At 29.4% G+C, this 63,066-nt stretch overlaps 2 protein-coding genes across 2 annotated transcripts in view; both read left to right on the forward strand.

Moving 5' to 3' along the window:
- The window catches only part of LOC105364922 (diacylglycerol O-acyltransferase 1-like), a 108,952-nt gene extending 98,556 nt beyond the window's left edge, over nucleotides 1–10,396 (forward strand). Inside the window, exons 7-9 of the mRNA XM_011502962.1 lie at nucleotides 8,025–8,205; nucleotides 10,049–10,157; nucleotides 10,391–10,396. Coding sequence (XP_011501264.1) covers nucleotides 8,025–8,205; nucleotides 10,049–10,157; nucleotides 10,391–10,396 — 296 coding nt within the window. The remainder of the gene's footprint in view (nucleotides 1–8,024; nucleotides 8,206–10,048; nucleotides 10,158–10,390) is intronic.
- A 28,910-nt stretch (nucleotides 10,397–39,306) lies between these two features.
- Nucleotides 39,307–41,111, forward strand: LOC105359468 (diacylglycerol O-acyltransferase 1-like). Its single transcript, XM_011496085.1, has 2 exons — nucleotides 39,307–39,452; nucleotides 40,926–41,111. The coding sequence occupies exons 1-2, from the start codon at nucleotides 39,327–39,329 to the stop codon at nucleotides 41,100–41,102; spliced, it is 303 nt and encodes a 100-aa protein (XP_011494387.1). The 5' UTR covers nucleotides 39,307–39,326; the 3' UTR covers nucleotides 41,103–41,111.
- The last annotated feature ends 21,955 nt before the right edge of the window (nucleotides 41,112–63,066 follow it).

Here is a 63,066-nt window from a genome sequence, read left to right on the forward strand (position 1 = left end):
ACACTTTTCATTAATACGATTGGACAATAATTACAATACTTGATTTCGTATTAAATAAATTTGAAAATTTCGAAAATTATTTTACATATAATTATTATACACACTTAAATTTAAAATGAACGTAATTATGATAAATCAGATGAATTAATAGTAGGAATACTTGTATATAGACATATGTATAGTAAATGAGAAGGTAATGTTCATTAAAAATATTTTATATCAATATAATTGAAATTTAAACTGTTTTAAGTGATAAAGAACTAAATAACAGGTCTTCATTCCGCTAAAATTTATAAAAAATTTATTTAAATTTATCAAAGCATTTATTGAGTGGCTATATATACTATTTGATAATAGCATTTTTCACATTAGAAAAGAGTCCTGTTTAATTTGAGAATGTATGTAATAACATAAAATATGTAATAACATATTTATAAAAATAAGCACATAATTAATTACATAAATATTGTTTATTTAAATATCAATAATATCAATGAATTTCAAAGATATATATACATTTATACATGTATTTAATAATATATTTGTATTATTAATATATTATTTGCTCTAATAAATATTTCATTCGAAATGTACTCGATGTTTCTAAATCGAATATATAATAAAATTAATAAAATTCCATTGTAAATAGAGTTTATACAGATATTTCACACTTTGAATGTGTGCAAGTGTTTTAAAAATGCCAGCAAAGTTGATCCTTTTAATCGATATTAACTAATTAATTTATAGGGTAAATTATTTTAACACTCATCAAGAAAGAAAAATCAAAGAAAAAATATCAATATGTATTACTAATAAAATAGAATATTTAAATCAAAATTATTATAGATATACATAGTATGTATAAACTATGAATTACCAATAAAAAATTTTGTAATAAGTGAAAAGTAAGCAATCCCTATTGAAGAAAAATTCAAAGAAAATATATCAGAATATTATTTCAAATATATTAAGAGTAAAATTTTTTTATTGCCACTTTATCATTATTTATTGATTTACTGTCAAGGCTAATGTTGCAGATTATGTTAGCCGTTGATAATGTTTCCCTTATAAAATCTTATATTCATATTTTAAAAGCTGCGAGTATTTTTTCGATTTAAGACGTATCGAACACTTTAAAATATTTCAATTTTCTTCAAACGCGGCTTTTAAATACTCATTATTGTTTTCAGATAATCTACAATCGATTTTGGTCCACTTTTAAAAGTTAAAAGATTCTTACGGAGCCATTTTTATGATTCTTTCTCGATATTCACTCAACATTTCATTCTCTCCACATAAAACTTTATAGATTAAAATGATTTAATACGTGTACCTTAAACATTGCTCATTCTCTTCTCTTTTTTACAATTTTTTTTTCGCTTTCATCCGATTGCTTCAGTATGCCAGATACGCTTTTCTATATTTATCCCCGAGGTATGCCGTCTTTGCGTGCTGCCGAGTGCAGTCGGCATGACTTCTCATTCAGGTTATAATGAGACATATCGTCCTCCTTTTTTAAATTATAGTTCCTGGTTTTATTAATTTTTAAACGAGCTGTGGGAGATCAAAAAGAGCAATGCCAAATTTTCTCATTTCTTGAAATTTCTCGACACATTTTCGCCATTTTCTTAATAACATAATAAAAGTTTAAGGATAATTTTTAACGATAAAAATGTAACTTTCGATATTTCTCTAACGATACAAACCTCGCATCCTGGTTGCCATATGTTTCTTATTAATACGAAAAATATCCACAGATAAGAGAATATCGATGTATGCTATCGATGATGAATTTTAACATAATTTATTAGAACCAGCGTTTGTTCCTTCGAATAAAATTAATATTGGTAAATAGTAACACAAATAAAATATATAAAATAATAAAATCTATTCTATAAAGTCTATTGAAAGAAGGAAATATAATTTAATAACAATATATTTTTTATCTTATAGTTTTCAATATATTATCGAAAAATTAAGAATTTTCAACTGTAAAGAACAATTTAGTTTTCGTAAATTTTTAAAACGAAAGCATATTACTGTTTATACTACATTTAATAATTTTCTTTATAAACTCTTTAAATTGTAGACGTTAGTATAATATGAGAAATTCATTAAAAGAAAATAATATAAACAATTGAAAGAAATCCAGTTAAACTTTATAATGATTTAAGTCAATTTTACTAAATCATCATTAACTACTTCAACATTTCTCTACATCTGTCGTGCAATTATTCCAATTATTCAAATTTATATTTTATTATTTAAATTTTCTTTCAATTGACTATGTTAAATAAGTCGAAAAATTGTTCAGCTCCATATGGACACTGTAAGTGAAGTAAGTAAGTTTTAATTAAAAAAATAGGCAAATTTCATAATTTCACGAATTTTACGAATTTTATTGAAATTGTAAAGGACAATTTTATAATTTTATTTTTATTTTCAACGAATGTCTATAATAATTGTTACTTATTATTTTACTTACTTTATCGATTTTTATTAAAATAGATTTACTTTTTTATATAATATTTGTGAATTTTTTAATAATAAGTCATTATCAAATAGTAAAAATTCCCATGATTAAACATAATAATAAAAAAAAAAAAATAAAAAAAAACATATCTTATATCTGTTATGAGCAGTTGCTTTATAATAATGGAAATTTTGAATTTTCGTTTTTCACGAGGCTCTACTCCTACTTTATGGATTTTACGAGTATATATTGTCGCCACTGCCGCATTCTTTCTTGATCTGCGAATGTTGAGAAAAAGAAGATAGAACCGAATTCCAACGCTGACAAGTAGTAAGATGAAATTGGGAAAAAGTAGCTAACAACCAAAACTTCGTGTACTTTCATGCATACGAAACAATACATAATATTATATTTTGCAATATCTTTTCTCTTCCTTCTGATTTTCAGTTCTGTTTATTTTCATATTTTTTACGATTTAGGAAATTCTTTATTTTATTCAACTATTTTGTAATCATTGAAAATTGAAAAATTCAAGCTCATTATAATACACGATTCGATCTTTTTCTCTTTCTCTCTCTCTCTCTCTCTCTCTCTCTATATATATATATATATATATATATATATATATATATATATATATATATATATATATATATAACGAAATTTGCGCAAGTAACCGAGTTTATCAATAAATCCGTTTGTAAAATTATTGCAAACAAAGATAATAAATTTCGTCATTCAGTCAAATAAACCTACAGGATAAATTTTAGGCTGGAATGGAGAAATAAATATCCTAAAGCTAAAAGTAACACTTGAAAGTGTCACTGCCTGTAAACTTTGGACTGAAGTAAACCAAAAATGAGAAAAAAGAGAATCATAAAACAAAATACTTTTCTGAAAAGAAAATGCAGACAGACAGGCAGGCGCGGTAGCAATTCGCCAACAGTAGAATTATTTTTCCTTTTCTACTTCCTCTTCTACCTTTTTTTCAATCACGCTCAGGGACTCGCAGTAGACGCGTCGTCCAACATAATTCCGCCTTTGTGCTAGAAGATACCTCGGTACTTAGAGCTCCGCGAGCTCATATATCTCGAAATGAGCGCTTGCCTTGCTCGAAGAGAAAGATGAGGTGGAAAGAAGAGTTGGGCGAGAGGAGAACCAGAGAAAGTAGAGGAGGAGGTCTGTCGTTGAGAAGACGAGAAATGGAGGAGCAAATTAACTGTGACAGGCACAATGAGCTTTCTGCTAAAACGATTGCTTGCAATCTTTATCTCTCTCTCTCTCTCTCTCTCTCTCTCTCTCTCTCGTTCTTTCATTCTCTCAGGCAAGCTATACTTCCACTCCTACTTTCTCTTACAAACGCTGGCGAAAAGCAAAAAGGGACATACTCTGCTTGATCCTTTTACTATATCGACGTTATCAGTTCACTTGGAATTCAAATATTATTAACTTACTCCTCGGACAATTAACATTTTAAAAAATCCAATTTAACGACATTCAAAATTTTCATTTTAGTACTGATTGCTATTATGGAAAATTTTAACAATAAAAGTGAAACAATGCATACGTACGAAGTTGCGGTATAATTTTGACTTTAAGTAAAATTCAGCAATTTACCTTACAAAATAATTAATTAGCTATTGCTAACTATATTTCATTATATTAACTTGCATATAAAAATTTTCATAAGTATAGCAAATGGGCTAAAAGAATTTTATTTGATATTAAAATAACAAATTAAATTTCATGAATTTAAATGAATTAAAATTCAATTGAAATATTCCAATATATAATTATTTTAAGTTTTAAATAGAATATAACGTTAATAAAATAATATTAAAACAAAAAACAACATTTATACATTATATAAATTTTAATTAGAAATTTTAATATTATAAATATTCTATTCGTAATAATAACTACAAAACGTCGAATAGTTATTTAAGAAAAAACAACTTTATAGATTTTATCTATGAATTTGAAAATGATCAATAATTTTTTACATTTTTATTTATATTCGAGAGTCGCACTATTAATACTTTACATCTTCATAAATCACTAAACAAGTAAAACTCATTGTAAATAATTTTTAATTATTTATTAAATTAACAGTAAGGGCGAAAAGTATTTAGATTATGATTAAGTATTTATTTAGAAAAGAAATTATTTATTTAATATACGTTTATATTATGTAATAACAAAGTTTTTTTATTGTTTAGTCATACATACATAAATGGAAGCACTCACAAGAGACAAAAGTACGTGATAAAAATAAATTTATAGGAGAAAAGAAAAAGAAATAAAAATTTTAATTAAAATTACTAAAAAAAGTTTAAGTAGCGAGTTTCTTGGCTTCATTGTAAACATATGCATACGTATACACACACGCGCGCGCGCGCACACACACACATGTAAATGCGTGCGCGAATAATATATAGAAACGATAGGAAATTTACATTTGCAAATTACTTGATTATTAAGACTTTATGATTACTTTATAGTTATTTTAATTAATTCGACATTATTAAATATCATAAACTTTGAATTTATTTATTTATCAATCGAAATATTTATCAATGATCTTTAGTAAGTAATTGGAGACGCAAATGTTTCTTGCTCGTATTTACATTGTTTATGAACACAAACTGCTTTTATTCGTATCAAATAAATTGCTTAGTATTCCACTAAATGTTTATTTGACAGAAAAGGGTCTAACGTCCCGTATAAAAGGAAGGTTTTTTGGAATTATCTAGGGAGAGAGATCCTTGTAATCAATTGGCTTTTGTCTAGATGGATCTAAAAAAAAAAAAGCTTCTGGTATAAATATGAAACAGAAATGGCCTGACTCGTTCTAATGTTTTTATTCATAGGTTGACAAGAAAAACTACAAGATGAGTCGTTTTACATTCTAATTAATTAAAATTCTAGTAAATACGAAAACAAATGAATATGCAAATTAAATAATAAGAAAAGAGTAGTATTAATTAAGTCTATCTAAACATCGGTTTTTCTTATTTCTTATTGACTTTGTAAATGAATTTTTTTAACTTTTGAATTAACTTTTGCTATTTAATTTAAAAATTCAAAAATAACTAAATAAAGTATTTGACTTATTTTATTTATACAGAAATTAGGTATATGATGTCTCTTTTTTTTTTATATAAATGTTCAACAAGTACCTGTATTTAGTAAGTTTGTATATAAAATTTTTTAATACAAATTAAAATCTAAAATCTATCTTACATTAAGAGATTTTGGCGCATGAAAGATATATTTGATATAATGTGAAATTTAACTTGGAAAAATATTTAAAATTTCACAGCCAATTCATAATATGATGATAATTAATTATAAAATTATGTATTCCTAGAACTTTCTAATTATAAAGAATATATTAATAGGTATTACCGTATGTTACATTGCTAATAAAATTTATTAAAAATAGAAACATACTTTTCAAGAGATTACATTTAAGTAGTTTTAATCACAACTCCAAATTTATATTATGTTACAATCATCTATGTTACAATGTATTAAGGAATGAAATTTTAAATTTATATTTTATTATTCTATATAAGCTTTTATTAAATATATATAATAATAATAAATAAGTAGCGTGAAAGAATTAAGTATTATAATTTTAAGTTGTCATAAAGTATTCAAGGATGTTGCACGCATAATATGAATATTCTAACATTAAACTAGATCATATTAATAATGCTAAAAGAATAATAATATTATTTTTACAAAATCATTAAAACAAGTTAAAAATAATAAGTTCAAATGTTAAGAAATTCTAAATAAATTTTTACCAAAAATTCTCAATTTCAAGCATTATTGAACTATTTGTACTCTTTTCCAAATTTATCTATGTGTATTATATTTTTTCTAATTTGTAGAATCTTTTGGCAATTAAATTTTTTATTTATTTTTATTTGTATACTAAATTTCAGTCGGTATCGGTTCCATAATCGATCTTTAACAATTCATTTCATATATTTTTAATGGTTCTATCTCGCTGTCCTTGCATATTATAACGAAAACTACAATGTAAAGAATATAAAGAAGAGGAATGGACACGTAATTTCACTCAGATAGAATCGGACTTGGGATCATTGATTTTCTCAATAATTATTCATAATGAGCAACTAACAATATATCATCGTACATATTTATTAAAAACTATCTCTATGAGAGAATTGAACAGAATGTAATAAATTTGTAGAGATGTGTACATTACATAAGTGACATGGTCTAAGTAATTTTATATTTTTTCATTTGTAATTGAATTTTTTTTTTTTTTTTTTTTTTTTTTTTTTTAAATAATGATGAGAATTGAATTGTATAATTGTATAATTGGAAGTACTGTATGAATTAAAGATAATTTTATAAATTAGTAAATTTTAATTTATTTTAGATAATAAATGTACCATCATTATTACTTAAAATTTTTTTAAAATTATTTATAAGAATAAAAGATGTATATTATTTCCATTATGTCTATATAATTTGAATGTTACCCGAAAGTTTTCTTAATATGCTAGATATTTTTGGTGAAAAAACAAATAAATTTATTCAAAGCCAGCATTAATTTCTTTGTACAACCGTATTTATTCATTTTTTCTTCAATTAATTTACAAATTATATTTTTGTATGATTTAGATCGCTGTATTTCTGATTTGTAGCATTTAGTTAAATATAAATTGAGTATGGATTAAATATTAAATAAAATTTATTTAATATAAAATGTTTTACATTAGATTGGCATATATATCGTGTGCGTGTGTGTGTGTGTGCGCGCGCGCGCGCGCGCGCGTGCTAAATGGAATGTAAATAATTGTGTATGGGAATATAGAAAATTAAGATTGGAATATCGTTGAAGCTTGAAGTCGACTATTATGAAAAATAATATATGTATTAAAATTAAATACAATTTAAAAATTTGACATATTATTGTTGAAAATAATAATAATAATAACGATTTATATAAAAATAAACAATGACAGAGCTATATGATACAATTTAATCGACTATTCATCACACTATCACATTATAAGTATTTTTTAATACTATTAAATTATATCATAATTTATTAAAAGAGAAGAAAGTGGAACATACATAAAAGATGATTATAATAGTAATAACGATAATTCTGTAAGCTTAACCGGAAAATCCTGAACAAGCAGTGCAAAATTTTATAAGGTATATAAATTAGTAATATAAATTAGTTTAAGAATATAATCGCACGTTAATTTTCAATTTGTTATAATGCATAATATTAAATTTATGAAATTCATGCATAACATCGAAATGCAGCGGAATTTATTAGTTTAATTGTTAGCGTATGTTAAGTTGTAACAAATGATAAAAATATAAGAAATAGTCAGGTTAATATGAATAGTAATGAGAAAATCAATGTGACGCAGTGGCTCATTTCGCAAACGCTAAGTTCCATACGTGATATTTGACATTTCGATGTTTCGACCAGTATGCGTATGCTAGGTCTAGTCATCTCTATTTTTTTTTTTTTTGTTCTTCTTTATTTTCACAGCTACGGACGTGAAACAAAACGGTTGTGATTCCGATGAAACAAGACACGAGATAGACGGCGGCGGCAAAGCTCTCGTGCAATATCCGGACAACCTAAATCTGTCGGACCTCTACTACTACATCCTGGCACCGACGCTCTGCTATGAATTAAACTTTCCTCGAACGCAAAGGATCCGAAAGAGGTATATTTTTAATTGATAATTACGCAGAAATTGTAACGGCTTGGGATTTACAATGTTTTGATGATTCGTCCCATTCAATTATCATTCGAATATATTGGAAAAAAATTCCTCTAACATTGTAAATTAATCTATCATTAAATATTATAGATATTATATGTCAATTAAAAAGTGAATTCTGTTCCCATTGGACATACTTTTATTTAAAATATCAAATTAAATATACATCTATACTCTTTTTTGTCTCTTATCCAATGACATTTTCCAATTTGTTTTTGTTTCTTGTTCGTGCTGTAGGATTGATTTTCGAAATGTGTGCGAAATAACGTAAAACCAAAATTTTATATTTATCGGAATTTCCAATTTGGCTTAATGATATATTTCATTCCATCATAGTAATAAAGTATTTCGATTACATTTTTTTGTTTTTTTTTGTTTTTTGTTTTTTGTTTTTTTTTTTTTTAATTATCACAATATATTGGATTTCTTTCATTTATATCAATACATGATTATAAATATAAATAATACTTGTGGTATGGATGAAGCTATTTTTTATTCAATGTTAGTACAGATATCCATGAAAGAATATTGTTAAACATTCCGTTAGTTGTAGTTGTAAAATACGAGCTGTTAATTATATTGCAATTATTAAATTGTACATTAATTAATTATTAATTAAATTAAATTACCTTACTATGGTAACGAATGAAAAATTTTCATTGGTTCTGCATTGTTAACAAAAGTTGTTAAACGAGCTACAATTCTCTTAATTAAATGGAGAAGTGAAATTCTACTTCCGTTCTAAACGCACCAACTTCATTCTTTTATCATCAATCTAATCTAGCCACAAGTGTCAAGGATAAACTGCGTTTATTGCATCAGCAACAGCTTTACCTCTGCCTTACTAATCTGAATACTTTGTCCCCTTATACTCAAAAGGAAGACCTACAGTATAATAATAATAATAAGAAGAAGAAGAAGAAGAAGATGAAGACAGCTCGAGAGGTGCGCTCGTAAAATTAGATTCAAGTGGGCCATTGTTGGGAAAATAGGAGCAAAAGAGAGAGAGAGAGAGAGAGAGAGAGAGAGAGAGAGAGAGAGAGAGAGAGAGATAGCGTCGAGCTGTGATGTATTCCTCGTTGCGCTTCCGCTCTTGTTTTAAACCGTGCTCATACTTCCGGCTGTTCCAGTATTGTGCTACATTCCCCAACTCGCCACCCTCGACGAGAGTACTTGCACAGGCACACATACGCGCCCATTGGTACACGCTCTTACTTTCTTAGTTTGCTTGGCTACCCGTGTCTAACGCATTACGAACTTGCGCCCCGTGAAATTTCATGGGCGGTGGTAAGGAATATCCACGTCGATGAATTCCTCTTGATGTAATTTATAATGTCTTGAGCGCCGTCTTTCATCCCCTTACTCGCTTTTGTATATAAGGGACAGCGGGGAAGATAAATTTTCCTTTTTATCGCAATGAAACACGCGGCCGCTTTCTCCAGGCAAAATCTTAAGAACGCCACTGCGTTATGTTTTATTTCCCCCATTTCCAATGCCGTTCCTCCTCACTCACTCTCTCTCTCTCTCTCTCTCTCTCTCTCTCTCATTCTCTCACTGTCTTTCTTTCTATTTTTTCTCTGTTTCTTTCTTCAGCATATATAAATTATTACTTGAAATCCTTGAAAAGTGAGGAGAATCTTTATCCGCAATAAGTTTTGCGTTGAGTTGGAATAAATTTGAAACTAGGGGGAATGATGCAATTTTATAGTCCCGCTGGTTTTCTATATCATGAGATTTACCTTACAGTACACTTTGTTTCTTCTTTTATTATTTCTGTTCTGTGCAGATTTTTAATCAAGCGGATCCTAGAGGTTGTTGTGGGATGTCAAGTCGTGATGTCGCTCTTCCAACAGTGGATGATTCCTTCAGTGAAGAATTCTCTCATACCTTTCAGTGTAAGTAAATGTCACATTTTTTCTTATTACTTCCATTTAAAATTATACATTCCTATAATGAAATATTTGTACGCTTTTATTGGGATATTTGGTTATTTGCATATGTGGCTATAGGGTTATTAGGATTATATTTATCCTTATATTACGAGTTTAAATTATTTTCATTGTATTTCCGCAAACATAATTATATAAAATACGTAAATAATATTAAAAGTGAATTTTTCAAAACATAGATGTAAACTTCATTATAATATACATTCTTCTCATATAAAAAGTAATCTCTCTATATCCGAATGCTTTTACAAAATTTCGTCCAACTATATCGATGATTTAGCGACAATGATGAATTTAATTAATATGCAGAATATGAGTAAAAGGGAGAAAAACTTTGTACTCATCGATGTAAGTCATTTGTCAACGACTGCGTGAAATCGCAATAATTGCATATGTGTTAAAAGAGTTTGATAAAAATCACAAGCGCGTAGAGCGTGGGCAATATTAAAAATTAATCAGAAAAACTATGTTTCGCTGTGACGGGGCAAAATCGTTCGTCCCTTTCTCATCCCCTCCCTTCCTCGATTCGCCCCAACATTCCCAACAATAATAGGATTACGTATATGCTCGGGAGTTTGGAGCGTGCGCGTAACATAATCTCGTGCGCGATCGAAGCAATAAAAATCGGAACGCGATCCCGAGGTGAATAAAAGTACGAGTAGATCACGCGAGATGCTCGACTTGACTGGCCGATTGATCATCGCGCGACGGCGAATCGCGGCTATCAATTGCATGTGTTAATAGCCGGTGGCTGTGTCCGTGAGGGGATTTCGATCGACAATATGGTAGAGTAATGTGCACGAGTCTTATAATGACTTCTCCTACAAAGTTTCATCCGACTTTAGTATGTAAGCGAGAAATTGTTTCTCATCTCCGGTTCTCTTACAGGCTTTTGTTACCCCATGTAATGCAATTCGCGCCTCCTTCCTGCAATTAATTTTTAGTTTTGGCTCTAATACATTACTATACTTTAATTACTCTACTTCATTGGTTTACATATTTGTCTTATTATTGCTTTGTATCGAAATACCATTGAATTTAGCGTAATTATTATTTATTTTAGGAAATGAATTACCATAATACAACTATAATTAATCTCATTATTATTACCTAACAATAATATAAAAATTCTTAATAATATATTATCCATATATATATATATATATATATATATATATATATACACACAGGGCATTAGAAACGGATGCGGTATTATTTTATATTAATTGCACACAGTGTCAAAAGTTTTAAAATAAATTGGAGCAACGATAAGTTGTACCAACTTTATTTAAAACGGTTTCATTGTGTGTGCGCGCGTGTGTGTTCGTTCGATGTACGTGCGATTTCGGTATAGTGCGACACTTGAGATTTCGATAAAACGATAGAAAACTAATACTTAACTTATAGAAAAATACATCTACCTTTTAATAACAGCAAAAAAAGTTCTATAATTTCATTTGATGAGCGCCACTGAAATTATAACCAATTTTCAGTTTTATTGGCTAATTGTTTTCATCGTAAATTATATTGTGTCTTATGAACATCGACATAAGATAAATAACAATTTTAAGTACTTTTTTAATGCCAAAATAAACGACCGGAAAAATTGAAGGATATTTTGTTATACTTTTAATACTTGTTTTGTTTCGCTTCGTATCGTTTGTTTCTTTGATATAAAAGCAGTCTGACACGCAAGAGAAAAAAAATTATGACAACCATTCTTTTATTTAGACACTTTTCCAAGTTTAATAATCTTATTGCCTGCTATAGATAATAATAAATGAAATACCTGTAGATAATGCAGGGAATGAACAAATATTCTTATCATTTTCATTTTATTTCAAGTTATACATCAATAATATTAATTTTACCTCCACTACATAAAATTCGAGACACGTCAACCTTTATCACTCTGGTAATTAATAAATCATGATAATTTAGTCTTCCGTCACATCGGAAATGTATTTATAAATTGCTACAGGCTATTTTTAAGAATAATTATAATCATTTATTAATGCCAAAATGCTCTTTAAATATTTATTACCAACACCCTCCACTTTCATTCGTGAATGAACATTATTTCAACTTTCGGCTCCCTAACAAATCTAATATAATATAAATTTTCACCTTTATATGCCAGTTGCGATTATTATTTTCAATGCAAAAAGCGAACAAGGAGCAATGAGCAGCATTAAAATATTCAAGAATATGGAAATATTTACCTAAGCAAGTACAACTATAGATAATCAGAAAAGCTTACATCTGCCACTCCGGTAGCTTTACGGCAAAGAGAATTAATTGCACGATACTATTGCACGCACATAAGATTTACCGATCTTCATTTAGTATATAGAATACTGGCGTACTATGCGTGTGTATGTATGCAGTCAGGGCTGCGTGCGCTCGTGTAAGTGCGCACGCGCATCACCTAGAATGTAAACGATTTGTTGCAATTCCTAGCTAAGCCACTTTCGTGTTCTCCAGGCGACATTGGAGACAAGGTGGGGGGATGCTCTTCGGATATACCATACAATGCAAATGCATCGAGGTGTAAATACTTAATAATTCAAATGGACGTTGGTAGTTTCGCGAGTGCGCGGAAATCCGTTGTCATACTCGTCTAATCGTGGATGTACGTACCAAAGTTTTGACCATCCGTCCACCTCCCACTCGCGGCCAACTCCATTACATTTTCCACTCTCCGAGTGTCTAACTAGTTGTAATGACATTTTCACTTTCAAATCGAGGGGATATTGGGTTTCAAACATATTTGTCTGTATGTGGTAAATTTTCGACATTAACAGTTTCATCATTTAAGAAAGCTATTATTATATTTATTATTATATTTGAAAGTTCGTCGCAAGGAAAATTATACAATTTCTCCTTAGATATTTCTGCCAAGATTTACATGCACATTGAATTGAAATATCAAAACGTTTTAAATTTTAGTTTTGATAATCATTATCATGTTTATATTTAATTATATATTAAAAAAAAAAAAAAAAAAAATTTACGTATATTATTTCGGATTTACAAATTGTATATTTAATCTTTTTTTTTTCTCAATATTTTACAGTTTCAAAAACAGAATATATCGACTTAGGATTTTAAAAATACAAATGTTTTATTAAGATATTATGTCATTTTTTTAAATTCAAAGGGTTATAACTACGTATAATGCATTCATCTCATTGTAGCAAAAATATGCTATTAAGAATATAATTTATTTGCAATAAATCAAATGAAGGATTTAAATTTTTTAATGAGGCAAATGTTATTTATTTTAAGAATTATTTATACCGTTGATGTAGAATTAATTTTATAAATGTACGAATATGCAAATATTTTCTCTATTTCCATATGATTAAATTTTAAACCGTTAAATTCTAATGGTAAATTTAAAAATATTCTGAATGTTCGGAGATGGAATGTACTTGCATATTTAGAAATTACTATATCGATTGCACGTAATGATTCAATGTAATAAAAAAGTCAATTTTCAGACTACATATGCGATGAAAAATTGTATAAATGAATTATTTAAAAAGTATAAGCAGTTGCAATTAAATTAAAGTAATGGAAGAAATGAAAAAAAGTATAAACAAATGAATATAAATGACAATTTATAATAATTATCAAATTATTTTTCACGGATTATTATCGTAAAAAATTTGTATCCTAATAATTCTTAGTTATTTTAAAAAATGTAAAATATGATTTGATATAACATTAAATAATAACATCATAATGATTTTCTAGCTTCTTTATATCGATTCGTGGGTGTATCGATAAACATAGATTTTTAGGAACTATGAATGAAGGTGAAAGATTGAAGAAAAAAATTACGTATTATAAGGTTGTTATTATTATTTGCTTTAGAAATTAAAAATCAAATTTTCTATTAAAATGTGCGAAAATACGTACCCGAATAAAAAATGATCAATGGATTTTGTTTTTTTATAAAATTTTATAGTAATGCTATAACTTTCTCCTAGCATGCAAACGTAAATCATTTTTATTAGAGAATAAAAAACGAAGATTTATGAAAAAAGAGGGAGAGCTGGGAAAATTGAGTTCAAAGATCTTACTAAATAACGAAATTATGTATTTGCATTTAAGCAACTTCAAGCTGACGTGAAAAATAGAATTTAATGGCTCTATTAAATTAATATATTTGTGTTTGAAAAGTTTCAATAATATGCTTCGAAAGAAATTTACTTATGCTACGATCATTTATGTAATTGAGCAAACAAGCGATGAATAGCAAATTTAATTCCTGGACGTATGTTGGTAACTTAAGTTGCAAGTATTATTCATATTCTGTCTTAAATTCTTTATTTTTCATACACTCTTCCTCGGCGATAAGTAGAACTTTATATTCATAAAATCCCTGTCAATCAATCCTATCACTTGCACTATTTATTGTATAAAAGATGTAAATATGACATAGAGATAATAATAGGTATTATTTATGAAAAAATGGCTATTTTTAATTTTTCCATGTACTTATTTTAATCACTGCTTTTACAAGCTTTTTTCTTCTTATATTAAATGTCTTATATTAAATATAATATTTTTTTATCCCCATGAAATGAGATATTTTTATAGAAATATATCGCAGTAATATTCCATGTATAAACGAAGATGTATTATGATTTTTAACCTTATTAATATAAAGAAATTAATCAACAAGAGCCTTACTTTATTTATTGTTGACTTAATTAATTTACAATCTTATATTATGTATTGCAATACGGTCATTTTCCAAATAAACGAGGAATAATTTTTACTCGTCGACAAAATTACCAAGACAATTCAAACAGAATATCCATTCGTAATATTCGTGTCTTTATTATTATTATTATTATTATTATTTTATCTTTTTATATTATCATTTGGTTCTGAGATTTTCACTATGAGAACGAATAGCCATACGGCCTCTATAAAAAAAAGAAATCAAAATATCGAACGTATCATTCTCAGGAGTAAGAAGACGCTCGCAAGCTCATGTCCCTATAGTTTTCTCTCGGGTCGTGTGAGCGAATGGCGGTTTAGGGGGCTTTTACGGGATGGGGAATGGGGGCGGGGGTGCAGGTGAGTCGATCACTTTAAGGATTTTACAGGAACGACGACGACGGCGTGTCTTCTTACACATCGACCCAAAAGTCGTTGACTGCGAAACGGATGAAATACGAGCATTGATTTTCCATCGAGTACGGTACTTATAATTTTTTCTCTTTTGCTCCTTCACTTTCCGTGCTCTTCGCCGCCGTCTCCTTTACTCTCAATTCAGTTTTACATAAGATAGTTGTGTTCTATTAGGAATTATTTAAGGGGTTAATTTTCGTTGGAATCGATCTCATACAATATCATTTATCATTTTAATTTTTTGAATCGTTAAACTAGTCGTTAAAAAAATGCTAATGTTTTTATTTTATTTTTTTTCAATTTCGTAGAGAATGTATTTATATCTTTGTATTATTTGAATTTTCTGATTTTTAGATTAATACTTTACTGCTCGTATATTAGATATAATTTTTTTTTTTTTTTTTTTTTTTAAATACATTTATAAATGAATGGAGAAGGCAAATTTTTATTATAATTCGATGTAAGTGATTGCAAGTAGTAATCACGTAGAAAAATATCTTTATTGTGAGGGAAAGAATAGTCAGAGAATAACTTGTAGTAATCGTATAATAAAAAAATTCCCATAATTCTTATAATCAAAATAATGAATTAAATTTGTAATTTCTAGTTTTCTAACTCATTAACGTAATCCACTATTATTCAATTTCCATATTCAATATGTCAATGAATAAAATATGCAAGAATTATATGAATGTTGAGAAAAGTGGAACACATTATTATCTAATGTCAATTATTAATATCAAGCATGTGGATGATCCCTTATAGACAACTAATATTCTGTTTCATAAAAAGGATTATTTTTCATTGCGAATAATTCATACTGAGAACTGTGCCGCAGGACGTTCCGAGACAGACAATGAAAAAAGAGTCCGAGAAAAATGAAGGTCACCAATGCTAGAGAATACCAGCGCGTGTGACTAGTTTTTTATTGTAAGGCAGTGAACGGGCTGGAGTCATCTTGTTTTTCATCACATTCCGCGTTATAATACTTGTGAGTATTATACGAGAAAGAAATTGTGGCCTCTCCTTCGGTCTTTACTCTTAAATTAATTTTTTTCATCTCAACGTCTCTCGTTCGGCTTGATCTACTGTTTCAATTCGAATTTACCAGCAAGACTACATAAAAATACTATTAAACATCTGTAGATATTCATGTGACTGTGCATGTGTACGTGCGTGTATGCAATTTCTACTAGCTTTGCGACTCTATTTCTGCATTCATAATGAAAGCTTACGAGATGAGAATTTTTAATATAGTTCCTACTAATACCAATACGAATTTTCGTGCATTTCGAACAAGAAGGAAATTTCATGAATACCATAAATATTTTATAGTGGGTGTTAATATAGTTCCATTTCGCAATAATGTGCGCGTATGTACGTTAAATAAATAAATATATATATATATATATATATATATATATATATATATATTATACATTTTTTAAATATAATTTTGAAATTTCAATGTTTGGACGGATCGATCAATCAATGTCTTAAATAAGTATTTTCGTTACATTTAATAATTAATGTAACGAATGTTACATACAATAATAATAAATACATACAATATGTGAATTCATAGCAGGCAATTAGTATCTAACAATGAATGTTTCATATTCAATAAACAAATAAATATATATTTATTTATTTATTTAGATATTATGTTTAATATTAAAGTGTAAGCTAGAGTACAGTAACTCAGCTATTAATATAAAAAATATTTTCTATAATTATCTATTAAACAATTTCAAATCTGTCCTTATTTTTTAATATTCAGATAATAAAAGTTCGTTGTCGCAGTGTTAATAATTTTCTTAATACAAACAATTAAAGCTACTAAAATAAGCAGCAAAATTGTTTTGTCCACTAATATATTATTAGATTTTTGTAGAGCTTCAACGTGCTATTAATGATAAAATTGAAAGTTCAAAGTTAAACTTTTAGTCAGACATTAATTTTACTACATAACGCTTTTGAATGTGCGTAGAATTTTAAAAGTTTAGATGACATCAATAAATGATCATTCTACTTTTTCAATAAAAGTTTTACTAAATAATTTAGGTACTTTTTAAAATATGCAATAATATTTTTTCTATTCTAACAATTAATCGCGTCTATGATGTAAGGATACTCGTTTGTCCCAACTGTTTTTATTTTAATGTAAAAATAAAATAAATTTTATAATAAAATACGGTTTTAAATTTTTCTTTAAACTAAATTCAATTTATTCGAAAAAACTTAAAAATTATAAAAAAAAACCTTCAAAAATACTTCAAAATCTAATGAAATTATTTAAAAGCTATTTATAAGATACTATTATTGTTCGTATATTAATAGGTATGTAAAAAAAAAAAAAAAAAAAATATATATATATATATATATATAATGAAAAAATAATCTTAATAATAGTATCGGCAAACATTAGAAACCTTTCATATCCAAATTTTATTAATTTAATATCAAATCTTTTTGTTGCACACTAAAGTATCTATGTAATCTGTAATTTACAAAGGTGAAAACGAAGGCTCTTATTAATTAATATCTACGTTAAGGGCGAGTTTTGCGCCTAGTTATCGTTAGTAGTGTCGCATAACAAAAATCACCCCCCCCCCCACACACAGCAGCAGCATCAATCCGACTACAGACTAAAAATACTCATTGATCAGTTCCATCTTTCTTGCTCTGATTCATCGATTGGTATATACACGTTTCTTAAGGCTCCCCCTGTTTGAAAGGGTGCACTTATGGGTTTGCAGAACGAAGTGGATGACAAGAAAATTGATATTTCCGCGAAGAAGAGCTTCCCCGGTTCTCGCACTTATTCCGATTCGACGAGCAAATCAAAATTTCAAGTAGCTGTAAGTGACTGGAAGCCCAGGTTGGGGATATTAAGGCGCGTCTCGGTGCAAAATTTACTTAATTTACTCTAAATCTTGTTGACTAAGTGTGCTCTTCAGGGAATTATGTGAAATAGCGACCAGGAACTCTCTTGGATACGCCCTCAAATGAGCTTATCTTAATATATAGTAGAATAGCAATATTTATTCCTTTGAATGGAATTTTAGCGTAATTTTTTTTTCAACTTTTACTGGCTAAGCAGTTCTTTTAAGCTTTAATACTTTGAAATTGCTGAGAAATAAATAAATAAAAATGTTATTAAATGAAGAAAATATTTTTGACAAAATTTTATTTGTTATATATAAATGTAATCTGTTTATTGTAAATTTTCATTGATTTGCTAATTTCACGAATTAGCGGTAATTATGAATTGCATTCGAAGAGTCTTCGTGAAGTTGTTAGAGTTGGAGAAAATGCTTATAATAAAATCAAATCACTTTACTATTATTATTGATTCGTTATATTCTCGTAGGAAAATTAATTACAAAATGAAGAAATAGAGTGGAGCATTATTTTTGTCCGGTCATTATTCAGATACCACTACCTTCTGGAATAAATTCCTCTCGGTCTTATAATATAGTCAATAAAATCCTTCCTTCGATTTTTCAAATGTCAATAGATGTAGAGCTGGTTAGGAGCGTATGAAAAAAGATAAAAAGAATCTTTCGAAAAGGGGGTGAATGCTCTCAGAGCACGTCATCGAGTGAGATAGATAGGTGTTTGCTACCTTGTTTATTGAGCGAATTTCATTTGTATCGACTGGAGGGTATAAAAAGATTGAGACGAATCTAGAGTTAGAGAGAGAGAGAGAGAGAGAGAATGAAGGGAAAGTGAGAGAGAGGAGGTTCATTTCGTTTGTGCAAGACTGAAGCCTTAAACGTGTTGCAAAGGCTTATTATAAGCAGCTGACGATTAAAGTTTATCGATCACATACACATTCAATAAGATTAAAAGTAAAAATTTCACCTTTCAATATTACCATCTATAATAAAGAGATTTAAGAAAATTTTTAATTCATAATATTCATAATTTGGTGATATATATATTTTATTTTTATCCTGTATAATGAAATATAATTTTTTTTATTTTTATTATTATTGCAAATTAAAGTAGTTTGATTTTATTATTTTTCTTAAGTATTGACAAGCTGGACATTTTCTGCTGAAACTATGAATATTTATAATGAATTCGAAATATTTATATATAAAAATCTATATAAAATATTTAATATGATTGTAAAATATATATTTTTTAATATTCTATTCGACAACATTTTGCAAAGTATTGTGTACAAATTATAATTAAATCAGCATTTTTGTATAATTTAGATATATTTAAAAAATTATTTATTATTTTTTATAGATTCTCTTTTATTTTATCTCTCTCTCTCTCTCTCTCTCTCTGTCTCTCTCTCTCTTTCTTCATCATCTTCTATATTTTCGAGTTTACGGCCTTAAGGAAATCAAATAGTTCAACAACTTTGCTTTGTGTTTGCTAAGAGTTGAAAAGTATATAAGAATATATTAAACAGAATTCACTAAGTTAAAATTTTCATGCTTTTACTTAAAACTTCTCCTTTTTTTATAATTAATACTGATCTGAAATTACAAGAGAGATACCATAAAAGTGATTTTAAACGATATCTATTATGATAATTTCATTAAGCATACGACATTAGATAGATAAAATGAAATAGATTAGATAGGAATAAAATAGAAAGATTATTAAACTCAAAGAAGAATGCAATATCCTCTTTTACCAATAATTATTATTTTTTTTTTTTTTTTTTAACAATATTCAAAAAATTACAAATTCACAAGGATCTAACTTTTGTCACTTATGAATATCTGATCACGAGATGCTTCGTAGGTACCGTGAAAAATAATGTTTTCATTTCATTTTTTGCGCTTACTCCTACGTTTTATTATTCCAATTGCTGTCGAGGGATTTAGATGCAATTTTGCATACTTTTATTAATTGTAGATTGTGGATACCAACTAGAACGAAGTAATGCAAATCTTAATTTAATATTTCATTATTTATTTTTTTTTTTTTTTTTTACTTTCGCAATAATAATATTTGTATCGTTTAATTTGTATAATTAATTCATTACACGATATTATTCTATGAAGTATAATAAATTATTGTGGTAATTCTTCTTTAATAAACAATTTGTAATTTGGTTTCACGTTTGATTAATAAAAGATAAATTTGAGGCAGCAATGCCTGAATTTACATTTATAGTTGTGATATCATTAAAATTAGAGAAATATTATTCTATAATAAATGTAAAATAATGAACTGTTCGATATACTTGAATTATCATTTTATATAAGTTAAATTGATTAAAATAATAAATTGAAATAAAAATATTAGTTAGCTTATTTTTATGTAATTCATGAATCAATAATATTAAACGGTGAAATAACAACGATTAGAAAATTTTTTAGGAAAATAATTAATTGAAATAATTGATTATAATCGAGTTTTACCAGCATTAGCTATTACAGTAAATTGTGTTTATACAGTCAAATAAGCGAACTTTAGTATTTGGGGGGAATTTCTTATGTCTAATTGATGCAAAATTCTTATATCTTTACCGGCTATATTAAAGTACTTGAGGTAAATTATATTAATTGATATTTTCAAAACATTGATAATATTACTTAGGAATAATTAAAATTACAACTTAGTAAGATGAATAATTTAAATACAATTATCAAATGAATTTTTCTTATATATTCATTTTAATAGTTTCTTAATAAGTTTATACTGAAATTAATATTATTAATACTTAAATATTTATTTATATTATTGAATAAGAATTATATTTGTCATAGTTATATGAATTTCTTTGGCAAAATATGTTAAATTAAGCGTCGTATATAAATCATAAAAATATTATTAGAGAAATATTTTTAAAAAATTTGAGCTCATATATTATTACGGATTTCATTGGATGAAATTGGATGGTATTAATTTCTTGATTAACGATAATTTATTATTATAATCAAGGAATTTATAATTTAATAGATCGATTTAGTGATACAATCATTATTATATAAATTTGATTAATAATTCGATAAAATAGAAAATTCAATAAATTGGAACTAATGAAACTGTAATTTTTGTATTAACTTCTGTATTTATAGAAAGGGTAGACTTTTTTCCCCCATGATGATCCCGGGAACTTCGGTTCCTTCATTAAACTACACAACTACTCCCATTACAGTTAGAATTTATTTATAAAAGCTTAGCTTAGTTACTGAACTGTTAATAATACTAGCATTGTTTCATTGAAATTATATTGTCATTTAATTATTTATTATATTTTAATAATATTAATATTTGTATATTTAACTTTAATTATTATAAATCTTCTAAAAGAAAATATCCAAAATCTTCCGTGAAATAGTATGCTATTAAAATAAATATTAATAATGATAATAATGGTAGTTGAAATACTCTCATCGCGTTGAGTATTATTTACATCTCTATTTTATTCACACTATCAAGTCTTTCAATTAGTTTTTTGAAGCAATTTTTGTAATATCGGTAGAGTTTTAAGGCTTACCAAGGCCTTGCAGGCGGAGAATTCATGCATGAGAGCTTTTTATTTCACGGTTGTATGAAAGACTCTCTGCACTTGTCTCGGAGGTATTGAGAAGAGAGAGAGAAACAGATACATGCGACAAGATGAATCTAATTAAAATTTACTCAAAGATGCTTTAGAGGGCTCGTATTTCATTTTCCCTACCTACTTCTTTCATTCTTCCAAAATATGCACTTCGTAGAGTGCGCGAATGCAATTTAAGACAAACATGAAATTTTTTATTATATACCTATTCATAAACTTCATTCTCATTCATTTAAAGAAAATGAATTAGATGCTTAATCGTGATGCTGACATTGTCGAGCAAGTAACATTTCATATTCAATAATCATCGATCATGATTTGATAATTGCATTCAATCGATCCATGCATAGTGTAATAATGCACACTAATTGGATAATCTGATTCGCAATATCTTTGTTCGAATTTTAAAGGTTTAGTTTATGGTTCCAACTACCAATTCAATAATAGTTCAGTGGATTAGTCTCTCCTCTTATCCTCGGCAGGATAACTTCATAGGAAATAATAAGCGATGAGGCTGAAAAATATCATGTATTTAGTAAAAACAATGTTTATTATTTGTAAATGATTAGAATGATATTGCACTGTTGTGTAGAGAGAGAGAGAGAGAGAGAGAGATAATTCTATTGAGGTAATGAGGATGTGTTCTTGTATTCTTGATTATTGTAGATTTTATGGATATGACTAAGTATCTTGAAGTTAAAGTAATGCTGATGTTGTAAATATAAGCTGGTGTAGTCATCAGTCAATCATGCTTGTCATGTAGCATGAGAAGATGGTAGTTGATTCAAGTATGTTTGATGTATGAATAACTATACTTGTTATGGTGTAAGATGTTTAATGGAACTTGTTGAGTAATCAATTATGTCTTTAATTATTTATAGGTACAGTAATGGAGTCTAGTCACAGGTAAGAGTGGTTAATGATGATTTCGAGCTCTTGAATGACTTAGTAATCTGTATTAATAGTCGATTAGTCGATCTGTTGTTGTCCTTCCTTGACAACGTACTTAATAAAGCACAGTGACACTTGTGTCAGCTGTTGATGGCCTGTACGATGTCGAAGTTTAGTTCGAGAGAGCGTAAGTGCGCCCGATGGACCTTAGCGAGGGATGTGACTTGTTTATTTATTAATATAAAAGCGTACCTGGTGAACTGCAGATTGGATGTATTCGATGCTGTGTAGGTAATGTTCCCCTTGATTACTATTCCAATTGGCTTCACTGTAATCGCTATTTAAAAACTACCGATTTCCTTTTCTTATGCACGCGTGTAGTCTCAACTATGATCTTATCTGCTGATTTCTTATTCGTATGCACGCGCGTAATTTTAACTATGATGCCGATTATATGGCCACGCGTCGTCTTCACAGTACACTATACATTGAGCGGCAGTTATGCTTGAGTGAGCGCGAAGTGATATTACAAATGAGCCCTTTCAATACGCACACGAATCGAAGGCTTGATCGTTCGTTCCGTGGCGGCTCTGCTGAAAATACCGGCCGTTCCATGGCGGTCCTGCTGAGGGCAGATCGAGACCCGTGTGCCATGGCTTCTGCTATTAAAATGATCGAATCGGTTCACTATGATCGGTCACTGTGGTCGGGTCACGGCAAGATGTTAGCCGCAAGCGCAGTTGAGCGAGGGTGGTACGGCAAGAGATGATTAGCAAGAGAGATTTTCAGCGAGAGGTATCTTCAGCAAGAGGTATATTCAGTAAGAGGGCGAGACGCGCTGCGTGCGTCCCTTATGTAGCCACGCGGCGGCTCACTTAGCTGGCAACAAAGCATCGTCGTTGTTGCATTGAATTCTTACGCGAGGCGTCGAAGGAAAAATTTAGAACCAACGAGAATGTTCGACGAGAGAAAAGTAGGAGTAATCACCCTTGTGTGATCTTATAGTATATTAGATTTCATGTCGTAAAACTTGCTCGGACTTGCCGAGTTTTCTTTGTAAACATTCGCTCGAGTGCGCGTCCCGGTCCGCACGTGCGTACCAGTCTAGGCGCACATGCCGTACGCCGAACAGCGCGTATTACCTACTTTTTCTTAAATTCATGGAACTGCATCAATCTCGAACAATCTTGCAATTTAAAAATACTCTGGATATTTAAGCTAATCGTAGATGTGAAATTTTTCTTCCCTGTATTTCATACATAAAAGTAATTGAAATTGGTATGGTGTAATATTATAATTATTAATTTGGGCTTAGAATTGAACAATTTTCAATAATAATTCGGCTTACTAAAAGCTTTGAGAAAATTATATTCAGCTCTGCTTCAAAAGAGCGATAGTAATTCAGTGATTTTAATCAGAAAGCAAATTTCGGTAAGCGCTGTGAGCTTCTGGTCACTAATTCACATCTGGCAAACCAGCAAAACCAAATACTACCTTCGCTTTACAAAACAATTTCCAATCGCCTAGCGTTCAACTAATAACAGAAATTAATTCTTGGATAGACTTTGTCCACCGACTAAATTCCTCGATTCTGCCATACGAGGGCGGAGGAACAAAACGTAGGAATAAGTACAGTAAATTATAAATATAGTTCAGTCGCCGTGAAAATGAATCTGTCGTGACTAAGTGGGGGATATTTGATGGGGGAAAAAGTAGGGGTGAAGCCGTGGAGAAGCTAGTAGGGGATATGGGCAAAATTAGCGCTCGAAACCACCATGGCCGTAAAAACCTCAGCTTGAGAATAGAGGGAATGACAAGGGTTGCATTCGCGAAAAGATATTGCCTCTCTCTCTCTCTCTCTCTCTCTCTCTCTGTGTCTTTGTGTGTAGTTCACGGCGATACATCGTCAGTCTAGTAAAATAGGTGCTCGATTAACGTGGCCCTCGTAAAGGTTATAATTAATTGTTGGTTGCAGTTAAGGGAAACCACGAGCGGACACCCTCCGAGCGCCTTTACTTGATACCTGAATTGGGAAATGGTGTGTCCTACGACTCAGCTACTAATTGAATTCCTCGGCTTTTTTTCTTTCGCTGTCTAATCTGTAGTGGACTTTTGGAATTGCAGTTCTATATGGATCGTTAAGTTGTCTTTACGATCTCCGATCTAATGTATTATTTTTTTCTCTGGCTTATATAAATCTTTGGCGCGCGACAAAAGCAATGTAAGACGTTAGAATGCCGAATTGGATTTGTATTATTTAGCTTTCTAATGATTATAATCGATGATATTGAATAAATATCACTTTCTTTTAATTTAACGTTTGCTTATTACTTATGTAATTAGCTAATTCTACTTTCATGTAAATTCCACATTCCATGAAAAGTTATTCTTATATATATATATATATATATATATCTGGCAACGCTTATATTATTATTTATATTATTCTTTCTTGGATTATTATTGTAAATAAGTAAGACTTATTTAAATGCAATTGCTTTATGATATTATTCTAGGTTGACAAATTCAATTGATTCGTACAGCTATGTTTTTAATATTACATCGCGATTTTCAGTGCAGATAATAAGCATCGAAGCGAAATTATCGATTTATCTGGCAGTAGATGAAGTTCCAGTAATAGGCAAGAAATTATGCGGCTCCAGCGCAAAACACCGTATTCCGTATTCACACCTACGAATTTCTCGAAACAATTCTCTTACACCCCCCCCCACCTCCTTCCGCAATTTGAGAGACCGGAGCCAGGAGGAGTATTTAATTATAAACTTTCGCTTAATATTCGACAATCAATTCTGCGCATGTTACCTCAATTGGTTTTGCTCGCCTGGACCCCCCAACGTACTAAAACTTTTACCTCCAACGATCCGCGCCATGTTACGTCACATTTATTTTGCCCTCGTACTTATATGCGTATGTTCTATTGGCGTAAGCGCACCACTTAAACGGATTAACGTAATCCTATACTGTGTATTTGTGTATGTTACAGAATATGGACATCGCCAAGGCCTCTGAGCGCCTCCTCAAGCTGGCGGTAAGTTTTTCCTTCATTTTAATTGACCTACTTACAATTAATTGATTTATTATAAAACTAACGTGTATCAATTATTAAATTTCGTAAATTGTGAATAATTACATAGGTGCTTTTTTATTTTATTTGTTTGTTTTATTTTATCAAGCTTGAGAGGAAAGTAATTAATTGATATAAATATATATATATATATATATATATATATATATATATATATATATATATATATATAGAGATATATAAAATCACGATAAAATTATAGTAAATGTTTTTTTATTTTTCATCCATTACCTATTTGATAATGAGAACCAAATTTATAAATAATTATGTTTTATCGACAACTAATTCGATTGGATGTACACGAAGCATGCATAATACCATTATTCCAATTTATAGAAAAAAACAATTATTCTAAAGCTGGCGATTAATTTTCTATGAAAATATAATACTCATCCGATGTAGTGTATATTTGATGGTAATTATGTATGCTTAAGAAGAAAATAAACAATAATGTGGACTATTATAAAAATTGGTTTTCTGCATGAAAATAATTTAGAAATTGCGAACAACTCAATATTTCATACTCTATGCACCATAAAGTCATCATACCAAGACTTTTTATACATTAGATTTATTTTTATCTTGAAAAATTGAAATACATCTAATTGTCTTTTAATTGAATAATCGATTGAACAAAATATATTTATTATTATTATAATTGGTTTTTTTTTTTTTTTTTTTTTTTTATACATTTATGCATAAAATATGCAATAAATATATTTATTGATTTTCATAGGGATTAAAGGAAGCCAATTATTCTTGCTACTACAAAATTACATTCTACAATTACATTGTTCGATTAATTTATCTGTACTATCGTATTTGCTATTTTGGTTGTAATGGATTTGTCATAAAATTAAATATTCCCGTTATCAATCGATTGTTTCACAATAATTTTTATATATGCATAGTAAACTTTACTTACCAAATCTTTTCTTCTTTATTATTTTATTTATTTATTTGTTTATTTATTTTTTTTTTTTTTTGTAGCCGTGGCACGTTTGATTTGGCAAAATTCTCAATACATCGAGATTAAAAAGTATAATGTCACGATGTTGTCTTATAATCTTATGATAAAAAAATTGAATTAATTGACTTTTAAGAGTAGAATTTATAGGAAGTAAATTACTGCAATGAGATTTTGAAGTATCAATGTTAGGAGGGTTTACCTAAACCAATACACGACGTGTTTTATCTGTAATCGTATTTTCCATTTATAGGCCGCACTTATCAAAGCAATTTATCTTAAAAGTAAATTAATTACTATGTTGCAATGATCATTAAATGAGTGGCGCTTGACTAAACTCGCACTTTATGCTAAAAGGTAATTTATCGCTGCGAGACTATGTAAAATCTGTTTGGCATATTCATTTAACTAAATCAACATGGCATAATTTATCAAATTCAGAAATAAAACAAACGTTAATAGTAATTATGGTATTGTATATTGTTATTGGAAGGAATTGGATTGAATCTTAGAAATTTTCTTCCAATCATTTTTCAAGGCAATATGAGAAAATATCACGAGCTAATACGGGGGTAAAAAAATTGTTCCAACAAAGTGAAAATAGAGATGCCAATATAGTCGGGCTAATTAAAATTTATTAACATATCCTTCAAAATTGAATATACAGATATTTCTAGTTACAAAAAATAATTGTATACGTGTATAGTTGGACAGGGCAGGGAGAGCGATGAAATTTCATATAAATTGAACATTATTTTTTCATAATAGAGAATTATATATAATGCAGTTGACGTAAACGTTCGGTCATGAAAGTCAGATTTATATAATGTGTTAATTAAAAGCTCGGAATGAAATTAGCAGATGGGAAATCGAACACTGTTCGGATGAAAAAGAACGAAGTGAAAATAACAAGGTAACTCAATCGAGTGCATAGACTCGTGGAGTCCTGTGAATCGCCGTCGCATTGGTGAAATTCACGGCAAATTCGACGTATAATTAAAGAACTCGTGGAAAATAATTTGACCCAAGTTTTTTTTTTTTTTGAACGCGCTAATTATTACAATCGAGCTAATTCTATCCTGCGCGAGAGGATTATCGATGATGCGTGCGACGACTTTGAAATCGGCCCCGGTCCAACGATCTTTCTTGCTGAGATTTGCAGATACGCGAAAATTCCTCCAATCTCATCTACGCCGTGTATTATGATTCTGATGATTCGGATAAGGTTAGAGAAAGGCCCTAACCCTACCTCGCACTATTTACAAGATTATTCCATTCTACGATCGTATGATATTACCTTAATTTCAATGCTTAATTCGGTTTCATATATTTTAAGCATTCTGATTTAATTATCGTCGTTAAATATAAATTTAAGCGTTTACATTGCGAATGGGAAATATTTTATTGGCATTAGTTTATTTAATCATCCACTGCTTAAATCAAATTGCTTCTCTTAATCGTTCCACATCTTTTTTTAAACCATGTGTAATAGATGGGATGCAGAGTAAGTTAAATCGCGAGTGTTGACAATAGAATCCTGTATGCCAAATAAAAAGTAATGAAAAGTGGAAAAGCGGAAAAGAGAAAAGGTTAAATGGTCGAAAGCATTAAAATGATATAATGTGCAATGAGAATGCGTCGATAATCCGAGGTATCGATCAATGATATTATTATATAAATAAATTGCTATTAAACTCTCGTCTTATTTATATTTGTGGTGGTAAAAGAAGTATTGTATAGAATAGAGTGAATTTTTTTTTTTTTTTTTTTAATATCACCTGATCGACCAATTAAAGTAATTACATTGGTAAAAGAATTTTAAGTGAATGTAATTTTGATACTTTTAACAGATCGAAGAAATTTCACTTGTCATTTCTTATAAAAAAAAAAAAAAATAAAAAAGAAACTTAATGTTTTATTTTAAAAAATCAAGTTGATTATATACGTTTGTTCAAAACTCGATGCGTTTTATTCTATTAAAAAATAATTATTTTATTCCATTATTATTAATGGCCTACTTAATCAGCACATATTATTTACATGTCATATATTATATAGATTATAAAATATATTACAGTATTATTTCGGCAAAGTATATCTGCTTTATTATTTTTACATTCAATCGCTACATCAAATTCACTCGATTTAGTACGTTTATTGTGAAACATTCAAAAACCAATGAGTTGATGATACATTCAGGAAAAGCAAGATTAATTGTCTCATATTGTTAATATAATGATCATCTTGTGGGTGTAGCTGTGTTTCGTTTTTACGTCCCATGATTTTCAATTCATCGATTCGCTTCTCCTATCAATTTCAGCTTCATTCGTACAGCCAAGCCATTAATGCAGGGCAGAATCTTCAGAAGTTGATTCCATCCATAATGCAGATATATTGAATTTATGAATATTGCATCGAAGGAAGTGGAATCCACGACTTTGATCAAAGATGCATCGTTAGAAAGTATAACTCTACGAAAGTGGAAACGAGAATGTCGTCATTTCTTCCCTAAGAGCAAAGGATATATTGACCTCCAATTTAATCGATATTTTCCATTTTCTTAGAGTAGAGCAACGAAGGCAACATGAAATAGAATTAGAACTGTGAAGCAATTCTGACATTATTCTATCCATTTTATTTCGTTGCCTTATTTTCTGGTTCTAACAAGTATTACAGCAACATCATATTGTTTTCGTATCTTCCTTTGCCATCACTGCTCTTTTCCAATTAATACAATCATTATAAAATTAAACTTATCGATTAAACTATATTATATCGATGTAATTTTTAATTACAATTTTATTGACATTCCCATTATTATCGGCTATTATTTAATTCTAAACTATATATAAATTCTTATATTGAAACTTAACTAGCAATGGATTCATAAATATTTATATTTACCTTATAATTATTATAATCCAAGCGTATTATTATCGAGGTTAAAATGGCCAAAATGTTAATTTGATATCTTAAAAATCTCTTAAATGTTTATGCGCATTAAAAATACTTTTTGCATCATGATAAATAACATGAACTTCAAAGTACTAAAAAGTTTTTATATGAAAATGGATTTTTTTATTTCTTATTGCTATTTATATCGGATAATTCATTATACGTAGGCGTTTTAATAGATCATCAGACTACTTGTTTACGTATGAGAGTCATGGGGAAGAAAATTAAATTAGAATCTTGTCCTCTTGAACGTATACTCGGATAAAAGAAAGTATCGATAAAAGATGAAGAAAAATGAAGACTATAAATTAGAATAAAAAATACACGAACTCTAAATTTTTGCCTCACAGAGCCGTTCGTACGCGAGACCCAAAAGTGACAGACACACACACTTACAATGGGAGACTGAAGAGAATAGTAACACAATGGTATATACTAGGAGCAGTTGCTCAAAGTTTACCATTGAGTTGTTTTTTGTGGTATCTGCACTGGTGGCCAATGACGTTCCTCACGTCCTTTTCGCTTTTTCTTCTTCTCTCTGGCAAACTCCAAAAGAGATGAGCCAGTGAGTGAGTGAGCGAGAGGTTGAAAGAGAGAACTCCCCGTACACCTCTTGTTGATTACCGGATGAATGAAGGAAGGAAAGAGAGACATGGAGGAGAGAAAACGAAATTAAAACGTCGGAGGAAGTTTTCTTGGTTGTGAAGCTAGGAGCTTTCTTTCATCCAATTCTCATCCTCTTCGGTTTCTATTTCTTCTTATTCTTCATCATCATCATCATCTTCTTCATCTTCTTCTTCATCTTCTTCTTCTTCTTCTTCTTCTTCAATCTTCTTTTTTGCCTTCGCTGCTCTTTTATACACGTGAAAGCTGCCCCTTGGCGAAAAAGGACTTGACCTCGCTTCGTTTTTTTTTTACTTCGCGGTGGTATTATTAAAGCTTTGACGAAAGAGGAACGCTGAAGGAATAGAAAGAAGCTGGCTACGAGAGACGAAACGAAATAACTTGTGAATTCTTACTGCGAGTGCGTTTATTGAAATGTAAAGAGTGGCTTTTCGTATATGAACGTGAAGACTAAGATTAATCGCCTTAAGAAAAATGTAATAAACACAATTAAGCACTTTTTAGACGCTAATTCAAATTAAATAAGAAATTGCATCGATACATTAAATTATAGTCTGTTTCATTAATTATTCTTTGCGAATAATTTTCAGTTAATATAGCTCGAGTTAAATACAAACTAACATTTTGAGGGTAATGTAAATAATATTAATGCTTATCATTCGAATAGTAGCTGATAAAATCTAATATTAATGTGAAATAATATTAAATGTATAGGAACCCAATTCCAAACACCGATACTGATTTAAAATTCAAATTTCAAATTTTAAATTCGTAATTTAAAGTGAATGACTTCATTGAATCAATGTTGAAGTTAACAAAGAAAATAATCAAACTTTATAAATATATGGCATCTCAGACTAAAAAACAAATTTTTTTTTATTTAATTTTGTCAATTAAATGCAAAAAACAAAATTAATTTGTTATACGGCAAAAAGTAAGTATATATTTATATAAGTCAATATATTATTAATAATTATATATTATTAGGTCAATATTGCTTTATGTAATAATTATTCAAATGTCATGCATAGATTATTTTATATTCCAAAGTTATTATATTAAAAATACATTTTATATTTCATAACTCAATAAAAAAATTCTGATAAATATTAGATCTTAATTATGTACCAACGGTAGCAAAAAAAGAAGAAAAATATATATATTCTAAATTAAATTGATATAGATCACGCAGGCGCACACACATCAAAATACATAAAAGTCTCTATTGTAATTACAAGATATATTTATTAGTTATTATATATCTACGTGGTTAAATAGTATAACAAATGAATAAAATGAATAAACTAAACCAAGCAAATAAATAAAGTAAAATTCATGCCTAAATTTACACTTTTATTGAGTTTCCTATTTAATTTCCCAGCCTAATGTAATATAATTCCTTATATTATAAATAGAGGTAAAAAAAATTTTTAAAATATATATATAATTTAAATGGATTATAGTATTATATCAATCAAACTTCTTGAACGATCAGTATAACATTTTTTCAAATGACATTATATAAACTTTTATGTTACAAAAGAGTGCATTATAAAATTTGTACAATCTAATCAGTTGATTATGTAAATAATTTATAATAATTTTTAATATAGAGAATTTGTTCTAACATGTCAGTCGTTTATATGAATGGAAATGAAGAGAGTGAAGATCCATTGTTTATAGTATTATAGTTACTAAATCGACAGTGTCTTTTAGTATTAAAACAGCTAATGCTGTTACGATGACTTCTATTTCAATTATTAATCATAAAATCAATGATAAGATTACGTGCTGTAAAATCGTTTGAATCGTAATTATTATTGTTATTTTTATGATTGTTACTACAATAATTCTCACTATTATAGCAACGATCATAATGATTATGATCATTGTTATCAGTATCATGATTATGATTATAATAATTATTATAACGAATAGCAATATTATATACGCTATACTGCTAAATTTATTATAAACGACATCACTTTATATGTGTGTATATATATATATATATATATATATATATATATATATTGCATATTTAAATGGTTGAACGTGACTTTGAGGTGGAATGAGGTCAACGGCACGCATTGGGATTCACTGAAATATGTAATAAATCAAAGAATTTTTCTCACCCGAAAAGAAACATTTTATTACTTTTTCGCAGATACCGAACCACCTGATGTGGCTTTGCTTTTTCTACCTGTCCTTTCACTCCTACCTCAATTTAATGGGAGAAATGTTGCATTTCGCTGATCGGAATTTCTATTGCGACTGGTGGAACGCTAATAACATTGACACTTTTTGGAGGACGTGGAATATGCCGGTGCATCGTTGGGCTGTGCGGTGAGTGTGCATTTTTTTTTTTTCTATTTGGCCATATTGACGAATTAGTAGTTGCCCTCTTATACGCATATGCGTTATAAATCGTTAAATACAGTAAATTCATTGAATTTCTTTGAATTTTAATTCGAGCCCACATACATTTTTTATAGGCTTTTCGCCAAAAATAAATAACAATACGTGTAAAATAAGATAGTACTTTGAAAATATAATATTTAAGATCTTCGGAATTTTAGCAAAGATTGAGAACATTATAAACTTTTTGACGTTCTGAATTCTAGGCAAGTATAAACATTACGCTTCAGTGATTTGTAATTTGTAAATAACGCCAATAGCTAAATAAAAGATATATATATATATATATATATATATATATATTTGTGTATATGTGTGCATGTTTGTATGTATGAATTAAATTTATTATATAGGTCGTATGACTTTTATATTTTTCAACAGAAATTTAAAATATCGAAGCACTGTAATGATTTTTACAACAAATAATTTATTTCCAATTTTTTGAATTTCAATTAAATAATAGTTTCACCTGATGAAATGCAAATAAGAAAAAAAAAATTAATAAAAATATTATTCGTTCTATTTTGACTAACAGAATGTAAATTAATCTAATATTTATTTTTAAATAAATTACATACATTTATGAGTCGCATTACTATTCAAATTCAATATACGCCAAAGATATACCGTCTCATAGATATATTAATATATATTAATATATATATATATATATATATATATATATATATATGAAGATACAAATGATGTATGAATATTACTGTAATTTATTAATCATATTTTGCTTGAATATATACTATAATGACTATAAATACTACAACGGTATATCATAATACCATTATTACATTTTATTTCTATTCTTTAATCATACTTAACGATGTATACAAATTGTTTTATAATGTGAATTAAAAATTGTCAAAAATAATTATGTATTTTCAATAACATTATTATATATCTGATTCCTGTAAGAAGACTTGTTGCTTATGAACATATAATTTAAATATTATAATTATCAATGGTAATTTAAAAAATTTCAGAATAATTTATTAGGATTATTTTAATAAAACATTATATTATGTAATTATGGTATATACATTTATACATATCATTAATATGTGCCATGTATCATATATATATATATATATATATATATATATATCAGTACTGATAATACAAAAGAATCCAATACAAAATAAAAATTGCTTATAATTATAATTCTTGCTAGAAACAGTTATTTGTAATAATAAAGATTAATTTTCGGTGTATGGTTTTATTGATTAATTCCAAGCGATTCTATTGATTCATCTATATTTTCTATATAAAAATTCGCCTGTAGAATATGTGTGGATAAATTAATATTTGGCTGATGCATCCATCTAAAAACTTACGAAACGCAATAGGTTTAACCACATTATTTGATAGCAAATAATTCATTTGTCAAGTGCGAGTTTAGCAGTACAAATAAATAATGATTGGTAAACGTGAGAATAACAAAGACAGGGGGAGAGAGATTGTGTGGTTATGTGCTCGCGTGCGTGTGTATGTATACGGAAGAGTAGGAGTTTATGATAAATATTTAGATATCAAACGAATTCTATATATTATTCTATTTCAAACATCAAGGACTCGATATTAATGAGCAAACCATTTCATATAAGTGATTAAATATTGCATTATTGTTTTATAAAAACAAATTATTCTAGACTTTTGTTACAAAAAATTATGCAGAAAAATTAAAAAAAAAAAAAATAATTTGATGTTTGATGAACATTGTATTTTCCAGCTGAATAAAATTTGTCCTTAATAAGAGTGAAAAAACATTAGTTAGAATTTGAAAAATATAAAGACTATCTAGAATATTTTTATAGAAGATATTTAAGATTTTATACTTTAAATAAAATACTTCAATAATTAATTAATTAATTATAATTAATAAACAATAATAATTTATATATTTTCAATTCAATGCCATATTAAAAAGTAATATATATTACAATATTTATAGAGTTGATACAAGCCCATACATTTAAAAATTTTCAGATAGTTTATTTTTGATTAAAATCATATTTCTATTCAAATATGCGGTTAATTAAATCTTTAAATGTTTATAAATCATACTATTGATTAATTGAACAGGCATCGATACAGTAATGAAGATAGTTGTACTATGTAAACGACATTTAATTAAAAATTTCTCAAAGTTGTTTTTGGATATTCGTTTATGTAAATTTATATCCAATTTCTGAAGTTTTTATTCAACAAGACGGACCTCGATATTAGTATTCAATAATGTTCTTATATACTGTAAATTATTATAATAATTGAATAAAGTTTTAAAGAAACAATAGTTTTAAAAGTCGTTCTCAATATACTATACAGTAAAGCGGCTTTATTTACGTAAATGTAATATATAGAAATTTATAAAACAGCGAAAAAATATAAAAAAAATTAAAATATGGATCATGAAAAATAATTAAAACACATGAATTTGAATATGTTTTAGTAATTTAAAAAAAATTTTAATAGGACAAAACCATGTTTTAAATATATAGTAGATTATATGTACCTAAATATACATTATGTAATCGTAATTATATGCAAAAAATTTAAATAAAAGGTACCATTGAACTATTACTTTATTATCATCATCGTCATCATCGTCGTCATCATCGTCGTCGTCGTCGTCATCATCATCATCATCATCATCATGATCATCATCATCATCATCATCATTTGAATAATGACAATATATTATTATAATTAGTATTTCAAATGAAGTTTGTTGTATGATATTGAGAATTTTGTAATAATCATGTATATAAAAGTCATATAAGGAAAGAAAATCCTATGTCTATAAATATTATTAATTCTATAATTATTTAATAAACGCTAAAAAAAGTACTATAATTTTTTTTACAATTTAGCTTGTATTCCATTTTCATTACAGCAATTTGGTTTATGTGCATCACTTATTTAATTTTTAATTTTGTAACTACGTTGTATATTTTAAGATGTAATTAAATTAATATTTTCATCTATAATGTTATAATTCTTGTAAATTAACTGAAAATGCTTCGTTAAATATAACTTTTATGCATTTCATTATATTATAAATTATAGAAATTTATTATCTTACATCCGAATATATATTGCTGATTATAATCGATTATTTTACAAGCAATTTTTCTTTCTATATATTTAATAATGTTTTTCTATTTACGTAAATGGACTTTTTTTTTTACGCTATATGTAATATAAAACTGATGAAATATCTCATTTTTCTTTGATAAAAACTTTTGACAAAACTTCAGTGCAGGCCATTAACTGAAAATTTTTTTAGTAAATGGATTTGGCTTTAAGAAAATTCTATTTCACAATTCAATGCATTGTTGCGAAGCCCAAGTAAGTCAATAATATCTCACAAATATTCCTAATACTTATATATATATATATATATATATATATATATAACATTTTACAAAATATCTAATACCTTATAAATAAAAAAAAAAAATTTTCTATATGATATTTTCTATATAATCATTATTTATATTTTGTATACTGTATAAGAGCAAATAAGATCTGATAAAATTTTAAATATATGTCACAAAGTGAATAGTTTATAGTGCTTCATTAGTTACAATCATAGGCTCATACGTAATAACTATTGCTGTTATAATATTTTTCTTTTATACATATATTTATACATATTTTATACTACAGAATAATTTATATGTCGCAATTAAACAGGTGTGTTAAATTATTAATAGTTACATTATATAAATAATAATATATATAAATATATTATTATTAAATAATAAATAATAAATAATAAATATATATAAATAATATAAATATAAATATAAATAATATAAATATAAATATAAATAATATAAATATACAACATATATATAAGTAACTATTTATTTTTATTATATAAAGCTTTAAACAATTTCAGTAATATTATAATTCATGGAATGTAAAATAACATATATTTTTATAAAAAATTGTTAAACGTATGGCAACACTCTAGAAAAATAAAAGATACAAGGTCTATTATGCAGCAAACGTACCCAATTTCGGCATATTATCCTCACGCAAATGGCCAGCCATGTTTCTCGGACAAGACATGAATTTTTGTAATCTTCTGCTCTCCCACCCGCTTACTCTTTATTTCTATACGCGGAATATACTTACGCGGAAAAATTCTCGTCGTACACATAGTCCTTTAACTCTTGTGTTCGCGCGATCAGGCATCACTTGTATCTCTCGCGTGTTTATTCGTAAAAGAGGAGTATGAGAAAAGTTGAGACTGGCACGTAGCCATGGCTCATAGCATAGGCGGTCGGGACGAAAAATGAAAAGAGAAGAAAGCTAGTATAGGTCGCATCTACTTATGCTTTCACGTTATCATGGCCCTAATAGCAAATGCCACTACTCAATGTCCCATCTTTTGAAGCTTTTAATGAAAACGATAAGGATGATACGGATCTCTCACCACGTTCGTCCTCGTGACAAATCACTTAAGAGGCTTGTTATCCTTCACAGGAATCGGCACGCGAGACTTTAGTTTAATGTATGTATTTATGCCGGTTTTGAAGCTACGTTATAATCGTTATGATGATAGAAAATTGTTGTATGCATTTTCTCCTTGAATTGTGTATAATCTTTCGTGTGGCATTAGGGAATAATCGTTCCGTAATTACTTCAAATTAACGAAAAGTATTAAGATATCATTTTACGACGTTGAATTTTCTTTTTTACGTGCTCGTTCGTAAACAATAAATTGTAGATTTTTTTTTTTTTTTTTTTTTTTTTTTTTTTTTTTTTCATTATAAATAAATTATATAAAATACAAGCCTAGTTTAAGCTAATTTCATTCAATTAACATATTTACAATACTTTGGAGAAATTAGGAAAAATGTTTTTTATTAAATTATTCATAGTTAATTATAGGGTTTTTTTTTCTTTCTTTTTACAATAAATATATTTAGTAAGTAAGTTTATTAACCAATTATTAACTTTTGCATACTATTCACAATCATAGATAGTTAAAAAAAATCTACATTTTTCTCATTTTGATTAGAAGAATAGTGAAATTGTTCTTCCAATGACATTTACATCTGCAAAGAAGCATTTTGATTCATTTGTATGGGTTCATTCATTTGTAAAGAGAATTAGTATTTTTGACAAAAAGATGTCGAATGAAACGTTGGATTGTATTATTGGACTCCCATAATCCAAATCTGTTTTAATATTATCTCGACGATTATTATTTATTCGTCATGTTCGAATTGAATTAATTTGTAAATCAGTGTCTTGTTATGCTATGCAATTATTAATATGATAAATACATAAATTAACGAATGCCACAATTACAATTTAATACAAAATATTTACAATTCCAATTTGTATTTATATCAGTAATATTTATATTAGAAATGAACGGATGAATATTTCCAAGGCATTTGTGACTTGTTTATATATACGCGACTATAGCTTCTTTAAAGTTTTATGCTCGAGAGAAACTGGCAAGAAAAAACAACCGTCTACCCAAAAAATTTAAAGACCAAGACTTTACGAATTCTCGACCTACATTCACACATATAGTGCGGATTTTAAAATTTTCGTACACATTAGTACGAACAAAGTATTAAAATTTGTTAAGATTTTTTATTCAATTAGTTTTATTTCATTATAATGATATCATATTCATAAAAATAATATTTTACAAACATTGATAGCGATAAGAAAGATTATAAATGAATATTGATAAGTAAATAAGTATGCACAAGTCTAGACCTAAAGGCACCATAAACTATTTTAGTTATACTGACAATAATCATTAAAAGCATTAGTCATTGGCTGCAAAAGTCCATCTTAAACAAATTTGAAAGATTAATTATAATATAATTTAAAACTAATCCTAGATTTATAAGCGTTTTTAATTTCAGTTTGAAATCATTGTGAATGCTAATTCCATTACTATAATTATATTTTATCAAAGTTGAATAATTCTGAAAACTTTAAATTATTTCAAAGAGCGAGTCTTACAATATCTTAAGACATATCATGCAATTGTAATTATACTAAACATATGATAAATTTGATTATTTTTTTTTTCAATGACTATAAATATATATCCCATTATTCTTTAATATAAATATTCGATTTTCTCTGACTTGGTTAGCTAACTTTATTAAATATTCAATTATTTTAAATGCCATTCGCAAAGTTCAATTCTTACCATATTCTTGATTAAAAAAAGGAAAAAAGAAAAAGAAAAAAAAATGCAATGCCCTTCTTTCAATATCATCATTTCAAAGCTTCATGCCGAGCTTACAAAATAGGGCTTACAAATATACATACATATCTATAATGTATTATTTCAAATTTCTGTTGATGATTATGATAATAATAATGATTATAAATATGTGATAAGGCGAAACTAACTAACTCGTTAAGGCCATAAATAACTTTTTCAGGCACTTGTACATACCAATAGTCGAGATGGGATACAGCAAGAATATAGCAAGCGTAACGGTCTTCTTTATCAGCGCTTTCTTTCATGAGTATCTTGTTAGCGTACCGCTAAAGACTTTCAAGATCTGGGCGTTCATGGGTATGATGGGCCAGGTATGCAAGAAAAATGCATAGTTTCTTATCCCGAGGTTGCTATGCTTTGGATCTTTTGAGCAACGAGACGCGTTGCGCTAGTTTTCATACACTTTTATCCAAGCGTATGCGGCATAGAATACAAAATTTTCTAAGCTATAATCAATTACTAATTTTAAATTATTAAGAAATTAATGATGTCACAATTGAGATAAGGTATACGTCGGTAATAATATTATTTTTACAGTTTGCAATCTGGCAAGAACGGCTGAAGATTCATTAATTTACTTAACGTTCAATTAAAATTTATAAAATCGATTTTCTTATATTTAGTTTATAATTTTGATTTTCCATTTAATTAAATTAATGATACATTAATTATAAAAAAAATAGTAATGTTATTATATTTCTATGCTTAGAGTAGTGGTGATACATAATTTAGAGATATTTTTATTTTTTTTTTTTAATATGTAAACTTAAATAATTAATAATCAAAATGTCAATCACACGTATGTTTGGGCAATTTATTTTTATTTTTAATATTCCTAATTATCAGTATTTATTAAATAAAACTATATTGGCAAATTATTATTATTATATATTAATATATTTGTGCTTTCGATGATATGTCGTAGAGTTTCATGATTCGAATGGGCGAATATAGGATGAAAAATAAATAACTATTAATAACTTTTAAACATTTATTTAAAACATGAATTTTGAAAAATCTGTTAGCGAATAAACCTTTTTCTTTACATAATAATCCTATTTCGAATCTCTTGATTATCTTACTAATTTATGATTCTCATAGTGTGATGGAGTATAAAATTTTATTAATATATGATATATAATATTATGGAAACGAAAGATATATAAAGGAAATAATTAAATCGACGATTTCAAATTAAATTCTAATATAAACTAGAGTTTTTGCCGTTTATTGTATTCCGTATGTAATTGCTTCGTTACGTCTGTATTTAAGTACACTAACATATTCAGATGACTTAATCATTAAAATACATATAATGCCACGATGAATCTAATTGATAATTAGGTAATGTCGGCGCACACAAGACATTGATCAACAAAATGAAAACGTACAAGCTTAATTATATATAATTATTTTTATTATTTATTATCATTTATTACCCATCAAAAATACCAAGAATTATGCTTAATTTTAAATATTCTATTCTATTCAGTCATAAAGAAGTGGTTAAATTATTATTGTATTAATATTAATATCGAACAAAGCAACTTGGTTTATTTCAAAATTGTGCATGTTAAACGAATAATTATTATACATACATTTATATTTACAAAAAGATGATTACGGATGTTGAAAGTAAATAATAACCACTGACGATTCGACTCGAAAATCTGAATTACTCAACGTACAATTGACATTTATCGATTAAAATAAACGAACCAATTGCATGACAAAATGTAAAGTAAATTAACACGAGTCTGTATCTGTATATTGTCTATTAACAGATTCCTTTGTCCGTGCTGAGCAAATACGTGGAGAGGCAATGGGGTGCCAGATGGGGTAACATCGTCGTCTGGGCCAGTCTAATTATCGGACAACCTCTCTGTATCATGATGTATTACCACGATTATGTGGTCACCCATTTCGGCGAGACTCTGCTCGAGGATTACTCAGTCGTGTAGCGTGTTGTGAGGTGGCCAACGAAAAAGAGAGGAAAAAATAGAAAGAAGAGGCACAAGGGCCGACTAGTGATGCCCTTTAGCGGCTGCCGTCGTCGTCGTCGTGATCGTCATCGTCATCGCCGTGCCGAACATCTCATTTTGCCCGTCTTTTTCTCGCTACGTCCGCGACTCACTCGATGCTTTTCATTTCTGAAAAATCTAATCAGACGCAAAGAAAGGAATCGCTTTACTCGCGACATCTTTTCCGCGATCGTCGGTTTTTTTTTTATTTCCGCGCCACATACACCCCCACCCCCACCCCCACCCCCCGCCCCACTATGCGTCGTGGAGCGCTGGCAAGTGCACCGACAACAAAGCGAAATTCCAAATTACGGATGTAATAGTTCACGGGTAAATGATTGTTGTCACCTTGAATTACATTCTATCGAGTCTCCCTCTCTCTATTCCTACGCAGGGTAAATTATGTTTGAATCACGGCCATGATGACCAATGCTATTATTATCTTTTAAATTTTTTAGATGATTAACTATAGTTTACAGTTGTAGCACTGTTCACTTATAGTTGCACTTTTATATGTTTCTCATTCGATATTCTGTAACGTAAATGTAGAGAATTGTATATGGCAAATTAGAAATATTTGATGGTTACATTATATTACCATATTGTCGTATCTGTAGCTTCGGTCATTTATGAAAAACAATGCATTTTCCATACATAATAAAAGAAGATATATAATTTTCGAATTAGAAATTAAATTTGCTAATTGCTCTTTCCATCATTTCTATAGAAAATTAACAGTATACTATAGACTAGCAATTATGAATGGCGAATTAGGTGGATGGAATAATAATGTTAAGAATATACGGATACACTTTAAAACAAAACAAAACAAAACAAAAAAAAAAAGAAAAGAAAAGTAAAGAATTTTAACCACGCGTTGCGTACGACGTCTAGTGCCTTAAATTTTTCATCCACTCATGTATCACGAGCGATGAACAAAGCCGACGAGATTTGTAAATAAACGCAATTTATTTCTACAATATAGAATGAAAGAGAGCATGTGATGGCGAATGTTTTCCGTTAGAATTTAAGAGTTAAGAACAGCAACATAATGGAGTTACCGAAACACGTATTTTAATACTTTGTACGCTTAACAGAGAAGAGTCTTATGTATTTCAGAAATATCTATTATCGTCTGCTACTGAACAATATAATAATTTTACTAACTTTTTTAGAAACGGAGATTTTTATGATTTTGTAAAAAAAGCAAGGCATTAGGTACAGAACGAACTGAGAAAGACTGTCTGCTCTTTATATTGTTCATAATAAATTTTCTATTTTATATATACAAGTATGAGAAATGCAAAGTGAATCGCGCCCGGAATCCGTGTATACCCTTGATTCAGTTTGAAATTGCCAGGAAAACGCACTTTACCATATCCGCGTGTGGAGTATCGAAGGCAATAAGGAATGAGAAGAGAGAAAAGTAACGAGTGAAAGAGAAGAAAAAAGTCCAGGTAAAAGTTTATTTTGTTACCAAGTACGTAGGAAGCTTAAATAAATTTTGACTTTTTTTTATATATGTGCACACGTACAAATACACACATATGATACGATAATGAAATAACTTCTCATTTCTCCTCGTCAAAGTATACATACATCTTGTAGACTTGAATGTAGGTCTAAAATAAATACCTTTTCTTATTATATACTTGGTAGTTTTACAGCAAAGTTATTTCGCTCGTTGAACATAAAGTTTACGACCTCAAGCCATAACATTGTCATAAATATGACAAGTAAAAAAAAAAAAAAAAAAAAAAAAAAAAACAAAAAAAAACAAAAAAAAAAGATTTCCGTTGCAGAAATAAAAGTATTTGTCACAATAATTGAGAAACCATGTTTTGGAAACAGATACAAAGTAAAATTTAAAAAGCTACCAATCGTATTGGCGTTTTATTTTATTAAAAATGTTTCTTTCATTTTAACAAATATGAGATTCGCATGACTTCACGTTTTATTTTTTGTTACCATAAAGTTTGTTACATTTTTAAGCCATTTTATTTTTAACGAATTTATCAATTTCTGTATTTAAAAACTTCTCTATTTAAAAACTAAATATTGTTATAAAATAAAAATGTATTTATTTTGTTTCTGATAATTTTTTTGTTTATAATAGATTTATCTTGCTCCCTCTAAACAATTATTTATATGTAAATAAATAAATAAATAAATAAATAAGTAAAAAAAAAAATATATATGGTAAATACCTCGGACTTATAAATTGGTCTTTGTATTTTGTATTTCTTTTGCAAAATATAATAAATATAAATATATTTTATAAATTTAATTTTAAACTTTTTTTTCTTCAAATTTAATGCTATATTTATTATTATTTTCGTTAAATGATCTCTAATGCGTAGAATAATAATTAATATATATTTACATACAATTATATAGTTTTTGCGATAACTACACCATTTTCCTATACTACGTCGTATTGACCACTTCCTCTCTCACCCCAACCCCTTGCGCGACAACCTTGCGTCACCCTTATGGAAGCTTTTTGCTCCTTATTACTTCTAGTATTTATAATTTTCCTCCTTATATATCTACATTGTAGGTCCTACTAGAGTCATATTAGAGATTGTTTCCAAGCTCATCAGCTTAAGGTGCACATCCGGTCAACCATTGAAGTTCATACCGCAGCCAAAGCTGCTTATTACTTTCTTGTAAGATCTTAGACGACTGTAGTTACCTCGTACATATTTCCAATTAATATATTATTCAGTACTTCGTCTATGATCAAATATACCACATAAATTTTTTTTATAATTAATATTTATATATTCGATATAAGTTATTTTAGATTTTCTCCAATATAATGTGGTGATTGGATTAGCTGTTCAGTTGACTAGCGGAGTTTTCAATGAAATATTTTAAAAAAGTCAAAATATGTTTGACATAATAAAAGAAATTCGATACAATTATATACAATTACATAGAGTATAAAGCATAAATTAGTTAGCATTTCATTACAGTGCACGATGTAAGAAAGAAAAATATTTCGAGTCTTTACTTTTAATGAATGTAATCTGTAGAATTATTTAAATTTGCAAAATTATAAAGCCATTTAAAAAGCCCTCCATAAGATTTTCATTCTAAATTAACGATTTCAATCGAATATATTTCGTAACAAATTTTATGGCTGACAAAAGGTAAGTAACTTTAATGTTCATTCTTATCTAATAACGTGAAATGTTAAAAAAAAAGAATAACACATGTTATTTTCTAAATATAGATGTATATATATATATATATATTTAGTTCTATGGAATTATTCCGTATGTTAAGATTAAAATTTTAATTACGATAGTTAGTGTCTAATACTATATCAAATTAATTAATTATAAGGATGATTCTTTTTAAAATTTGATACTTGCATTTTTATATAATTTTCGATTTATTAGATCGTAATGAAGAAATTGCTAACCATACAATAAAATGATTATTTTCACAATATAGAAAAACCATACTTTGTGTTGGCATCTGATAAATACTTTTTATCAGTTTTATGAAAATATATATTAAATTTAAAATAAATCTCATAATCTATAAAAAAAAGTAAAATTATAATTAATTATTTGGTTTTAAAAACTATCTTTATACGTTTATCTTATAAAATCTAAAGTTTATGTTTCTTATCGCTTAAAATAATTGTCGATTAATTAACAAAACAGTTTTTACAATTGTCGAATGTTATTGGAAAATTATTTTTTTAATAATGGTAAAGAGTAAAGAGTAATTAATAATGGTATTAGGAAGATTATAGAAGATTATTAATATAATTTTACAGTCAGATACAATAAAGCTGTATGAATGCCTTTTGAAATAATTGAATATAGAAAATATATATATCGTGTATTGCATTTATGTACCTTGTAACACTTACTTACTTAACTACAAAAATACATGAGCACAAAAATTTAGGGACTATGAAGCCGCGTGTATTATTCGTGAAAGTATTAAGTGAAGAAAAGCTAGCACGAAAGGGAATTCAATATTATCATTCCAGTGACTAAAGGTCTTTTTTGATAAGAGAAAGGTTGGTAAACAAAAGATCCTTTAATCTCTTTTACACTTACCGTACCGGGACATTCATAGTCACGTGTGCCTTTGTCTTGTCTAGGTACAATGGATAAATTAATAATAATATGGGAGTCGTCGAGGAAGGGAGAAAGCAACGCGCGTTTACGTTAGTGCAATACCTACGACTCGAGATTATGGGATTTTCAATCCTGTTGTCAAAAATATGACGCGCGTGTGTAGAAATCGTCTTGCGTTTTACCCGTTGCATTTTAATCGTCGTTATTTTAATTACTTCGCGTGTTTTCTCGTTCTCGTAAAAATTACACGATTCCATTTTTCTCCTTCCAACCTCTTGCAAGATTATCTTCCTGGATGTAAATGAGGAGGGTCTTGCGAGTTAAGTTGTGAGCGAGAAATCCTTGACGATTAGACAAACAAAATATTACCGGCATTTATTTCATTCACGAGGATAATGTTCTTTGTCCTTGAATCTTTTCTTGTCATACCGGGGGCACATTTTTATAAAAAGAAATACGCTTGATAGCATTTTTGGTTAGGGTACTATTAATACTTTCTGGCTCCTTGCTTTATGTTGGCAGGGCTGCTGCTATTTATTTTTAAAGATATATACGTATTACTTGTTTGGCTCTTTTCATTTACATACACAACGATAATTTCATGAAATCTACACTCTCTAAAAGAAACAAAGCAAAATTCACCATATACACAGATAGCATGCTCACCCACACGCATACGTGGTTACGTAAATAGTTAACATATATAGTTAAAATAAGTCACTAATTTGCTAAAACTAATGTTACTACTTTAATTCTATCATTTATTAATGGAATGTTATCATCATATATTTATATTATAACAATTTTTAAACTCGTGAAGAACCTGCTTAATTCATTTTGTTGCAAAATAAATAATATTCTCTAGTATAATTATTCAATACAATATTTAAAATATTTAAAACAATATCATATGAATTTAACCAATGTATAATGTATTTATTATTTCCTTTATTGTTTTTTTTAATAGTTGAACGTTATGCATGAAGGTTATAAACGTTCTCAAATATATTTTTAAGAAACTGAAATTTTGTAATTAGACACATGCATAGACATATTGTACATAATATTATTAAATTGAATATATTATAGTTATATAAAAACTTACATTCCGTATTTATTTAAAAGAAAATATTAAATTTCTCTCATTAATTAATACATTATAAGATTACCATTACAAATAAAATAACGAAATTTGAAATATATATATATATATATATATATATATATATATATATATTTAGTTTTCCATACTCTTACTTTAAAAAAAAAAAAAACATTCTTATTTTATTATTGGTAAACGTGTATTTTATTTTCATTCTACGTCTGTTCAATAATTACATATGAAATAGTTAATAATCAGTAAATTTTTTAGAATATTCAACATAATCTATTAATTATTATGTGTTAATTAATTGTACTATTTTGCTTAAAATCTTATTTCTTTACGTTAGAAATTATATGAACGTTTGTTCAATTAAATTCTTTATTTAACTTAATGATGTGCAGAGTTGATTGAACACAAATTATAAGTGATTCCGTTATACGTACGATAAGAATATATGATAGCTAACTTATCTATATAAATATATATAAATATATATATATATATATATATATATATATATATATATATAACAACAAAAATATTTTTTATTCTTAATTCATGATGAGTGATGAGCGTCACTCATATATTTCAATTTCTTAATAAATTGCTCGAGTAGCTTAAATTTAAAACATAAATGTGTAAATAATTCTTCCGGCATAACTTTTACAATTCCTGTATTATTATGTTTGTTATATTATAAGATAATTGAATTACTACAATGCTATAAGCTCGACGTTACCTTTATTAACGGAAAATTGTATGAAAAAATATGGAACCATTGGCAGTAAGTAAAGTATCGATCAAAATTAACGAAACGAGATTCTTATTAGGCGAGTGCCTAAGAAGCACAATGTCATTCAAGAAACTTAGTCTAGTAGTACCAGCGTACTTTCACTAAAGTAATCGAAGGAACTTTTAAACACGTTGTAAAAGTCTAGTTCTGAAATTGCTTTAAGAACCGAGATTCAACACACGTAATGCCAACGAAATGCGAGAAATCTATAGAAAGGTATATAATGATTTGGCGAACATAAGTTTATTGAAAATAATGAAGATTTGCTCAAACAAAAGAATAATGCTGTAAAAGCCACGGTGGAAGGCTTTTAGTAAGTGGAAAGAGCAATATGGCATCGATCAATTGGATTGGCCGTAACAGTCGCCCGTAACACTAATCTCTTCGAAAATATTTGCGCATACATAAAGTAGAAGCTTTATGAAAGACAAATATTTACTTTGAAACAGTTGCTCCATAGATTCGTTAGAGTGATATCTTTACCGTATGAATGTGCTATAAACTTAGTGCGAAGTATGCTTGGAAGATATCGGCGTATGAGGTAGTAGCGATGAGTTGGGATTATTAATTTTATTTGTATTTTTATTCCGATGAGTAGAGGCGATTAAAATAACGTTATTTTATAAACATACATCGTCTCCATCACAATCAGACAAATGTGCATGGAGAATTTTATTCTGATTATTAGATATTGTGTAAAATTTAATGAATAAAATATTGGGTTTAAGCAGCGATTTTGTTGGTAGCACACGTGTAACAAATTTTTCCAATATTTCAATATACTTAACGAGGAAATAGCGAAATACTGGAATAGAAGATAAAATAAATTAAAAAGATAGGATAGAATGTTGGTAATCAGTAGTAAAGACGAAGTCTGCGAGAATTGAAGTATTAAAAATGATGTTGAAGCTAAACGCGTTTGGAATTGCGCTCCCATCCGCAGGGCTGTGCAGACGATTTGGAGAAAAGGTAAGCAAAAAGTCGGAGTGACATCTTGTCATAGTTCGATTGCTTCTTGTAATGTCCAGTCGTCGGTGAAAAAACAGCCCTATAAGCTGTTTTTCTCTATATATCTATATAACTATATATATTATCTCTCTCTCTCTCTCTATCTATCTATCTATCTATCTATCTATCTATCTATCTATCTATCTATCTATCTATCTCTCTTTGACTATCTCGTTGGGATACTCGAGTAACCCGTGCACGCACTCGTGTAGCCGCGGCGCGAGGGGACGAAAAGCGCGGTGGCAACGGCGTCGACGGCGGCGTCGGCGTCGGCGTCGGCGTCAGCGTCAATGTGGTAGGGGTAGAGCGCAGGTCGCGAGAGAGAAACGCAACACGATAGCTATAAGGGCGGGTGTGCCGCGACGTCTCTGCAGTGAGCGCTGAGACGCTTCCTAGGCCACTCGAGGTGGACAGACGGGGACATTTAGCAGGAGCTTGTGAGCGCGAGTGTCCAATAAGTCGCGCACGAGCTTAGACGCGTTCGATGGTGTATTAGGAGTGCTCGTTACCCTGGACGTGGTGTAATGATTGGAGTCGCGCGTACTCGCTAAGACCTCGCGCCAAGCCGATGGAGCAGAGACCCTCGTAGGTGGATTCAACGCTCAAGGTACTACGTCACTCGCGAATACATTGGAATAGCAAGGTTAGTTACAAGGTGTGCGTTATACGATAAGGGGAAGGGATGAGTACGAGCAATGCCAAGGTGTTGAGTATAGAGTTGGGGAAGGCCGGAATAAGGAAGAGGAAGAGGGAAAGCGCTAATGTTACCGATGCTCCTCTCCTTAGCTCTTGGTTTTTTAAGGCTCAATGTGCATATCGCCTGGGTAATTACCGCGGTAAGCTCGTGCTCGAAATATGAAATTAATTTTATCTCATCGAGTAGCGAATCCTAAGTGATAATCGATCGATTTCCATTAACGGGAGGTTAATTTTTATAAATGTCTTCATTCCACAGTAAAATAATAACGACCAATGCATTTTCATCTAAACAAAATGATTTCTTTTTCTTTAAAGTACACGTGTAAATGTTATAATGCACAGTTTGGGAAGCAATAAATGAATTTCCTCTCATTTTTCATCCATGTCGAATTAAAACATTTTCAATAATTTCAATCGCTTTCATTGATATCGATTTCATTGATGATTCGCCATTATGTTCCTCGAAAGTCATCTCCAACGTCGATATAAAATATTAAAAATTTCATATATCGAAGTAATTCGTCAACGCCACCCTAATAAGTCGAAAAATCTGTCATTGTAAAAGTGGAGACGCTACATCAATAAGAATACGCTAATTATATGTATATTGAAAAAGTGTCGATAACAACAACAAAAAAAAAACAAAAAAAAAAACAAAAAAAAAAACCAAAAAACAAAAAACAAAAAAAAAGAAGGTAAGGAAGAAGAAAGAATCGTAAAACGAAAACGTGTCCAATAAAATAAAAAATCCGGCGATACGATCCAATCGTTTATAAATAAATACAAGCATAAAATCGTGTCTTGTTGGCATTCGATAGCAGTCGATATAATTCTATCAAAACAGGGGGTGAATTACGTATGGATGGAATATGTCATGCCCCATAAAGTCAACCGACAGTTCCGTAACTTTCCAGTTACCAGCTGGTTAGACAGCCTGGCGCTTAACTTTACGAGATTGGCATTTGCACACAAATCCACTCGCCTCCCCGCGCCCTTCATGGTTTTTCCCATGCGAGCTCACGCGCTCTGTGTATGTGCGTGAGTGTGTGCGCGCGCGCGCGCGCGTGTGTGTGCAATCGTCGCATTTAGAGCTGAATTTCTTTTCAATGCGTTGCCCGGCCCGAGTGCTTCGAAATTTTGTCCGGGCACTTTTGTAAATGTCGGCGACAAGACCTCTCACGTGCCTAATAAAGAGGAAAAGAGTAGAAAAGAGGAGATCGGGCAAATGGATATCGCTCTCGTAAATCACACCGGCATAACTAGCCAACGACCTCATCCTTTACACCGGCGGACCCATCTTATCCTTTGCTAGTCGAGCGAGAGTGAGAAAGCAAGCGGTAAAGTGTGCTCGTTTTCCGCAAACCGTCATTCACCACCGGCACCCGGACATATTATCGCGAGATTCTGAGATTGGAAGCACGTCATTAAGAAATGACGGGAATACTCGTAAAAAAAAATCATGTAATCGAGAATCGATTCACTTTGCTGATAATTTCATTAACACATGGGATATTCGGCTCCTTACTCGTGCTCATCGAACCTCGAATATTATGTGAAGAGATTGTCGAGGAGCCGTGATTCCCTACATTACGTTTGCGCTTCGACAATATGGAAGAAACTTGCGGTGCGATGTCGCGACAATGCGATGCACGCACGTGACTCCACTGGGATACCATTATAGATTTGTCAATTGCCTTTAAAGAATTTCGCACGCGTGTCCATGCCAATGTCATTTGGATATGAATAATTGTAATGTTTGCCTGTTTTTCGTTCAAATACGGATAAGTTTATCTGCCGAATGAATCAATAATTTTGAAAAATCATGCAACCATGGATGTCCACATTTGTCATGAAACTTTTAAATTTATGTTTATTGCAAAGTTAAAGTAGTATAGATCCTATTGTATGTATGTGTTTATAAAAGAGGGAAATGTGTAACGATACTCTTACTTTCCTGGGTATTCAAGGAGGTCAATTATATTCGACATCTTTCCTAACATAATATATATATATATATATATATATATTGATAAAAAATGAAGAAAAAAGAAGATCTTCCAAATAATACTACGGAATAAAATATTTTACTTTATCATTGTGAAAAATACATAAATATTCTCGTGGTGAGATATAATAATGACGTATCAATACTAATGTACGTTAATGCTATTAATGTAGTGGAAAAGGGATAAAAGTTGGAGCATCGTCTCATTATTTATATGAAAATTACAAATGTTAATGAACCTAGATTTTTAAAATATACGAGTTTATATACAATTATGTATTAAAAAATTTTCTTCCCCCCCCCCTCCCACCCCCCTCAAATCGTTATATATTATATATTATCACAAAGTATGATAAATTCGTATTTGGATATTTTGTGTAAATAAATGAACTTGACAATAGAGTGTTGTTATGTAGATTCTAACACTATAATTAAATATACGATTACTGAAAGTATTATGTGGATACTTTGATGACATAAAAACTATTATATTTTAACTGCTTAAATATTTGAACACGAACGCACAAAACAAATACTTTTCCCTTTTTTATCATTGGTCTATTAAGAGAAGAAAAAAAAACTTTCAATAGATTTGAAACAAAATAAACAAAAAAAAAAAAAAAAAAGGAAAACAAAATTTTACAAAGTGTAGAATAAAAACGGTAATATTAAATTTTTATATTTAATAATGATTTATCGCTAATCGCTATTTAATGTGCAGGGAAAGTTATAAAGACATAATCAAAGCTCGTTTTATAAAATGAGAAGGCATCATATGTCTATTGACAAGTTCAAGGCAAATAAACATTGAGTAAACTAAAGATATTTTGCAATTTTCAACATACATTTACTTACATCAACCTCTTAACTTTAATCAAAGTTTTCTTAACTCTTTGCCATTAGGAATAGAAGATGGTTGAATTTTTTCAAATTAAAAGTTTTTGTACATTCAAATGTCTTTTAAGCTTTATTTAAGATTTATCCGATATAACTAAACATACTTTACATTAAAATTATGAATACTCAACTTTATGTGCTCTCGTATGGCGGATAATAGGTCAATGATATTATTGGCATTTTTTTTTTCTCTTTTTTTTGCGTTGTTGTTGTTGTCGCTTCATCTTAACAATAATTGAACATATTATAAAATATTATAAAACGAAATTCATTAATGATAGTTCAACATATTGATTAGAAGTTTATAATGACTGAGTTCATAAAATCTTTCTTCTACTTATTTTAAGCATAAATATATTTGACTCTTTATTATTCATGGTTGGATAAAATTTATACATGAAATAATTAAATTTAGAGTATAATGGGCTCCGTAGAACGACAATATATCAATGAAGCTAATCCATAGCAAAAACATTGATGATTTGTTAATGATTGAAAATTCTTCATTAATTCAATTAGCTTCATTATTGTGCATTTTTCAATGACGTAAGCATAATAAATTTATTAAATGTAATTTGATTGTACCGCCAATAAACAGAGACAGTTATATTCTGGAAGTAAGCATAATCTATTAAGGTATCTATTATGGTATCGTATGTGCATTAAAAATTTACAACTCACAATAAATTTTTTTTTTTCCCTCTTCGTTAACAAACCAGACATTGGTTAACTTATAGTATTACAATTATTTCTGTAAGAATTAAAGTGAAATAGCCAACAAAGTGAACTTGTTATTAAGTACTTAGACATTTGACAAGGAAAATTTAGTTGGAATCATGTAGTGTTTGCCTTCTGATATAATTATACCAAGTCTGTGTCAAATTATTATGCATGAGTTGAATAAACTTACTTCTCGGTATTACAGATAGTTATAAGTTTGCCTCATCTAGAAGATTACATAATCATGTATTTCATGTATATAATGAAAAGTCTTAGTTCTTTTCTAAGTCGAAATAGAATGCCGAAATGGAACGTCGATTATTTAGAAAAGTATTTCGTTGAAATTTAGTGAAATAATCGCTTTAATGATAGATCATTGCACATTTATGCTATTCAATTATGAGAGTCGACAATTATTTTCAATATCTCGAAGCGATAAAATGGTCACGATTTTAATAGGAATTATTTTAATTCGAAAAAAATAAATACATAATTAAATCTTCATTTGTCGTGTTTTGTCAAATTTTTATTATTTAATCTCAATTTCTTGCCCACATATCGGCATTTAATATTTCATAAAGCCTTTCTCGCCTTAATATCCAATGAAAATTTGCTAGATACAGAAATCGAAACTCGCCAAATCTCGCGTGGATCTCCCTTGGTAACGATTTTTCCCCTTTCGCACCGATGCTCTCTCACTTAATCCGTATTATGGCTTCTCACCTCGTCGTTTCTCGGTCATTCAGCCACTTGCGGAATCCCTCCCCTCCTCCCCAAAACCGAAAAGCGAAAAAGCCTAGATAAAAAAAGTAGAAAAAAGCTCTCAAGCACCACAGTAGCGTCTAACGAGGTGTAGATGAAGAAGAAGAAACAGGACGACGACGACGACGAGGACGACGACGACGACGACGACGACGATATGAAAGGGATAAAGAGGATGATGGGGTGGTGAGGAGGCGGGTGTGGGGGTGGGGTAGGGGCGGGCAGGATGACGAAGAGAAATAGAAAGAGGGAGATGGGACTCTGTTGGAGCTCGAATCGATCTTGCGTGTACCCGTACGTGCCTCGTCGTCCCGACAAGGGTAAATACGCCAGTAGCAATAGCGCGAGCAGAGCGCCTCCGTAGTTTACACATACATAGCCTCCTCTCGGTCTGGGGCATTCTGGCTCTCTTACTACCTCGTCACGATAAATAGGTACACGAACTACTGTCGACGTGGTGGTCTGTCAGTCAAACGATAGAGTTTCGCAGTCGTCGCGGAATAGGGAAACTCTTCACGCCAATCGACAAGTTTAGGGATGACACGGAGCTCACGGGGAAACCCTTTGAAGCGCGACTTTCTCGACCCTCCCCCTATCGGCCCTCACACCCACTTCGCTTCGTCTTGTCCCGCCCCTCTGTCGTCAATCCCATTCCTACAAGAGCAAACTGCCATGATATCTGATTGACAAACGTCGCCGTCGGCTTTTCTACGATTGGACGGAATCCCTTGGATTTGTCGGATCTTCATTAACGCTTCCACGCTCTGTATACCTTAGAAATGAATTTCGGTGCTTCGTGTACTTTGCCCATGCAAGCGGCGAAACGGATGCCACGTACTCGCATTCGGGCCTGCATTTATCATGGAACTATAGAATATACTAGGAATAACAAGGACTTTCCGAGCAGTGTCCCCTGCAATAGCCTGGAGAATTAGAATTCGTAACAGACAATTACCGATGGTGTGTTCCAAATGAAACGTATTTATGAAGGAGCTTGAAGTAAGGGAATATTAATGCTTCCGATGCCGTGTACATGACTTTTGAGAAATGTGAATTATATGGCCTACGTAAACCTCATTATCCAATATTTAATGAAATATTTGCTAAACTTACCTCTAATGGTAGATAAAATATTTGCTAAATCCTATTAAGCCGGGAACATTTATCAATGAGGACGTGAAAAGTTATTGCTTCTTCTAATCAGTTTGTTTAATTAGCCGTTCGAATATAATAACTGATTAGTACAACCAACAACAATAAAAACAAACAACAACGAAAATTCCAAACGAATATAAGACATTTTTATTAAAAAGCAAAAAATTAATTCTAATTTGCATAAAAATTTGACGATCAATTATCAATGACATTGTTAACCATCGAGATGCAACATCCACTTATGTTCATCCATTTTTTATTTTATAATTTTTATTAATATATATTTAGGAATGTATATATGTGCTATAACTATTACACAACTAAACTTTAAGGATAATTGCATATACAATTCGATATATTATACGATATATTATATGGCTTTAAGGAATATAATATGCATATATTACATTGTCGAATCATATCACATAACTATTTATTAGTCGGTTATTCGTCTCTCTCCTTCTGCTTCTTCTTCTTCTTCTTATTCTTCTTCTTCCTTTTCTCATAATAATAATATTAATAACAATAATAACAATGATGATTTTTTTATGAGATATTGAATGCGAAAAAGTTGTTTAATCTTAAGTTTATTCGACCGTTCATCGATAAGCGGCCATTATGAAACGAATATAAATCAATAGATTCTCATAAAACATGCATGAATTCGATCAGCAATAATAATTAACGGGGCTACAGTGGTAATTGCGGTTAGAAAGAGAACGCGAATAATTTGCATTATACAATCGAGGCATTATTTTCGACGGCAGGCGCGTCGTTATCTTATGAAACAGCAGAAACCAACGCAACGAGGACGAATTGGAAAAACAGGGAGCGAGCATCTAATTGACCGAGAATCGCATAAGCTTACGGGACACTATGCGCGCATAGTGAGAGAGATAGAGAGAGAGAGAGAGATACCCTTTCCGTCTAGAGGGGGATCTGATCCTGACATACTGGCCGCGACTAGTGACGACTGCAAGTGCGCAACGGAGTTCAAGTCTCGTCGCGATCTTGTTGATTATTATGTTGGTACGTGCGTCGAGCAGCAACCAGTCTAGCACGTATAATTCACACGGCATAGAATGGCTGTAAAATTACCGCATGCAACGATGTAGGTGTGGGAGGGTGGACGCACGCTAATGACGGCAACGAAGGCGCGAGGGTGCAAAAGAGAGGAAGGTGAAGGAAGCGGAGTAGAGAAACGGCGGTTTCACCCCCACTTGCACCCAATGCCTTAAACTAACTCATCGCCCAGTTAAGTCTCGGCTCCTCTCTGCCTCTTTCGCTTTTGTGAACGTATACGAGCCCGGCCAAGTTACTGCCGCTTCGAGGATATTTTAGCAAAGTTGGTTATTATGTAGCCAGGGCGTAGGGCAACTTGTCATAAAGTGAAGCTCCATTTGAACATGAGCATACGTCGACGGGGGATAGATACGAAAGATCATGACCCATCGATTTACCTTATTAGGGCGAGTTTCAGGATATTTTCATTACACTTCTTATTCATATTATCTCGTCTCGAATGAAGAATTTTTTAGTTTTCCAGACTATTGTATTTTCAATTAATCGTAAGCGTCTATGTTTCGTTTGTCTTGTTGTTGTATTTTTTTTTGTTTTTGTTTGTTTGTTTGTTTGTTTGTTTTAATTTAAATTATAGGCTGCGCTGCAATATATATACATGTTTATGCGTGAGCGTGTGTGAATTTATTATTTAAAAAATACGTTTTTTCTTGAAACTCATATGGCTGAAGTACAAGTAAATATTAATCACAGAATTCTAATGAATAAGTTATGTGAAACGGATAAAAGTCTATCGAACATTTAATCTCCAGTTATACATTTACAAACAATTTTTTCAATTATTTGACAATTTATTCAGGTGTATTTAAACTTTTAAATTGTTCAAATTTAAATATTCATGCAGTGTATTATGTATTCCCCGATTACTTTAATAGAGTAAGTAAATAAATTTCATGGCTTTTGAATATTACAACTTTTAATATTAGCTTTGATTATTTATGATTAATTTGATGGAATTATTCATTCCTCACGATAATGTCAATCATTATCATACAGTTTTTAAATAATTTCTTAAATTAATCTGTCATTAATAATAATATAATTGTGATGAGCAGCAGAATTAAAGATATAAAATACATTGAGTGGTATAAATGAAGTTTTATTCTATTTAAGAAAACTGATGTATATGAAAGATACCGTTCATTTAGCAATTATTATTAATAAGATCATAAACACGTGATCACTTATATTAATTCGTTATTATTACATTGTTACACGAATTGTTGACTTCATGCTTAATTATACGTTATAATCCAAAGCGAATATCCAGAGAATTTTATTTTTCTTTTTATATGATTTGCGCTATATGTATTATTTTATATGGAATATGCAAATTTTTTCAAAATATATTTAATTATAATTTTGTCACAATACGTAGAAACACATGCATATTAGAGTTCTTATATATTCTTTTTATTCTTCTTATTTAACTTGACTACTTTCATTATGCGTTGTGGCTTAGCTTTATGACACGATTAGATATGGTAATTCTTAATTATATTAGTTCTCATTAAAAAAATATTGATATAATTTTTTTTTTTCCAAGTGACGTTTAATAAAAAGTTTAAATAAAGCATTTCATTAACTATTGTAACAATCGTTAAATAATTGAAATTTAATAACAGTAAATTATTATTTTTGACTTATTTTGGATTAATAAAGCGAATATAATATAAAAATTTTATTTACTGTTTATATTTTATTTACTTTAATAATTTTTTATATTATCTATTATGTGCATTACGTTTTATTTTTTTTTCTTTTTTTTTTCTCAAAATTCATTCATGAAATCAATCGAAACACATATACATATAAACATAGCCAGTTGCATAAAAAAAAAAAAGAAATATTATCATGTATAATTATGGCAATATACAGCTGCGTCTACTATTTCCCTCTGCCCTCTTTCTCTCTCTCTCTCTCTCTCTCTCTCTCTCTTTCTTTCCTTTTTTTCTACGTATCTCGTTTGCTGTATATTTCTCCTGTTCTTGGTATATAATAGATAGATTAAGCGAACCACGCAAATCATCGTAACCGACTATCCGACACTTGATTGCAGACCACCAGTTTGTCCATTTTCTATTCGACCCCATCTCCATAATTTTCTCCGATTTTTTTATGACGAACAAGCCCTGTAATCTTACTTTGGCCCTTAATTGAAAGGTCGTCCATTAGTCCATGACAACTGTATTTCACCCTAACCCGAGCACAGATTTGCACCATCTATAGATAAGCATTTATCGATAATGCTGATTTGAGCCAAGAAGATAGCTTTCAATTTTATATGGTAGATCAGCAGCAGCTACCGTTAGTTATAAATAAAAAGACGATTGTATATTATTTTTATATTGCATTTAGCACTCGAATTAGTAATAATAAGTATAAAATTTGTGAAATTTAGAAAAAATTCTAATACGATGCATTAATACAGAGTATACACAAATTTAATATGCTGTTATCTGACTTAAGTATAGAGGTTTTAAAATTATTCATTGGACCGTTAAAATCGAAAACGAACGCACATCAATATTTCGTAGAAAAAATAATAAAAACGTGGCTTTTGTTAATCTTATTAATTAACTTGTGTTGGGAATTTGAGAGGCAATATTGTAAAAGTAATCGAGATTGTGAAACGATATTTTCCAGAAGCATTGCCACTTATTAGCCATAAGGTTAAAGTGAATTATTCGACATAAACGAATGGACAAAAATCCCTGAACTTATGCGTTGTTTATTGTAACAACAATACCGAAATTTTTGGTCGTGAGATTTAACAGAGAGTAACAGTTTTCGAGTGAAAAGAAAACCTTCCAACTGAAAGCACAATAAGAAAAACGAATGACCGAGACAAAGAATACTCGGGCTATCTATATAAAAGCAGTGAGATAGAATGCGAGCGAGAGAGCAGATCCTGGGCGCAGGATGAAAGAGCGTTGCAGGAGCAACGCAACGACTCGAAGGAGAAACGTGCTCAACACGTGTTTCTCTTATCGCGTTCATTTTAAACCGCGAAGACTAGCTACACGACTCTCCTCTCCAATACCACAAGGGAGAGAAAGAAAGCCTGATTTATTTCCCTCTTCAATAATTCTCTTTTATTTTCTCCGCATCGAACGAGAGGCAAGAGCGCTGTATATGCCACTTGATCTATCCTTCACGCTGCAGCGCGACGGCAATTCATTTTTATTTACGAACCAACATCCAAGTACACTCCCACCCCTTCCTCTACACCCCCCCCCCCTCCACTCAACTCCACGTCTCCCAATACCAATACCACCCGCTGCCAATGTCCTTCCTTGTCACCTCTTTCTTCTCACTTTGCTTTACCGTGTTGTTCGGCATTATGCTGGGTTGCGTTGCGACTTGGATTTACATAGAGAAAATAATTAATCGAGACGGAGAGTGACAGCGTTACAAGCGCCACTTTATTTCTACAATGTACACGAGTTGCTTAGCTACGCGTTAGCTAATATGCTAATATGACTAAATTACAAGGACCGATGGATTTGAATGGAATATACTATCAATTATTATAAAATATAATAAAATTTAATTTCAGAGTACGCGCATGGCATTGCGGATGCTGAGATCTTGAATGTAGTAGAAGAATTTCTCCTCAATTATTCATTCGTTGCAAATGATGAAGGACCGCATGTCGTTGGTGATCACTGATCGAATCTATTGGATTTATTCATAAATGATGCTACCGTGTATAAATCCGGAATCGCGTAGATTATAAATCGTGTATTTACGTTATGTACATGACGGTATTAACGTCGTATCAAATCAAAATTTTAACAGTGATTTGGGCACGTCAAGAACGGCCTTGTAGATGAAATAGAAACTTCAATCGAGGAATTAGAAATTCACTTGTAGCTAAACATTATTATAGAAATTGTAATTTAAAAATTCCAACATTCAATCGTTTCGAATGAACTATTAACTTTAAATTGCATCACTTGTATTCGGATGTATTCGAATTTCCAATTACGTACTATTTAGTTTGAAAAATGTATATTCTGTTTTTTTGATACACCAACGTCTTAAGGAGGAAAACGATCATTAAAGAACAGAAGATATTTTAGTTAATTAAAATAGTTAATTTGTCTAAATAAATTTAGAAACTTAACATTTGAGATTCATTGAGATATTTGATTGATAATATTTTATCAAATTATAAATAATTATTTATTGAATGTTATTAAAATTTATAAATAAATTTATAAATAATGAAAAAATTTATAAATAAATATTGATTTAAATATTAAGTAATTTTCAATATTTTCATAAAATGTTGGGAGTGGTTTTGAAAATAACTAACGCTTAATGCATAAAATGTGGCTATTATCTAAGTGACTTTTAAAGGTTAAAAGTAATTATTAAAAGTAGTATAAGAACTATATAGTTGTAATTGGTAGATTACAGAATATTTATTCAGAGTGTCAATGTAATGAGATGGGATAACATGTGTTTTTATTACTTTACCTAACTAACTACTTTATTAAATGAAGTAAATAAAGTTAGTATATACAGGCATTATTAACTAAGTTTACCAATTACTTAGGTAGAGTAATATCAAGTAAGTTATATAAATAAGCTTTGTTGTTACAATCACTTATTCCCATTTATATATGATACAGAATTTTTCATAACACGAGGAATAATTGTATTGTAATGTTTATTGACAATATAAAATTATAGTGAAGTTTATGCGATTGGCAATGTTAAACCTAATGATTATGTAATAGTTAGCCAAAGAAAATCATTTTCTTTTTAATAATATTATTCGGAAATAGTTTAGCTAATACAAAGTGGTCTTCAACGTCAATGAAAATATGTGAAATATAAGCAGTGAAATATTACGTCACGTCTGACTTATACAACTATTGTTCCCCTGAATGTTGACGTTTTCCCGCAGTCTGTCTCTTTTTCCGCTTCTATTTCATTTGTTGTTGTTCATATTATTTTTTCTCAATCTCATACTTCATCTTGGCAAAGTTTTTGACTCGTCTATCTCGTTTTATCTCTTGCTTTTCTATTGCAACTTTTTCGTCTTCTTTCCTCCTCTATTTGTAAAATCACTAACGATATACGAGGTACTTAAGAGTTGGAATGGAGAACATCGTGATATATACATCTTCAGTTTTGGAAGGGCAGGTTTTACCCAAAAGCATCGCCCGTGAGAAAGTACTGTGATTTGTCGATATATCTTATCTTTATTGGAAAATATACTTTAGCATAGCTACTCTTGCTACTACATTATTCTTTTTTCTCTTCGACAGAGTAGACGTATTGGACACGTAAGAAAATATACTTTTTTCTATAAAAATGCTAAGTCACGATTACGCATGCGTATATGCATGTATGCATTTACGAGAAACTATAATTCATGACCGAAACTTGAATTGGCTATCATTCATGGAATAAAACATCTGAAATTCATTGTACAGGATCTTGAAAAAAAAGTCTTTATTTTTGGAAAAATACTATTTTATTTATAATATTGTATGTAATTTATAATATGCTGTTTAAATTGTTGCTATTTTTTTTTTTTTTTTTTTTTTTTTTTTTTTTTTTGTCGACATTATCAATATAATAATTATTTGAATTTTTTCCTCATTGTTTCGACCGAGAAGATTAAGCAATATAAATGACACTTTGGAAGTTCCTTCAATTATGATTCGATTCAATTATTCGACATTCTTTATGGAAACAAATATAAAGGCAGTTGAAACTAAATGGTTAAATAATTCTTTAAAATTAATTAAATTCAATATTCTTGAAAATAGAAAAGATATAGTAATAGAAATAAATAGATGATTTTAATATAATTCAATTCAATTTTTTTTTTCTCTTTTGTTTGTTTTATGTATATCACAATGTAAGCCGTATATATTGTAAGAATAATCGAGAAGTTATATTTTCCATAGTCAACATATTAATATCGGTAATTGAAAAATAAAAATGAAAAAAGAAAGAAAATACACATATGGCTTTTATATCGATGGATTATCAATAAATAGTTATTTTATCATCGTCACGTACATTTACTTGATTAAAGATTATACATACAATAATTCAATACTTCAATAAATTAAATCCTATATTATCTATTTTTGCGTATGCATATACATTTTGTGCTAAACAATAGACATCTCATTAAACGCATCTCAAGAAATCAATAATAAATCAGACTATTCATCTAGATTGTAAGATATGGGCTGGTTTTCATAACGGGTATGTGAGAAAGTAAGTTTGATGGATGGATAACCTGTTAAGAAGGGTGAAAAAGAAAGGGAGAATGTGTGTGCGTGTGCGCGCGAGAGAGAGAGAGAGAGAGAGAGAGCAAACAAGAGAGGGATATTTCGATTTTATAATGAAGTGCACAAGCAGCGTTTCAGCTGTCATATTGATATCCACTTCGGTATTCAAAGTTTTTCATAAATTTCTTACTTTTTGATTGGCGAGTTGTATGCTTCGTTATTTCCTTGCTATTCGAGGAATAAATTTAGTAATGTCTTGTGTGCATGCATTTTCATGAAAGCTTTAATGATCTTTCATTTTAGTAATAAGCTCTCGTCAACACTTAGCAAAAACTCGAAGAGAATGTGAAAAGTTAACTATTAAATTTAAATGATTTGTTTATTTTGCTTTTACAGTATGTGATCGGATGAAATTAATTTTGAAATAGAATCTTTCTAATGATTATATATTTTTTTCTTTATTTTGCATTGATAATAAGTCAACATTATAGTAATATTTGCCGTCTGAAAAATACGTTATATTTCATAAAAGGGATATTTTGTTTAGCTTTCCACGAGAGCCAAGTTGCAGTGTTTAAAATATTCTATTATTACGCAAAAGAAATAATTACGTGCTTGGATTTTATGAAATTGTAATTAATAAATAAAACAATAAGTAATAAAGTAAAAAAATATTTGTATAAAATTTTAGATTATTTAAAGATTTAGAAAATAAATGAATTTTGCCATTCGTAAGAGAAGAGTACATTGATGAAAAGGAATATTAATTACATGCACAGATAATTTTATGATTTACGTAAAATGTTTGCAGGGAAAATATTAAAAGTGTTTATATTAAACAATGGCATATTTTAATTTTACGAAGTAGACATTGTCAAAATAATATAAATGCTTCGTTATATATCGAAAGTACAAGGGATAATCGGAAATTTTGAAAATTGTGCTATCATTTGCTTCCTCTGTCCTTCACACTCTCTCTCTCTCTCTCTCTCTCTCTCTCTCTCGTGTCGACTCTTCATTCCCCGTAACGATTCAATCGAGCATGAAAATATCGTCGCGCGAGAAAAAAGAGTTCACCAGCTATCATGATGTATTTTGTTGGGATACACGCGATAATTCCCACAGTGACTCGCGACTGTCCAGAGATACATCAATATCTCGGCGGATATCATTCATTTGCTCTTCGTTATCGGAACGCGACACTCCTACCGATCCTCCACAGGTATACAGATGAGTAACGTTACATACTCGAGACCCTTTGGAATTCAATGCTGCGCGCGAGTTACTACCGGAATTAGTATTAGTGGAAGTGCG

This window comes from Ceratosolen solmsi, unplaced genomic scaffold (assembly GCF_000503995.2).
Source record: "Ceratosolen solmsi marchali unplaced genomic scaffold, CerSol_1.0 scaffold10, whole genome shotgun sequence".
NCBI classification, from domain to species: Eukaryota; Metazoa; Arthropoda; class Insecta; order Hymenoptera; family Agaonidae; genus Ceratosolen; species Ceratosolen solmsi.

Excerpts from the sequence above, each read along its gene's own strand:
- LOC105359468 (XM_011496085.1), top strand. The coding sequence starts at position 39,327 with ATGGGATACAGCAAGAATATAGCAAGCGTAACGGTCTTCTTTATCAGC. Across the intron at positions 39,453-40,925 it reads TCATGGGTATGATGGGCCAG|ATTCCTTTGTCCGTGCTGAG; the intron begins GTATGCAAGAAA and ends GTCTATTAACAG.